We start from the raw sequence: 69,467 nt of genomic DNA on the forward strand, positions 1-69,467 counted from the left end.
ATGAGGTCTGGTGCCCTCTTCTGGCCTGAAGACATACACAGGGACAAAATATTGTATGCATAATAAATAAATTAAAAAAAAAGTAGTAAAGGTGGGAAGTATTTAGAGTACCCAATAGCTAAGATACATACAATCGAAGGAACCAGACTGCTGCCATCAGACCCATAAGCCTACAACTGTCTGTCTTTGCTCCCAAGAGACAGAGCCATGACCCTTCTCACATTGCTCCCTCCCATGCCCAGGCCAGTGCTCATCATCTCTGACAGCCTGCAGACCTCGGCTGTCTCAAACACACATATGCATGCTGTGCACACACACTCACTCACAGCAGGCTACAACCATCTGTCACTCCAGTTCCAAGTGATCTCACCCTTTTTCTAGCCTCCAAAAGCACTAGGCACATATATAGTACACAGACATATATACAGGCAAAACACTCACATACATAAAACTTTAACACCAGCACGGGGGTGGGAGGAGGTAGAGACAAGAGACTTCCTGGAGCTCACTGACCAGCCTACATGAACAGGCTCCGGGTTCTGTGAGAGATCTTGTCTGAAGGCAATAAGGCAGCAAATTACAGAAGACCCGACATGGGCACACTCACCCAAAAAACTCAAGTGACTACACCACACACAACCAAAATAAGCCAAACATGCTACATATGGTTGTGTGCCTCAGTGTCTCATCTACTAATTGGAATCAAGAGCCCTTCCCATGCCCCAGGATGCTATGCATGGGCACAGTGCTAATGCACAGGGCACACACAGGAACTCAGTGTATCGGCATCATAGTTCATCAGGCCCTATGATCCCAAAACTTCCAAAACTCTGAGCCCACTCCTCCAGTCCAAAAGCACAGGCTGCCCACCCCAGAGGCCTTCTAAGTTCTCAGATGCCACGAACCACAGCAGCCAGCAGCTCAGTCAGTCAAGCACCTTCTCAGCAGGCTGTGCTTTCTTATACATCAGCTTCCTGAAAGCTCCCAGGATTGTGCAGGAACATTTCCACGTTTAGTTGAACAAACTGCACCTCAGAGAACGAACCCAGGTGCAACCTTAAAATACTAAATGGGGGGCTCTCTATTAGCCACCCACGCCCAATCACTAGCAGAAAATGAGGAGCCCAAGGATAGGACCGGGCAGAGAGCAGCAGTGGCAGCAGCCCCACCACATCCAGGAAGGCCATCGAGGTGGCAAATGGAGAACGGCTTGGATTTCTGACCTCACCCTCAGAAACATCTGTAGCTGAGCTTCCCGGCCAGGGCAGCTGGGCTCCAGGAGCCTGCCGAAGGAACCTCTGGCACGGAGCCTTTCCTTGCACTGCCCACCCAGAGCCCAGGCCCTGCTGTGGGTGCTGAGCTGGCAGTGGGTCCTGCCCCAAAGGAGCAGGCTGAGATCCCACCCTGCAGTCCTCCCTCCCTCTTGGTCTTGCTCCTTGGCTGTCTCCCCCAGCTGGGCCTCTCGTTGCTTGGCTGGCTGTCCAGAGCATCTGCCACGGAACCACCCTACCATGCAGCCCAGAGGCCTGGTGGCGGAGGGCCTTCTGCAGAGTTCCAGGAAGCTAAAGAGGCCCACAGAAGGGTGGTTGTAGGTTCTCCAGAGGCCTGACTGAGACTGACCACAGAAGACGCTTCTTCCCATCCCTAATCGCTGGGGTCTGCATAGATTCCCCAAGAGTTCCACTCCGTTCTCTCCAGATCAAGCCTTGGAAAGCGCACCAAGCCTTAGGAATGAGGCTCATGAGCTAGACTAGAAGACACCCTCATAGGGCCACTAAGCACCTTTATGCTAAGGGAATCCTGGAGCCAAACCATACAAACACAGCACCTGATTCTCTTCCACTTGAGGACCTAACACAGGTACAAGGACTTTCAGGACCATTAAGAGACAGCCAGAGCCAATTCCTTCCATCCTTAAGGTTTTCACCCAGGGCCTGTCGTGACTCCATCATGATACTCTAGGCTGAGGCCACAAGTCAATCTTATTAAGGAAGGCCCCCTTGACCACCTAATTTAGACCAAATAGTATCACACTCTCCTTTCCCTGGCCTCCATTTATCTTGCGCTCATAACACCAACCCTAACCTGCTATGCGGTGACACTGTCAGCCGTCCCTGTGTTTACTATAGAAGGTGAGGTCCAAGACCTGTTCCTTCCAACTTTGGGGGCAAGTGGAGAAGCAGCGGGCAGACTATGACAAGGACCCTTCCTGTTGGTGTGACAGTCATTCACACTGTTACTTAGCAACAGAAGCTGGCTAGGCTAGAGATGCTTAGACAAGTCAGCCCATTGAGTTCCCACCTCAATCCCTAAATGTAACAGCCATGACCCTGGGGAACATCGTGTGAAACCACAGGAAAGGGAGGCAACCAGCGGGTCCACTGAAGCAGTTGTGAGGCAGCTATTCTCTCAAGGGGGAAGTGGGAGGCCTGTGAAACAGTACCTAGCCCCAGGCAGAAGCTTGAAAAACTCCAAGGCCAAAGTCACCACCAACTAAGTAAATCCTCATAGACTCCAAATTCCTTCCCAGGCTGAGGAAGCAGCGCTCACCCACTCATGCAGGCCTCTAGGCCTCTTTCCCTGTGGTGCGTCCCTAACCTCACCAAGCTCATCCTCCCACCACACCTCCACCCCGTGGTCTCCCTGCTGCTCCCAGACTGTCGGCCTCCCACCCACATGCTTGTCCCACCTTACCTAGATCAGAGCCCATCCCTGCTATTACATCTAAAGAAGTTCCAGATGGCTCCCACCACCTCATCCAAATTGACCACCTAGCAGCTACTCCACTCCCGCTTACCCTGTCAGTCTCCTTCACAAAGGTCTTCTGTTTTGTAGATGGAAACTTTCAATGTAGCCCCGGCTAGCCTGGAACCTAATATGTAGATCAGGCTGTCCTAGAACTTAGAAACCCATCAACCTCTGCATCCTGTGCAGCACCACATCCGACAGAATAGGGATTCTGCCAGTACCCCAGTATAGGTTTTGCAGTACCTATGCAAAACCCTGCCCGCTCCCGCCCTTCCCACCATACCAGGGCTGTGGTAGGGAATAAGTAAAAGCACACAAAGGTAAGCACCCAACCTGGAACTCTGGAAAGGATCCAGAATCTGTGCCATGGAAGGCAGTAACTACATGAGCAGAGGCAAGGGGCTTACTTGACTATATGCCAGTGCATCTCAGCATCTGCCCTACCTTCCTGATACCCTCTGACAAGCTTCTACAAACTGGCTAGGGCCCTGAGTCCTAGCAGCAGTAACATCAAGTATAATTTGTTAGGCCACCTGGCCATCACTGTCTACACAGAAAAGCTAGCAGTATCCTCCCTGGCTCACATAAGGAGGGGCGTCGAGAAGGCTGAAGCACCCACTCAAAGCCACACAACCAGCACCTGTGCTCAGAAGTACACCACAGCCTTTTTGAAAACTGGATTTATTACTGTGTATGTATGTGTGCACAATTGGGGGGGAGGGGGCATGCTGTGACGTGCTTGTGAAGGACAGATAGCAACTCTGTGGAGCTGGTTCTCACCTTGTACCTTTATGCAGGCTCTGAGGATTGAACTCAGATTGCAAGGCCTGCACAGAAAGCGCCCTTACCCACTGAGCCATCTTGCCAGCCTAATACAATTCTTTTTTTTTTTTTTTTTTTTTTTTTGGTTTTTCGAGACAGAGTTTCTCTGTGGCTTTGGAGCCTGTCCTGGAACTAGCTCTTGTAGACCAGGCTGGTCTCGAACTTACAGAGATCTGCCTGTCTCTGCCTCCCGAGTGCTGGGATTAAAGGTGTGCGCCACGACTGCCTGGCCCCTCACACAATTCTTTACAGAAGTTGAGAACCACGACACTGAATGTCTGGGTGGAGACTGGACAGAGCTGAATCTCTAGACACCTGATGGAATCAGAAGTAGGGGATGAATGAGGCAGGAGCCTCAGTCCCCTGACAGGTTCTAAGTGTGCACAGAGACTACCATGGTTGGCACTATGGGAGAAGTTTTCTATCAATTAACCCTGCCTCCTTACAGGAACTGGAGGCGGGTGCTTTCTGGAGCCCACTGCATGAGGTGAACACGGTAGCCCCATCACACAGCCAGAAGAGATCCTCCTCCTGCGTCTAACGTAGCAGGAGGGTCCACAGCAGCTGTCACCACCTCCCCTCATGGCTCTTCTGCCAGCTCCTACTGTCCCAGCACACATGTGCCCAGGGTTAAAAGAAGCCTAACTCAGCACTGTCCCCAGGTTCCTCCAGCAAGTCCAGAAATGCTGACCATTCAGAGCACCCCAGCTAGGGGAGAAAGCAGCTTCCCAGGAGAAGAGCCAAGAGGGCAGAGACCCACTCCAGCGTGGGACCTCTTGAGCAAATAGGATATAGTACGAGAGCCCAAGTAATCTGTGTCTATCTGAATCCCAGCCTGGCCTCCAAGGGCTCTGAGAAGACCTGGAAGCAAGCACCTTTTCCTTCAGGCCTCAATTTCTGACTCTGGGAAAAAAAAACAAAAAACAAAAAACAAAAAAAAAACACTATATAAAACCTCAAGACCAAGGCTGGGCACAGTGGGTAGTCACAAACAAAGGCCACCATAGCTCAGTGCCTCAGTTGCCTTCCCTGCGACAAGGATATAACATTCCTAACTCACTCTTAGGTCTCTATAGACACAACTGTAGTTATGTTTTGAGACTTAATGAAGCTGTGTACAAAAGGCCTATCACATAGCTAGCATGATGGGAATACTCAAGAACACATGCTACTTACTATCTAGAAACGGTGGGCCCCTGTGCCTCAGTTTCCTCAGTTAAAAAGGAGAGCATGACAACAGGGTCTGCTACTCTAGGATACCAGGCATCCCGCAGTGTGGCTTGCTGAATGCCCTGAGTGAAGGTCAGCCATCAATTTCATGCTCATTACTTTTACTGCTCCTGTTAACTCTACTAGGCAAAGCTTCTAATGCTACCAGGAGAGGGGCCAGATAAGCACATCCCTAGTAGAGAAAAACCCTAGAGGGTAGCCGCTGCCTCTCTGGAAACCAGGACACATGGGAGCCAGTCAGCATAGACACCGATGCTAGAGAGCAATGGCTTCTGTCTGCTCCCTGGATCATACCAGCAGCCTGGCCAGCTAGGTCAATCAGGGACTGCAGCCAGTCCTCCAAGAAATCTAGACCTAAGGCAAAGGTTACAGGGCAAGCCAAGGTCACAGGCTGACCTAAGGAACAGGGACACTGACCACACACTTCTGGGGTTCCCTGCATAGGGAACACAATGAAAACCTAGATCTGTGGTGGACCTAACAACACCAAGCAACATAAAGTGGCCTTCCTCCCTAGGAGAGACCAAGCTGGGTGAAGTGCTCTGCCCTCAAAGTCCCCTCGGGCCCCTGCAGAAAGGAACAGCTGGGAAAACAAAGCTCACCAGACCAACTGTTATCACTCAACTAGTAGGAGCGTAAACAAGACCTGAGGTTGAGCTGGTAACAGGGAGGCACAAGCAGCCACGTGGCCAGAGATGGAGAAACTTTTGTGGTCTGGGCTGATATAGGCCCCTTAACATCCATGCCCACAACAGCAGGCAGTACCTGAACTCTAAACTGCTTCTCTGAACCCCGTATTCTTTCAGCAGAGGTCTGTCACCAGAACCCAAAAGGTCTCCAAATGAGAGAAATAGGGTTCCCAAATTCTGAGAATCAAGTCGTCCCCCAGTCACCTTGCTATGTAGAAGAGCTGTCCCTCAAAACACACCTTCCTCCCAAAAGGTGACAAGCAGGTCCAGAGATACAGCTCCTTAAATCCAAGCCCGACAGCCCCTCCCTTTCCTAATAGGGAGCCAGATCAGAAAACTTCAGTGACTTCTAAGACACATCTCCACCCCCGGAAGGAAAGAATTTGCCAAAGGATGTCCCACACACCTTAAAGAGAAATAATCTGGGAGGGGTTCTGGCGTGGAAAGCGGACAGCCCCGTGATAAAGGGCACCCAAGTTACGATCCCGTTCTCCTCAAGTCATTAAGAAGTCCAATAAAGCCAGAGCTGTGTGTAAACGCCCACCCCCTGCACATTACAGGAAGCAGAATGCACTCATCGCCCACTCGGCATCACACCCCCAAAAGTACGCCCCCTAACACTCATCCAGGCCTCCCAGCACCCAGTGATATGATACTCATTCCGACCCTGCTCTCCTCTTGATACTAAAGGCGGCTCTCGCCTGCCTACGTGGTACCACCCTGACGGCCCCATCGCGGCCACCCCTGTAAAGACTCCTCTCCAGAAGCTCCCATCCCTCTAAGTGCACTACAGGAACGGCTCCCAAACCACCCCAGCGGCACAACCCTCTACACTTGACATGGTGTGCCGCCTCAAAGCTGGATGGCCGGCACGGTACAGCGGGATCTGTCTCCCCGACAGCCCCCGGCCCGTGCACACTGAGCGAGCTCCCCCCGCCGCCGCAGTGGTACAGACCGCCGCCCACACCCCCGTCCCTCCGGGCCGATCCCTGAGCCCCGGAGCAGCCGCCCCCACTCAGTTCCGGAAGGGGGGGGGAGCCTCCAGGTCCGTGGTCCCCGCCCGGCGGGCACCGGTGGTACGGCCCAGCGCGGCCCCGCGGGGGGCCAGGACGCGACCATCGCGGAGGGGAGGGCACTTGGGGACACGCGCTGGCGCACTCACCTGTCACCGGCGGCCGCCCAGCCTCTCCGGCGGGGCTCTACCCCCGCCCATCGCCACGCTGTGCTCGCTCCCGCTCCTAATATTAGCTGGCGGCAGCAACGGCGGCAGCGGCGGCGGCGACGCCTTCTCAGAGTCAGGCCCAACGGCTCGCGCGGCACGGCCCCCCCGCCCCCTCCCCCCTGCCCCCGCTCACCGCCCCCTCCCACCCGCTGGCCGGAAATACCGCCTTTTCCAGCCACAAACAGGAACTGACGTAAGAAGACCGAGGGCCTGGCCTCAGAAAACATCAGACCGCAAGCGCAGGGACGAGGAGGAGGCGGGCTCACAGCAGCGCGCCTGCGTACATCTTAAGCAACGCCCGTCGTGGGGGTTTTAGTGTTTTCTTTTTCGAGTCTCGTTCAGGAGGCGGTGGGAGAGGGTTACGCACGCGCAGTAGTCTGCCAACGTTGGCTTTCCCCGAAGGCCCAAAGTGATTATTTCCCGGCAGTCCAAGGGCCTTATTTACATACGCTTTGATCTCGTTTTACTCTTTTTTTGCTTTCCTTGGTCCTAGACCAGCGAGCGGTTCTCAACCTGTGGGTCACAAGGGTTGCCTAAGACACCGAAAACACATCTGTTTACACTACGATTCATAACAGTAGCAAAGTTACAGGTACGAAGTAGCAACGAAAATAGTTTTATGGTGGTGGTGGTGGGGGGGCTTTCACCACAACATGAGGAACTGTTAAAGGGCAGCAGCATTAGAAAAACTGAGAACTACTGTCCTAGACTATTGTAATTAACTAATTAATTTTTTTGGCTTTTTTGAGACATAGTTTCTCTGAATAACCCTGGAAGTCGCTTTGTAGACCATGCTGGCCTCAAACTCAGAGATCCACCTGCCTTTGCCACTGAGTGCTGAGCCACCACACCACGCTAGTTTGTAGGCGTTCTTAAAGAGGCATAGAACTGGAGTTGGTTGAATTCAAAGCAAGTCTCTTATTGCATCCATGCGGATGCCGCAAGTGCCCTGTCTCAAACAACAACAAAAAAATATGCTCAAACTTTGAATCACATAGCCGACCCCACATTAGAATATCCTCTGAGCAGACTATCTTCTACACCCACACGTCAATATTCACATCTACAAAACAAACTATCTTGGACTCTGGTGGAAAACAATTCTTGGAATTCATGGAAAACATGATATATATCCAAATAAATGTGGTATTTATAACTTCTCCTATGGAATCACTCGAGCCGGGTAGGATGTAATAAAAATCACCCACAGGAGAATGGAAGGACAAAGGTTGAAAGCTTGTAAGGCAGCTAGCTCTGCAAAGGCTGAGGCAGGAGGATCAAGAATTCCAAGCCAGCTTGGGATTCACAGTGAGTCCCTACCTCGGAATTTCAAGGTTTCATTATTAGTGGGACTGATGATGTACATGAGGGCAAACGCTACAAGAAGCCAGAGAAAGCATCAGTTACCCTGGAGCTAGAGTTTCTGGCGGTCGTAATCAGCCCTATGTGAGAGCTGGGAGCTGGACTCTGGTCCTGGCAAGAGCACTAGACATCAGCAGCAGCAGAGGTGGCTTAGCACTCCCTGCAACAGACTTAGTTGACTTCTCAGGGGAGGCCTTACCCTGAGAAGCAGATGGGGGAAGAGGCTGGGAGAAGGCAGGAGGAGAGGGAGGAGAGGAGGGAGGGAGGGGGGGAACTTGGAATTGTAAAAAAAAAAAAAAATTAAATTAATTAACCTAGCATTAATAAAGAAAACAGAGAGAGAGAGAGAGAGAGAGAGAGATTGAAAGAGAGAGAGAGAGAGAGAGAGAGAGAGAGAGAGAGAGAGAGAGAGCCCTGCTCTTCCAGGGGACTGAAGTTCAGTTCCCAGCTCCCATATACCATTTTGTTTATTATTTTCTGGGGTGGAAATGTTTTAGTTTTTTTTTGGGGGGGGGGGAGCCATGTAGCCACGGCAGGCCCGAATTCACTATGTAGCCCAAGCTGTCCTCGAGCTCATGGAAATCCTCCTGCTCCAGCTTTTCCAAGCACTGGGATTCCAGGCAGGTGCCACCATACCCAGGGGAACAACACTTCCATCACCCATTTTTTTTTTTTATCAGAAAGCAAATGGTGGGCTCAGCAAGGAAAGGTACCTGTTGCCAAGCCTGATGACCTGGGTTCCATCCCTGGACCAGTATGGTGGGAGAAGGGAACTGACTCCCTCAAATTGTTCTTTGACCACACACACCACACACTCTAAAAAAGTACTTGGGAGGGGCCGGAGAGATGGCTCAGTGGTTAAGAGCACCACCTGCTCTTCCTAAGGTCCTGAGTTCAATTCCCAGCAACCACATGGTGGCTCACAACCATCTGTAATGAGATCTGGTGCCCTCTTCTGGCCTGCAGACAAAGCACTGAGGATACTGTATACATAATAAATAAATAAATCTTTAAAAAAAAAAAAGTACTTGGGAGGCAGAGGCAGGCAGATCTGTGAGTTCAAGACCAGCCTGGTTTAACAAGACCCTGTCATCATTAAGAGCACTTGTTCTTGTAAAGGATTCTGCTTCTGTCTCCAGCACCCACATATCAAATTACAACTCTCTTCAGATCTTTGTGAGTGCACGTGCTACCCACACAGACAAACTACACAGAAGTAAAAATAAGAAAGAGACTCCAGATAATGCTGATTTTTTTTTTTTTTTGAGACAGTTTCTCTGTGGTCCTGGCTGTCCTGGAACTCACTCTGTAGACCAGGTTGGCCTTGAACTCACAGAAATCTGCTTGCTTCTGCTTCCTGAGTGCTGGGATTAAAGGTGTGTGCCACCTGTCCTCTAACTTTTGATGGTTCTACCTCAAATCTCAAGTTCTGTACCACTATACCCAGTTAAAAACAAACAAACAAACAAAAACCTAGCTGGGCAGTGGAGCACACACCTTATTCTCAGCACTCCTGACGCAGAGGCAGGCACATGTCTATAAGTTCAAAGTCAGGCTGGCCTACAGAGTGACTTCCAAGACAGTCTCCAAAGCTACACAGAGAAACCCTGTCTCGAAAAATCAAAAAATAAATAAATTTTTTAAAAACCCCAAAACTATATAAAGAGCGCCAGGAAATCCAGCACTAAATAGTGAAACCCTCTCTCCCAGTATATATATTTTTTTCATGTTGAGAGCATGTTGCAAACCCCACCCCTCCCCCTAAAAAGAGTTACTTATCCAATAAGAAGATGTATTAGTAATATTTAAGCTCTTGCCACAAGATGGCACCATATAAACTTGTCATCACTACAACTGGCTGGCTTAGAACCTTTTCTATGGAAATGTGATGAACATCTGTGCTATTATTCTGAACACTTGCTGTATAAAAGAAAGACCTAGCCCAGTGGTGGTGGCGCATGCCTTTAATCCCAGCACTCGGGAGGCAGAGGCAGGCAGATCTCTGTGTTTAAGGCCAGCCTGCTCTACAAGAACTAGTTCCAGGACAGGCTCCAAACCTGCAGAGAAACCCTGTCTCAAAAAAACAAAAACAAAACAAAAAAAAAAGAAAGGAAAAAGAATGCCTTATATGTCATCGAACATCGAACTGATGTATATGTCTCATGCCTCTGGTCTAGCTCAGTAGGTACCGTGCCTGATCTTTGTGAGCACCAGGCATGCACATGGTATACACACAGACCAACTACTCATACACAGAAGTAAAAGTAAGAGAGAGTCTGGAGAATGCATAAGGACTCAGGTTCTCACCTCAGTACTGCATAAACTGGGCATGGTGGCCAAGTCCATAATCTCAGCACTTAGGAGGAGAAGGCAAGAGGATCAAAAGTTGAAGAGCACCATAGACTAAGGGAGACCTGTCTCAGACAAAACCAAAACACTTCTAAAGGTGATTAAAAAAAAAAAAACAACTCAGGGCTGGAGAGATGGCTCAGAGGTTAAGAGCACAGGCTGCTCTTCCAGAGGTCCTGAGTTCAATTCCCAGCAACCACATGGTGGCTCACAACCATCTGTAATGAGATCTGGTGCCTTCCATGCCAGAATACTGTATGTTTAATAAATAAATCTTTAAAAAAAAACTCAGAAAACTGCTACAGCGGGGTCAACTATCATGTCCAATTGGACTACACAGATGGAACATGGTGCTGGCTAGAACCAGGCAAGCTGTGTGTGCCAATACACCTAGAACCCCAGAATTTGAAAAGTAGAGCAAAAGGGTCAGAGTTCAAGGTCAACTGTGCCTGCACAGCAAGTTCTGAGGCCTGTCCTCTGCCCCACCTGAAACTAATGAAGAAGAGAAAGAGGCAACCATGACGTCAACCAAGAGTAAACTCTGGGCTTTGAAACTTGGTTCACTGATACATTGTTAACAGCACAGTCTGCCTGTTTAAGAGGTTAGAAAACAAAATGAGAAAACTGGGCATGGGAGACAAGGTACTCTGAAACTCCACACCACTCAGCAGCAGAGGCCAGCCTACATCTTATATAATGAAACCCCATTTCAAAAACACCAAAACAAACTAGGGGTTAAGGGAGATGGTTTGGGAGTTAAGAGTATTTGCTGCTCTTACAGACGACCCAGGTTTGCTTTCCAGCACCCACACAGCAGCTCATAATCATCTGCAACTCCAGTACAGGGGGTAAGATGCCCTATGGCCTCCATGAGCACCCACACATACATTTAATAAACAATAAATCTCTAAAAATGAAAAATTTCCAGGCAGTTGGTAGCACATACCTTTAATCCCAGCACTTGGGAGGCAGAAGCAGGTGGATCAATCTCTGTGAGTTCGAGCCAGCCTGGTCTAGAGAGCCAGGTCCAGGACAGCCAGAACGACACAGAGAGACTTGTAGGATATTTGTATACTGTGTGAAGATGTATTTGTTTTTTTTTTTTTAAGATTTATTTATTATGTATACAACTTTCTGCCTCCACACACCAGAGGAGGGCGCCAGATCTCTTTACAGATGGTTTGGAGCCACCATGTGGTTGCTGGGAATTGAACTCAGGACCTCTGGAAGAGCAGACAGTGCTCTCAACCACTGAGCCATCTCTCCAGCCAAAGAAGATGTATTTGTGTAATAAAAAGCTGAAGAGCCAATAGCTAGGCAGGAGGTATAGGTGGGATTTCTGGAGAGAGGAGGAAGCAAGGAGCATGGGAGACTCCAGAAAACATGGAAAGAAAACAGGAGGTGCAAGGTGGAAGAGGTACCGCCATGTGATAGAATGAAAATGGACTAAGTTATAAGAGCTAGTTAGAAACAAACCTAGGTTATAGGCTGAGCTTTCTTCTTTTTTAAAAAGATTTATTTGTGATGTATAGTGTTCTTTTTTTTAATATTTATTTATTTATTATGAATACAACATTCTATCTGTATGCCTGCAGGCCAGAAGAGGGCACCAGACCTCATTACAGATGGTTGTGAGCCACCATGTGGTTGCTGGGAATTGAACTCAGGACCTTTGGAAGAGCAGGCAATGCTCTTAACCTCTGAGCCATCTCTCCAGCCCTGATGTATAGTGTTCTGTCTGCACGTATCCCTGTCCGCCAGAAGAGGGCACCAGATCTCATTACAGATGGTTGTGAGCCACCATGTGGTTGCTGGGAATTGAACCCAGGACCTCTGGAAGAACAGCTAGTGCTGAGGAGGGAGCACTGGAGAGGGAGAGGGAGAGAGAGCACCCTGCACTGACACACACACACCTAGTGCCTGCTACACAAGCACCCTACCACTGACACACACACACACAGTGCCTGCTACACAAGCACCCTCCACTGACACACACACACCTAGTACCTGCTACACAAGCGCCCTCCACTGACACACACACACACACTAGTGCCTTGTGCTTGCTACACAAGCACCCTTCACTGACATACACACGCTCTTGCTCTAGCAATGTCTAGCAATTCCCACCAGGTAAGAAAAAGAAAATAAAACTCATCTCAGGAGGTTCCTGAAACCAATAAAATTCACAAGGCCCCTTCCCAGGGATAGATAAACAAGTTAAATCTGCTGAAAAGAGACAGCAGCTGAGGTGCCTGATTGGACAGGGGATTCCAAAACATGGGCTTCAAGTGAGTCATTGCCTGTGCTGTTTTCAGTGACACAGGTGTCTTTGGGTCACCCCTGCTCCTGTAAGAAACCCCCCAAACTCCTTGGTTCCCTAATTTGGATTAGGGCAGATTCATACTTTGGTCTGTCTCTGGGACCCTGTCCGGGGTGAACAGACATTCCTGTCTCCCGGGAAAAATGACATAACACTAGTTCATTCTTGTTTATTTTGTATTTGAAACAGAGTCTCACTCACACTATAGCCAGGCTGGTCTCAGACTCCTAGCAATCCATCTGTGTCTGCTTCTTAAATGCTGGACTATGTGCATGATATATCACACCCAGTTGGGTTGTTTTTTGACAAGGTCTCTTCAGGTTGTCCACGTTCAAGTTGAAAAAAAAAAAGGGTGATACTTGGGGAAAGCATGGGTGTGAACCCTTTTACTGATGACTGTGACCAGTCAGCCCATCAGCCTTTGACATTCAAATTTAACTGATCCTCTGACAGGCTACCTCTTGGAAGGAGGAGGTCACTGCCTGGCACTCAGTAGCTCCAGACGTGGCAGAGTGAACACTGAAAACTAGATGGTGGCACCCCAGAACTAAGTAAACAAGAACAACAGAATAAGCCATGCCTGGTGGTAAACTCTTACAGCCACAGCCTCGGAGAAGCTGAAGGAAGATGCTGGAAAGTTTAAGGTCAGCCTGAGCAACTCAGTAAAAGCCTGTCTCAAAATAAAAGACTTGCGAATCCATACCCACACCTGGCCATATGCCATCGTCTTCCCAAGGGCCTAATGCCCCTGCTGGCCTCTCAAACCCTACTGTAGTTTATTTTCGTTGTCAGTCTCACTCACTGTGTAGGGTAGTCTCTACACTCGTGATTCTCCTGCAGCCATGCCCTCAACTGCCTGAAAACCTTTTGTTTTGCACGAATATGGAAGGCCAAATGTGCAAGTGTGACTGTTTGTAGGTGCTGGAGACCAACGCCGGCCGGTTCTCAGGAACCTTCCAAGTTGGTTTTATTTGTGTGTGTGTTTGCATTTGTGTTTATGTGCTGGGATTTGAACTCAGGCCCTTGCGCTTAGTTGCAAGTACACCTCCAACTAACTCAGCTATTCCTGCAAGAGCAAAAGCCTTTCTCCCTTTTTTCTTAGAGTGAAGTGCAGAAAAAGGAACAAAGTAGTAGCTGGGCAGTGGTGGTGCACACCCTTAATCCCAGCACTTGGGAGACAGAGGCAGGCAAATCTCTGTAAATTCAAGGCCAGCCTGGTCTACAAAGCAAGTTTCAGGATAGCAGGGCTGTTTCACAGAAACCCTAATTTGAACTGAACCTCCCCCTGAAAGAAAGAAAAAAAGGAACAAGGTGATGAAGTGACCCACACACACACCCCAAGCCCATCTCCCAGATCCTGAAATGAGGGTAAAGTTTAAAGTGGAGAAGGCAAGAGCTATGAAAACCAGTCAGGCTAAAGTGTGGAACTGCACACCTGACCAACAATTGTTGGAGCTGATGCTGTAAGGTACTCTGATAAGTTGTAAATCTCTTTCAGGACACGAGGCACACAGTTTCCTTAATAAACTCCAACACTGCTTGAAAAAAAATTAATGCCGGGCATAATGCTCTGTAATTGCAGCATTCAGGAGGTAGAGGCCTGCTTCAGCTGCAAAGTGAGTGAAGGCCAGGGTGGGCAACAGAGGGCGGGGAGAAGGGAGGAAGGAAAGGAGGACTAAATAGAAGTAAAAGCGGGCCAGAGAGCAGTAGCAGCAGGGGCTCCTGTCATCAGGAAGGCCAGAGACAAGGCCTACAAAACTTGGGGATTAAAGGAAGGGCTGGAGCCTGGGAAGCTGCTATAGGGTTTGAGCCTAAAGAGCACCCCAGCTCCAGGTGCTAAGCCTGACTTGGGAGTCCCCTATTGCCAGGAAAAGAAAGAACCCAGACTAGTCAGGGTTGCCCTGGGGATGGCACTGAGCTCCAAAAGCAACCAAATCTTGAATTGGGGAGGTGAAACCAAGAAGCCAAGAATTACAGGATGAAGTGGACAAACATGAGGACGTACCCTTCCTGACACAGCTGGCTCAGTGACCATCTATGCATGATGGAGGCGGAGGCCAGGTGATCCGCGTCAGCAATGTGACGGGCCTGACAGCAGAGAAGCTGGGCTCTCACGTTCATGGCTGTGCTTCAGTCAGCGGTGTTACCATACTCTGCCAAATTTAACACCATGCCAACAGATTTGCACAGATAGTTTTTGAGGACTTCCCTGGTTTGACATGAGTTCCTGTTTAGAGGAAGGCAAATCAAAGTAAGCCCCAGCCAAACCAATAGATGAGCATTTCCCATGAGCTGGGACCACAAACCACAACGGTTCCTCATCTCTGTGCCACAGGGGCTTTAGCAGCAAGTCCAGGGCTGTTCCCGTAGAGGCCAGGTTAGCAGGACATCACAGTATTCCCTGACTGAAGAAGGCACAGTCACCTAGCATGTATGAAGCCCTGGGCTCAAACCCCAGTACCACAGGGGGGGAAAAAGACTTGATGAAATTTTAAGCCAGGAACAGTGGTACATATACTATAATCCCAGCATTAGGGAGATGGATTCAGGAGGAACAGTGGCTTTTCTTGGATGTGAACTTGGTTACACCTGGAATTAACTAAAAACCAAGAGGCTAGGTACACCTGTGGAGGATTTTTGTTTTTTCTTTTTCGTTTTTTGAGACAGGGTTTCTCTGAGTAGCTCTTTCCTAGAACTCTTATAGAGAAGGCTGACCTTGAACTCACAAAGATCCACCTATCTCTGCCTCCTGAGTGCTGAGACTAAAGGCATGCACCACTACACAGCTGAGGGCTTTTTTTTTTCTTAATTAAAACATTTATGGTGGTGGATACCTTTAATCTCAGCACTTGGGAGGCAGAGGCAGATGGATCTCTGTGAGTTCGAGGCCAACCTGGTCTACAGAGTGAGTTCCATGACAGCCAGGACTACATAAAGAAACTGTCTTGGGGTGGAGGGGAAGAATTATTTTAAGTGGAAAGACCAATTTTTAATCCAGATCTTTTGAAGTGGAAAAATCCACTGTTAATCTGGGCCATGCCTTCTGCTGACAGTCTCTGTAAAGGACAAGAAGATGGAAGCTTGCTCTTTGCCTGCTTACTGTCCCTCTTCTGGCAAGTCCATTCCTTCACTGCCATTAAACCAACTTCTTTGGAATTCTGGTGTATACTGAAGACCAGCTGAGACATGCAGCTGTTTTCATGAACCTGTTGGTAGCCATTGTTGGGGACTTGCTAGCCTTCCTAATAAATCAATCAATATCTCTCTCTCTGTTTCTCTCTCTCTCTCTCTCTCTCTCTCTCTCTCTCACACACACACACACACACACACACACACACACACACACACTATTAGTTTTGAATCATGACATAGTAACTTTGAGACCAACTGGGTTTCAGAAAACCCTATCTTAAAAACAGAAAGAGGGGCCAGGCAGTTGTGGAGCACACCTTTAATCCCAGCACTCAGGAGGCAGAGGCAGGCAGATCTTGGCCAGCCTGGTCTACAGAGGGAGTTCCAGGACAGCCAGGACTACACAAAGGAATTCTATCTTGAAAAATCAGGAAACCAGAAAGAGGGACTAGAGAGATGGCTCAGTGGGTAAGAGTATTTTTTGCAGAGGATTCAGCACCCACATCAGGTGGCTCACAACTGCCTGCAACTGTAGCTCCAAGGGACCTGATACCCTCTTTTGTTATCTGCAGACAGCATATTCATGTAATAAGCAATCCATACATAAATACACACATGTATACATAATTTAAAAATAAAACCTTGTTTAAAGAAAAGAACTGGTAAGGTGAAAGCACTTGCCACCACACTCGACCAGCTCTATGTGACCACAACACCACTCCAGGACACAGTGGTCCTTTGACTTGACACCTCCCCCCTAGACACGTGGTGGTGGGACAACAAAAATAACAAAGAAAACCTACAACCTCCAAATACTTAATGAGACGTGGTGGCTCCTGCCTAGGATCCCAGCGCGTTGGAGGGCAGAGGAGGCTCAGTCTCAAGGTCAGCCTCCCCCCCCCATCCAGGACAGCGTGGTGAAACCGAGAGTCTGCCTGTGTGGCACACCCCACTTCAATGCCAGCACAATGACGTCCAGCAAGTACATGAGGGAGTCAGGAAAGTGGAGGGCAGGTGACAGGGTCTGTGAGATGACTGTTTGTATGTTTGCCCTTTTGTTTTCTAATTTTTATTTCTTATTTTGTTTTGGGAGGTTACAAGGGTGGAGGGCAGGTATGCAAGGACTAGGAAATGAGTGGGATTGGGGGTGCATGATATGAAATTCCGAAAGACTCAATAAAAAATTATGTTAAAAAAGTATGTGCTAGAAAATTTAAATAAAAAAGGATTTTTTTGTTTTATTTGTTTTTTGTGTGTGACAAGGTTTCTCTGTATAACAGTACCAGCTGTCCTAAAACTAGCTCTTCCTGGGTGCTGGGATTAAAGGTGTGCGCCACCACCTCCTGGACATAACGAAGGATTTAAAAGGAGATGCTTAAAAACTGACAGCTGGTACACTTGCTAGCGCTGTTAGCGTGCGCAAGACACTAGATTTGATCCCCAGCATTAGAAGAAAAATAAACAGAAAAGTTCCCTCTGGAGCCCACACCTGGTTCAAGCTAGATGCAGGACCCAGAGGCTGGATAGCCCAGAGATCCAGGACAGAACCAAACATGACTGGGAAAAAAAGTCAATTAAATGATCCCTAATGATATTCTGCTATACTAATAGACTGGTGCCTACCCAATAGTCATCAGAGAGGCTTCCTCTGGCAGCTGATGGGAGCAGATGCAGAGACCCACTGCCAAACACTAGACAGGGGAACCACAAAGTAGGGGAGGAAGGATTGTAGGAGCCAGAGGGGTTGGGTTGAGGATACCATGAGAACACAGTCCACAGAATCAACTAAGCAGGGTTTGTAAGGGCTCACAGAGACTGAAGCAACAATCACAGACCCTGTAATAGGTCTGAACTGGGTCCTTTGCATATGTTATGGCTGTGTAGCTTGGTGTTCTTGTGGGACTTCCAACAGTAGGAATAGGGGGCTGTCTCTGTTGCCTATGACTGGGACCCTTTCCCTCCTACTGGGTTGCTTTGTCCAGCCTTGAGGTCTGTCTTATTGTGATTTGTTATACCATGTTTGGAGCAATATCCCTGGAAGACCTATCCTTGTTTTTTTTTTTTTTCAAGACAGGGTTTCTCTGTGGCTTTGGAGCCTGTCCTGGCACTAGCTCTGTAGACCAGGCTGGTCTCGAACCTATCCTTGTTTTTGAAGGAAAAGAGAGGAGTGGACCTAGGGGAGAAGAGAGGTAAGTTGGGGGATCTGGGAAGAGTGGAAGGAGGGGAAACTTTAGTTTATATATAATGTATGAGAGAAGACTATATTTTTCTTTTTGGTTTTTCGAGATACGGTTTCACTTTGTAGTCCTGGCTGTCCTGGATATTGCTCTGTAGATCAGGCTGGCCTTGAACTCAGAGATCTGCCCCCGCCTCTGACTCAGTCTCCCAGAAGCTGGAATTATACACATACCCAATCTACCAGGCTTCTCTACACAGTGAATTAGAACTGTTCCCCACGCTGTTCTTCCCATTCGTTCTCCATCGCTGCCACTAGCAGCCACACCGTACTCATGGCCAGCCATCTTCCTGGTCATTGCCCCACCTCAAGGCCTTTGCCGTTGTCTGTCTTTCTGTCAGAATGTTCTTCTGAAGTTTGAAAAATTACCTCTTCTTATCCCCAGTTCACCCAATGGTGTCACATCAAAATCTTCTGACTATACAATGACAGTGGTACTGGCCAAGTCTCACCCCTCGGCCCTGTTTCTTTGGGCAGCACCATCTCAGGACAGCTGAGAGGCTGTTAGTAGTTGGCCCATGCCTGTAAATTGCTTCAGTCCAGAGGTAGAGGCAAGGGAATCCTGAGTTTGAAGTCAACCTGTGCTACACAGTAACACACTGTCTCAAAAAGAAAGCAGAGAGAAAAAGGCCAACAAGAGTATCAATGTAAAGCCTGGGCCTAGTCTCCTGCACCACACACAACCCTGGAATGGCAGCACAGGCCTATGCTGTCACAGGTCCCAAGGCAGAGAGTAGAAAATTAGAAACTCAAAGTAGGGGTAGAAGACATGGCTCAGTGGTTAAGAGCATTTGTTGCTATTACAGGGACTTAAGTTTGGTTTCCAGAGCCCACATAGGCGCTCACAACCATCCTTAACTCCAGTTCCAGGGGATCCAAAATCTTCTTCCAGTCTCCATAGGAATCAACAGACACTCATGTGCCTGACACACACACGGAGGCAAAATATCTATATACACAAAATAATTATTTTTTTAAAAGAGAGACATTCCAAGTCTTCTTCAACTATATATCAAGTTTGGGCCATCTTGAGTTTCAAAGAAAAAAGAAAGAAAAAGGAAGAAAGCCAGCTGGGTGTGAGGGCAGAAGCCTTTAATCCCAGCACTTGTAGACAGGCAGGTCTCTTGAGAATTTGAGGCCAACCTGATCTACATAGCAAGTTCCAGGTAAACCAGGGCTATATAATGAGATCCTATCTCAAATAAAACCAAGCCACCCATAGGCAGTGTGGCAGGACAGGTGAAATTGACGGAGAAGCCAGTATAGACCATCCGCTTGGATAGGAGATCGCTTTCCGGTGTTGTCACCACTATGCCCTTCACCTGCCCCACCCCAGGGTGTTAGCTGTGTTGGTGAGGTGTGAAGAACAGACCTGTGACTCCCACTGAAGGAGGGGGAAGGACAGTTTAGAAGTCACAAAAATATATTAAAACAGCCGTCACCTTCCCCCAGCATCCCTCTCCTCCCCGGTGTCTGCTGTCCACCACCCACCAAGGAAAAAGATGGCCAGGGCAGGGAAACGGAGGTGCCCCAGCTGCAGGCCAGGATGGGGGGCCTCCCTCCAGCCTGGGAATGGAAGGCAGCTAACAGTCTTTACAGGTTCGACGCCACCGTCGACGAGGGGGCCGCTGGGAGGTCAGAGGTGCAGGAGGGTCAGGCAGGATGCAGCGGACGGTCGGGCCTTGCCACAGGGACAGAAAACAGAAGAGAAATGAAAAGAGTGAAGAGAAGAGAGACACTACAGCAGGGGGAGGGGGGAGGAAGGAAGCCACAGGGTAGGGCAAAGGGGGTGCCTGCAGGTGACACCTCTGGTTGGGCAGCCAGGACAGGAGGACATAAGGCAGCAGATGCTGCTGGTGGGGGTGGGTGGCATGGAAGGGGCAGGGCACTTGGCTTTGGGGAGAGGTAGAAAAGGAGAATCTGCCAAGGCCACGGCTAGTGCACAGAGGACGGGGGGGGGGGGGGGGGGGGGGGGGGGGGGGGGGGGGGCAGAGCAGGCAAGGTCAGGCCACAGGAACATCCAAAACCAGGGGAAACGTCTGTGTACCCAAGTGCTTGGAACCAGCATGAATGCTGGAAAGAGCCAGGCTTTGTGTCATCTAGAGCTGGGAGGCAGGAAGGCTGGAAGGGACGGAAGCAGGAACCTGCCTGCCATTGCATGCTGCACCCCACCCTGCGTGCCAGCTAGAAGGTCCTTCGGCCCAGTCTTTTGAACACGCTCACAGCGCCTGCATGGTCCATCTGGGCACCAAGGCTCTCAATAGAGCTGCTCCCCCGGGGCCCTACCAGTGTCCTCTTAATGGCGAACTTGACCTCAGCTGAGGACTTACTCTTGGTGCTTGTAACCTGGCTGTCTTGGGCTTCAGCCACAACAGCAGTCTTGCCCAGTCTCTGAAGGACACTGACTTTGGGGAGGGACTCCGGCTTCTTCTCTGGTCCAGGACGAGAGGGAAGCGCCAGGCGCCGCAGTCTTGGAGCTGTTGTGGTTGCAGAGCTTGTAGCTTTGGCTTTGACAGTCAGTGCTGGCTGGGGACTGGCCTTGGGGCCCCGTCCTAGCTTCTTTAGGACCCCAGCATACTGCAGGACAGAGCTGCTGCTGTCATTGTCACTGTCCCAGGCCAAATCCTCATCCATCTCCGGGGTGGCCCCTAAGCGGCTGAAGACTCCTGTGGGCTGTAGAGTGAGAGGAGAGGCAGTGGGCTACTGAGTCACTCGGCAGGCTGCCTACTCTATGCTGGCCTCTAAGAAGTCGGCGTGCAGGGCAGTGCCATCCTCTGTGAGGGTGAGCGTCATGAGGGGACCAGAAGCTAGGAAGCCCAGGGAAGACCTGACTGTGCCAGGGGCTCAGGAAGGTTCCTTAGGAGAGAGCACAGGCCACTGGAGCTCTGAAAGCTGAATGGCAGGGACTCAGTAAAGACAGGGAGAAACAGGAGGGCACTGCCTAGGGCAGGGTGAGCGCTGAAACATTCTCCAGCCATTTAAGCTGTTAACTGTGTCATGCCTCAGATAGAATTCAGGGCCTTAGACATAGCTGGGACATTCTCTACCCCTGACATGGTCATTTACTTAGCAGACACTGTACCCTGGCCTAGGGTGAACAGTGTTGAGGATACTGTGCTGGTCAGGACAACCCTGGCCAGCCCCTCCTGGAGCCATCGTGCAGTGGAGTAGGCAGCATCAGAAATAACTGCACTAATTCTACAAGTTCAACAGTCAGTCACGTGCTATGAAGGACAGCGTGTCTTCATGAGTTTTCTTTTTCTTCACTTTCTGTGACAGGGGTTACTACATAGCCCACGGTCTCAAACTTGAGATCCCCCTGCCTCTGTCTCCTGAGTGCTGGGATGACGGATGTGGTCTGTCACTGCCAGCATTTGAAGGGAGTAGCATGCTGCAAGTCAGGCACAATCAGGTCTTCTCAGAGATGCCAGGAATTGCAGGCTTTTCAAGATGAGCAAGCAGAGCAAAAAGTATGCACTCGGTTCCTAAGGCAGAAGTGACGATCACACTAAAGCTTCAAATGGCTGGACCTCCAGTCCTATGGGCCTGTGTTACCATCACCATCATGGTAAGAGTCTGGGAGGTAAAAGACAGAGGGCAGAGACAGGGAGTTCTCCCCTGGTGAGCATGAGACTCTGAAAGCCATAGCATCCACTCTGATACCTAAGGAGCGTTTGTCATGTCCTGTGTCCCAGCCCCTGATGTCCACAGCCGCCCTGTGAACTGACACTACAGATTCAGGAACTAAGGTACAAATGACCATACATGCAGTGAGTGTGAGCTCTAGGGTATTCTAACCACACACCATTCCCAGAGCCTAGGGAACTGCTGGTTACAGCAATAAGAATAGGCTTTTTTGTGTTGTAGGCATTAAAAAAAAACAAAAACAGCCAGACAGTGGTGGTGTACACCTTTAATCCCAGCACTAGGGGAGCAGAGGCAGGTGGATCTCTATGAGTTGGAGGCCAACCTGGTCTACAAGAGCTAGTTCCAGGACAGGCACCAAAGCTTCAGAGAAACCCTGTCTTGAGAGAAAAATAAACAAACAAACAAACAAACCTTGGAAGTACAAGTGCCAGTCTGTGATCTCAGTACTCACGGAGCTGAAGGAGAATGATCATGAATTCTAGCCCAGCCTGGGCTACAGGAGAGACTAACAAAAGACATCCAGTCCTAAAGAAGCCAGGTCTGGCAGTGCATGCCTGTCATTTGAGCTCTTGGGAAGCAGAGGCAGGAGTTCAAAGTCATTCTCGGCTACACAGTGTCAGAGCACCCTGAGCTACATGAGACTCACAAAAAAGTTAAACTCCCTCTTCGTATGGCAGCATGGCTGTGACTGTGAGGACAAGGCTACGAGGGCTAATGGCAGAAGTGTGGGACCCTATCCACCCATGCAGGCCAAGGTGGCAGACATGGACAGATGAGGTCATCTGACTTGGAATGCATTCAGCTGACTGGATGCAGATGGCAGGCACGCTGAGTTGGAAGCTCAGATAGAAGTAGCTACAGTAGAAGATCCTGAGACTAGCTGGGACCTGGGGGTGGAACAAAGAAATCTAGCAGCCAAACGGACTGGGGCTGGCCTACAGATCAGCGGAGAAAAGACAGGGCACACAGGAAGTCTTCCACAGCCAAAGAGAAAACATGGGCTCAAACGTGGGAAGAGAATGCAGACACCTGGGACACAGACACGGGGTCAAGCAGCACACTGACAGGACCGACACTGGGTCACGTGAGTCATCCCAGCACACCAGACTCACCTTAGTCCCTGTCGTAGTGTCTGCTTTGGTCTCAGCACCAAGGCGATCGAACACGGATGTTCTATGGAGACCTGGGAGAGAAGTGGCACCATGAGGCAGTCAGTACCTGCCTAGTGGTTCCATAGGACCAAGTCTAGGCTGCCCACAGAGCAGACACCAAGGTGGGAAGACCTAGCAGGGACAGACCAGGCTTGGCTCAGGCTCTGCAACTACACTGGAGGCTCAGGTTGACCTTCACACAAACTCACAAGTGTCAAATCTGGAAAAGATCAATGAACTGGTAACTTTACCCAAGCCACAGTCATCAAAGACTAGGGAACTTTGATTATGAAAATGTCCCTGTAAGATGGGCTGTAGCAAGCCTGAAGGGCATTTTCTTAGTGATTGATCAGGTCTACAAGAGAAGGCTGAGCAAGTCATGGGAAGCAAGACAGTAAGCAGCACCCCTCCATGGCCTCTGCATCAGTTCCCGCTTCCAGGTTCCTGTCCTCCTTGAGTTCCTGTCCTAACTTCCTCCAGTGATGTGGAAATGTAAGCCAAATAAACCTTTCCTCCCCAACCTGTTTTTTTTTCTCCTGAATTCTAAGACCCCAGCCTGTTTCTGATCATGGTGCTTTGTCATAGCAATAATAACCCTAAGTAAAACAATCAATGAAGATTGATACCTGAAATCACTATGCCTCTGTCTAAGCTGATGTGGAAGGAAAAGTGTTTCTTTGAGAATGGGTTTTATGGAGCCTAAGCTAACGTTGAACTATGTAACTGAGGCTGGCTCTGAACTCCTGATTCTCCTACCTACACCTCCAAAAGCTAGAATTATAGCTAGGTGCTACCACACCCAGCTTTTGGGTAAAGAGTTCTTAACCTCCACTTGTTCCTTTTATGCTGGCAATTGTGGGCAACTGGCAGAACGTGATGAATGGTGTTGAGTCCTCTATTAAATAAAACCTACATCTCAGCGGCACAGCGGTGGCACATGCTATTAAGCCCAGCACTCTGGAGGCAGAGATGGGTGGACACTCTGTGTTCAGAGCTACACTAAGAAACCTTATCTCAAAATAAATAAATAAATAGATAATAAATAATCCCTACATTCCACTAACAAAGTGTTCACTGAGTCATAGCCCAAAATACTACAGAAACAATCATTTAAAAAGAATAAACCACCCGCTCAGGTGGTGGTGTTGGCACACGCCTTTAATCCCAGCACTCAGGAGGCAGAGGCAGGTGAATATCTGAGTTTGAGGCCAGCCTGGTCAACAGAGCTAATTCCAGGATAACCAGGGTTACACAAAGAAACCCTATCTGGAAAAAACACAAAATAATGACTAAGTAAATATAAATAAAGTGAAGGAAATGGAGCAGAGCCTCTCTAGGGGCATAGTTGCAGTGACACAGGCAGACCCATACATCCTACTCTAGAGAGGGACAACACCATGGGTATGGGACCCAGGAAGAGGACATGCATCATCTGGAATTCTTCCAGGAGATGAGCTCTTGCTTTGCCTCACAGTGCTGGTGTCCACTACGGGCCTACCCTTAGCCAGGTATGGTCACTTGCTTCCCAGGCCAGCCATGACTGTCTTTTTGTCCCTGCCTTCCAGGGACAAGACATGAGGCAGGATGACAGCAGAGGTGAGGGAGTCTATTCTTCTGTGGTCACTGTCCCCTTAGCCAAAGGCCCTGTTACCTGCTCCCCTCTGAGCCCCACCTACTGGGAAGACCATCACCGGGCAACAAGCTAAGAGAGCCCCATCTGCAGCCCACACAGCCTGTACCTTTCGCTGCCTGCTGCTGCTCCAGGATCTTGCGTGTACGGGGGGTGGTCCCCTTGGGCATGTGGATGATGTACTTTCCCTCCATCTCAGCTGTCACCCGCCGCCTCTTGGTAGGAACAACTAGGCTCTCCTCCTCCCTGCGGGCCAGAGCTGGTGAGGAGAAATGGGGTTAGCTCCTTCAGGGATAGATGTTCTGGAGGATGTTGGGGGAACCTAGCTATAGACAAGACAATCTGTAGCCCAGGCTGGCCTCCACTGACAATCCCGCTGCTTTAGCCCTGAAGGGGCTTTAGCCATGCACGATAATGCCCAGCTGCAGACCAGTGACTTTCATCTCCTTACTTGTGAGACGGGATGGTTCATGTACACAGCTGCCCCCATCACCAGACTGAGTCACCGAGGACATTAGTCATCTGGTGTGGCTAAACCACAGATGTGCCTGGGATTTGCAAGCGGCAGTGGCTTCCCAGATGCTGTAGACTACAGGACCCACTGGGATGGGGATCCTCAGACCCCACGGTGCTGCCTTCAGAGCTGTGTGCTTGTGCCTTCTGCCGATTCGTTTTGTGCTTTCACTTTTCAACAAGCACAAGGTCCATACTTACTGTTTAGGTATTCTGTAGAATTAATTATACTTTGAAATCTATGTGTTGGGGCTGGAGAGATGGTTGAGTGGTTAAAGAATATTTGCTGTTCTTCCAGAGGACCTAGGATTAATTCCCAGCACCCACACGGCAGCTCACAACCATCTGTAACTACAGTTCCAGGGGACCAGATGCCCTCTGTGGCTTCTGCTGGCACCAGGCATTCATGTGATGCACAGACACACTGCAGACAAAACATCCACACCAAATAAAATAAGGAAAGAATAATGTGTGTGTGCACATGTAGTGCTCTCTCCCTTTACTGTGTTGGTCCCAGGGATTGAACTGTGTCACCAACCCGAAGTTACACTTCTTTTCTGTTGCAAAGCCAGGGTCTCACAATGTAGCCCACACTGGTCTGGGACTTGTAATCCTCCTGCCTCCGTTTCTCCACTCTAGCATGTTCTAACACACTTTATACTTCAAATACAAAAAGGAACTCCTTTCACAGTGTCAGGAGGGGGATGTGCCACCACTGTCTCAGCACTGTATTAACTACTTTTAACTTTCTGTTTTTCCTTTTTGGTCTGTTGTAACTCTAGCCTGGAACTCTATATAGAACAAACCAAACCTGAATTTGAAATGATCCCTGCCTCTGCTTTCTGAATGCTTGACTTAGAGGTGTATGCCACCATATCTAGATTTTCACATTTACTCTTTGTTTGTTTCTCAAAACAGGATCTCCCTGTGTAGCCCTGGCTGTCCTAGAACTCGCTCTGCAGACCAGGCTGGCCTCGAAATCAGAGATCCATCTGCCTCTGCCTCCAAATGCTGGGATTAAAGGCATGCACCACTACTACCTGGCCCTTACTTACTTTTATTTACAGATTATTTGTGGTGCTGGGGATTGAATCCAGGGTTTTGTGTATGCTAGGCAAGTACTCTACCATTTAGTTTCAGTCTAGTCCCAGAATCTTTTTTCTTTTTATGAGACAAAAACTCGGGCTTGTAGCCTAGCCTGGATGCAAACTCATAGCAATCCTCTTGCCTCTACCCTCCCAAATGTTGGTATTATAGGTGTGAGCCACTACAACCAGCAACTAATTTTACCTTCTAGTTGAAGGTGCTTACACACACACACACAGACACACACACGGCAAAGACAAAGCCAGCGCAGTGGCAACAGACAGCGTGTGATGAGAACTACTGGGCAGCTGAAAAGTGAAGTCCTTTCCCTGGGCCTCAGTTTCCACAGGTGCCTTAAGACACTAGGAAATGGGAATGGGTGCAACAAAGGGACAAGAACACAGCAGAGAGCAGCAAAGTTCGAGAGGCCAAAGGCTGCTGAGTCCCACTACCAGCTTGAAGCCCTGGACAGAGGGTAGTCAGAAAAACTCAAGCAGAAGCACACGCTGCAGGTTGAAGGTCACAGGCAAGAGCTGGAAGACAGCAGGCAAGAAGTGATGAGGGCTGGGGTGTGGCTTGCCTAGCATGCACAGAAGCCCTGGGTTCGATCCCCTAGCACTGCATAAAAAGGTGTGGTGATCCATGCTTGAGGTTTGAATATTCACATGGGAGGCAGGAGGAACAGGAGTTCAAAGTCCTCCTGGCTATATAACAATTTCAGGGCCAGCCTCAGTTACTAAGAAGTGGAGAAGCCAGGTCTCTATCTTGGAGAGCTTCCCACTTTCCTTGAAATCAAGACATCACCACTACCCTTCTAGAAACAGTAACAGGGAGCTAGAGATATGGCTCAGTACATAAGATCAAGTACTGCTTTTGCAGAGGGCCTAAGTTCAGATCCCAGCAACCACATCAGACAGTTAATGGCCTATAACTTCAGCTTCAGGAAAACCACTCTCTGGCTTCCATGGATACTTGTACACACAAGCACACAACCACAGACATACACATAATTTAAAAAATAAATCTTTAAGTTAAAACAAAGAGGTCTCCTTGTGGAGCAGTGGGAGCAGGGGCTGTCCCCAACACTTTGGCTAGCTTCTGGGAACCTATTCCTCACACTGGGTTGCCTTGCCCAGCCTTAATACAAGGGGAGGAGCTTGGTTTTACAGCAACTTGATATGCCACGCTTTGTTGACACCCACGGGAGGCCTGCCCCTTTATGAACAGAAACAGAAGAGGGGATGGGGGAGGAGATGTAATATAAATGAATACATTCAATTAAAAAAAGAGAGAGAAAAACAAGACTCGATCAAGTTCACAGAGGTCAATGACCCTTGGGTGGTCTCTGAAACTCACTCTCTCTCTCTCTCTCTCTCTCTCTCTCTCTCTCTCTCTCTCTCTCTCTCTCTCTCTCTTTCATACACACACACACACACACACACACACACACACACCTGCTCACCCATATCCCCCTGCAATTCTGCCCAAGAGCCCTCACCGGCAGCCTTGGCACTCTTCGCTGCCATCTTGTTGGACACGGTGACGGAGATCTTGGAGCTGCTGGTGTCCGAGCGCCTTGGCGGAGTGTGGGGTGGAGAGTCATGGTTCAGGCTGTTGGTGATCATTCGAGAAGCAGCTGTGGGAGGAAAGAAGTGAGTCCAGTCGTGATGTGGGTACCCTGGAGAGGGGGCTGGAAAATGGCGGTGAGAATTCTGGAAGAACAGTCTAGGAGTGAGTTCTCAACCCAACAGCATTGGAGCCTGGCTGCCAAGGGAAAGCACTAGATTGAATCAGGAAGAAGCAGCGGCAGTCACCTTGTGACTGCTCCATCCTCATGATGTAAAGGATGCACAGGAACCTGGAAGGCATCTTTGGTATCTTCAAATTCCCAGGCACCAGCTTATCACGTCTACTCCTCAGAGAAAACTCCTCCTATGCCACCAGGACCACCTTTAGCTTCTGCTACCTGACCCATGACATGCTTTGTTCCACAGTTCTGTTTATTTTTATTTTAAGTGCATTGATGTTTTACCTGTATATATGTCTTTGAGAGGGTGTCAGATCTTGGAGTACAGATTGTTGTGAGCTGCCATGTGGGTGCTGGAAATTGAACCTAGGTCCTCTGGTCTTAACCATTGAGCCATCTCTCCATCCCCCCAGTCCTAATCACTTGACAGAATTTTTCTTTATAAAGACTTTGCCTCAGCCAAGTGGTGGTGGTGTGTGTTGCACACCTTTAATCCCAGGTGGATCTCTGTGAGTTCGAGGCCAGCCTGGTCTACAAAATGAGTTCCAGAACAGGCTCAAAAGCTACAGAGAGGGCTGGAGTAATAGCTCAGAGGTTTAGAGCACTGACTGTTCTTCAAGAGTTCCTGAGTTCAATTCCCAGCAACCACATGGTGGCTCACAACCATCTGTAATGAGATCTGGTGCTTTCTTCAGGTGTGCAGGCATAAATGCAGACAGAATACTGTACATATAATAAGTAAATAAATCTTTTTTTTAAAAAAAAAGCTACAGAGAAACCCTGTCTCAAAACAAAAACAAACAAACAAAAAGACTTTGTCTCACTCTGGGCTGGCCTGGAACTCACAACATAACCCAGGCAATCTTCCTGCCTTCGCCTCCCGAGTATTGGGATTATACACGAGCCATCATGTATAGCTTTGGTTTTTTGTGTTACTTGAAATTATAAAAGGCGTTTAGGCCAGGTATGATGGTTTGTTTGGTTTTTTGAGACAGGGTTTCTCTGTGGCTTTGGAGCCTGTCCTGGCACTAGCTCTGTAGACCAGGCTGGTCTCGAACTCACAGAGATCCGCCTGCCTCTGCCTCCGAGTGCTGGGATTAAAGGCGTGCGCCACCATCGCCCGCCCGGCATGGCCAAGCATGATGGAACATGCCTTTAATCCCAGAACTTGGGAGGCAGAGGCAGGTGGATCTCTGTAAATTCAGGGCTAACTTGGCCAGCATGCATTCCAAGCCAGTCAGGGCTGTATCTATATAGTGAGTCCTTGTCTTAGAAGGAAGGGAGGAAGGAATAGATGGAGGGAGGGAAAGAGGGATGGAGGGGGAGGAGAGAAGGGAGAGAGGGAGAAGAAAAAAATGCACCCAGAAAATGTTATGGGCAGACCCTTTAAAGATTGGCAAAACTCATCTATACTCCTGGTGGCCAGGAATGTCGTTGCCCTAGGACAGCCATGCTTGTCTCTGCTTGGGATGCTGGCTATCAGCTATCTTGTACTGAATGCTATTCAGGAGCCTTTAATGAGTTAGTGCCAAGGCTAGAACACAGGGCCTTACAAGCTAAGCAGACACTCTAGAGCTGACTTACACCCCAGCCAGCAAAGCCATTATGACCAAACCTTTTCTGTATGTGATGTGGGCTTATTAGAGATATGAAGTCTCATTTCTACATCCTCCCTGTACCAACACCTTTGGGTGTGCCCTGCCACTGACTCTACCTGCAGCCTTGTGACTCTGCTTTGTCCAATGGTACAAGAGCAGTGTCACAACAGGGAGACTCCCTAGGTCCTAGTGCCGGGGCCTGCCTTCTAAGGCTGTTTTTAGGAACACGCCTAGGCTAGCTTGCTGCATGATGGAAGGTGCCAAGTCACCTCTGTTACTCCAGCTGACACCAAGCCAGTAATGAGATGTGTAGATGAAGCCATTCCTCAACCTAGATGTCAGACCCGCAGAGACCTGTGAGCTGGATCCGAGCACAATGGCCAGCAAACTCATAAACGGAGAAGTAAATGTCTATGACTGACTACATACGCCTGGCCAACTGCCTGTGAGCATCCTGGAATTCTACTGTCTCTGCCTCCCATCTCACCTGGGATTAGAGATGTGCACCACAGCAGCCACCTTTACTTGAGAGCTGAGGACGAGTACATACGCGCACACGCGCACACACACATTGTTTTATCTTGAAACAGAATCTCATTGCGCAGCCCTGCCTGGCCTAGATCTCTCTACATAGATCAAGAGAGCCTAAAACTCAGAGATCTGCCTCCACATGCTGGGATTAAACTCCTCACTATCAAGAGATCCACCTGCTTCTGCCTCCTGAGTTCTGGGATTAAAAGTGTACAGCTTCTTGATAATTTCTATTGGGGGGAAGCCGGGGCTCAAGCCCTACAGAACGGATGTGGAAGTCAGAGGACAAGTTTTCTGTCAGTTCTTTCCTTTTGACTTGCACAGGTTCTAGACAACTCAGGTTGCCAGGTTTGCATAGCAAGAGCCTTTGCAAGCCCCCCCCCCACCTTTTTTTTTTTCTGTTCTTCTTTTCTGAGATAGGATATCATGTATTCCCTAGCTGGCTTCAAACTCATTACTTTAAATTTCTTTTTTACTTTTAAATTTTAAATTTTATTTAGGTGTGTGTGAGAGAGAAAGAGAGAGAGAGAGCCATGTTCATACAGGTTTCTTTGGAGGCCCGAAGGTGTCTGATCCCTGGTGCTGGAGTTACAGGCATTTGTGAACTACTTGCTGTGGGTGCTAGGAATTAAACTCAAGTCCTCTGGAAGAGCATTAAGTGTTTTTAGTTACTGAGTCATCTCCCCAACCCCCTACTTTAAATGATAAACCTCTTGCTACCACTTTCGAGTGCTGAGATTAGAGGCGTGTACCACAGTGCCTGGGTTGTTTGGAGCTGGGGATGAGCCCAAGGTCTCATGTGTGTTAGGTGAGCACTGTGTCAGTTGAGTTCTAGCCCAGCGCTGTCTGTCTGTCTGTCGCCCAGGTCTTCAGTCTGTGTGCACTCATCTGCTCACTGCAATTCCCTACAACCCCTGCACCAACACACCTGGCACTCCCGTAGCTGTTCACAGATTTGCACCAGCACCAGCATGCATTCCCAGCCTGGGTCCAACAGACCCTGTGGCCTTCTGGTGTCAGCTCCCCTAAGTGTCTTCCCACAGTCTACTTACTGCTAGGAATATAAAAACTGGTCAGTCTCTTTTTTGTTTTTGCTTGGGGACTGCATAGCTTTAAATGACACCCAGCACACTGTAAGGTGCTGTGTGACACTGCACCGCACAGAAAGGCCACGATGTGCTTCATGGGAACATGTGTGGCTCACAAGCTTTGTTCTGGAATGAGTCATGGTGGTGCTGGCTGTGAGCTCAGCAAATGACTCAACAGATTATAGTAAAGAAGGTGTCCTGAAAAAGGAACATGGGGGCCACTGAGACGGCTCAGTGAATAAAGGCAGTAACGTGGGTAAAGGTCCTGATGCCTAGAACCCACATGGTGGAAGAGGAGAACAACTAAGGGCCCGTTAGCCACCATTTATGTCATGGCACACAAACACTCCCCAGACATGCAAACACTGAATAAAGAAATGTAAATAATAAACACATTTTTTATAAGTATGGTTAATTAGCTTTTTTGTCAACTTCATACAAACTAGAGGCATCAGGGAAGAGGTAAAAATGTCCCCATCAAACTGGCCTATAGACAAGCTTGTGGGGACAGTTTCTTGATTGATAACTGGTGTGGGAGAGCCTACCCCACTATAGGTAGTACCATTCCTGGCATGTGGTTGGTCCTAGAATGTGTAAACTTGATAGGTGTAGTGAAACAATGTCTATTAATTAATCCCAGTACTCAGAAGGCTGAGACAAACAGATCTCTATGAGTTCAAGACCAACCAGGGCTACACAGTGAGACCCTATTTCAAGAAAGAAAAAAAGAAAAGAGAAGATAGCTGCATGCAGCCTGGAGAGCAGTCGAGGAGCAGTGATTCCTCCGTGGCCTCTGCCTGCAGGTCTTGGTCAGGACATGTAAGCTGCACAAACTCTTTCCTCCCCAAGTTGCTTCTTGTCATACTTTATTACCTGGTGGGGAAGTGATGGTGCTTGCCTGCCTAGAATCCCAGCACTTGGGAGGCAGAGGCAGGTGAATCTCTAAGTTCAAGGTCAGCCTGGTCTACTGAGTAAGTTCTGAAAAACAACAACAAACACCAAGCAACAACAAACAAGCCAAACAACAAACAAATTAGGACAAAAGAATATATAAGGTAGGGAATATGGACTGAGAATATATAAGGTGGAGAATATGGACTGAGAATATATAAATAAGGTAGGGAATATGGACTGAGAATATATAAATAAGGTAGGGAATATGGACTGAGAATATATAAGGTGGGGAATATGGACTAAGAATATATAAGGTAGGGAATATGGACTGAGAATATATAAATAAGGTGGAGAATATGGACTGAGAATATATAAATAAGGTGGGGAATATGGACTGAGAATATATAAGGTGGGGAATATGGACTGAGAATATATAAATAAGGTAGGGAATATGGACTGAGAATATATAAATAAGGTGGGGAATATGGACTGAGAATGAATAAGGTAGAGAATATGGACTGAGAATATATAAATAAGGTGGGGAATATGGACTGAGAATATATAAATAAGGGGGGGAATATGGTCTGAGGTGTAGCTGAGTGGAAGGAACAGCAGTGAGCATGATCAGTCTGACAAGCTTGCACAGGCTCTGGACTGCACGCCCAGCACTACCAAAAGAAATATATCAGTTGTGGTGATCTCAGAAGCAAGAGGCTAAGGCAGAAGGACAGTGTCAGCTATATAAACCTTTGGTTTTTTTGTTTTTAAAAAGGAAAGGGATTGAGGGCCAGAAAAAAGTCAGAAAGATGACTTCAAAGGAACAGGTGCTTATAGCCAAGCCTGATGACCCAAGTTTGAGTATCAAGATCTACATAGTAGAAGGAGAGAACTAACCCCCACAATATGTCCTCTAAACTTTCTCAGATACTTTGTCTTGTGAGATATCTCTCTCTCTCTCTCTCTCTCTCTCTCTCTCTCTCTCTCTCTCTCTCTCTCTCTCTGTCTCGAAGGGGCTTACTCAAACAGTCACTCCCTGCCTAGCTTGTTTGGTCCCTTACAGGGGGCATCAATGGCTTTGCTTCTACCTCTGTATGTACAGGAAGAGACTGAAGAGACGCAACTCACCGCTAGCGGCGCCGCGGCGAAGCTCACCCTGGAGGGGGCTGGGGCTGCAGGGCACTGACTCAGTGGCAGCTTTGCACATGTCCTGGAAATGAGAGGTAGCAGGTTAGCCCAGAACAGGGGACCTAGAGAACCGAGCAGCACCCAGAGGATCAGAACACAACCGGTGGAGACCTTAAAAGCTGTTCTGCCAGGCGGGCGGTGGTGTATACCTTTAATCCCAGCACTCGGAGGGCAGAGGCAGGCGGATCCCTGTGAGTTTGAGGCCAGCCTGGGCTATAGAGCTAGTGCCAGGAGAGCCAAGGCCACACAAAGAAACCCTGTCTTAAAAAAATAATTAAAAAATAAAAGAAGCTGTTCTGTCTGTTCTGCTCTGGTGGTGTTTTTGAATCCATTTTTAGTTTTAAGCGTGTGTGTGTTGGTGTACATGAGTACAGGTGTTTGCAGAGGCCACAGGTATGGGATCCCCAAAAGTGCAGTTATAAGCAGTTGTGAGCTTGCTAACATTAGTGCTAAGAACTGAACTTGGGTTCTCTGGAAGAGCAGCGAGCAATCTTAACCTCTGAGCCATCTCTCCAACTCTACACTATGCTCTGGGCAAAAACAAAGCACCCTGTGCTGTGGGATGTTTGTTTAACTAGACAAAGATGTGTCATCTGTTCATGCTGCACTTGCATAACTATCAAGATGGGTTGCTGTTTTACTTTGCTTGCCTAAGGTGCCTGAATGACCTAATAAAAAGCTAAATGGCCAAAAGGTAGGCAGCGAGTGATAGGGCTAGTGGACAGAGAGAATAAGGAGGGGGAGAAATCTAGGCATGAGAGCAGAGATGAGAGAGCAAGGGAAAGAGAGAGAGATGCCCGGGGCCAGCCAGGGAGGCAGCTACCAGCCAGATATGAAGTAGGACGTACAGAATGAAAAACAGGTAAAAAGCCCTGAGGCAAAACACAGATTTAGAGAAACAGTTAAGTTATAAGAGCTAGTGGGACAAGCACAAGATAAGGCCGAGCACTCATAACTAATAAGTCTCCATGTCATGATTCAGGAGCTGGTTGGTGGCCGAAAAGAAAGCCACCCTGGGTTGGCTAGATAGCCCACCAGGTAAAGACACTTGATGTCACCTCATGACTTAAGTTAATCCTTAGGACTCAAATGATGGAGAGAACCCACTCCAGCGTTGTCTTCTGACTACCAAACATATATGCCCACACATCCATCACACGCACATCTATTCAATATATATATACATATATATATTTTTTAATTCTCAATCTAAAATTTAAAAAAATACAATGTCTTGCTCGCCGCCTCTCCGACTGAGTTGATGCCTCTTGCTTGAGGAGGTCCTCTTTGCAGGGTCCAGGATGAGGCATGGTTGGAGGCTTGTCTCTACAAGTTACTGTGAGGGGCAAGGCATCTGGCAGCCATATCAGCAAGCTCTGGGTTCGACTGAGAGACCTTGCCTCACTGAATAAAGTGGAAAAGTGATTGAGGATAATTCCCTTTATCAACCTCAGGCCTCCACATGCACACATACACATGTGAACATCCACAATCCATATGTGCCCATGTGTATATACCACACACGTGAAAAATGGAAAAAGAAACACAAAATTAATTTAGCCTCACTGCATATGAAAGACAGAGAAAACAAGGCTCAGCAAAGTCAGGCAACATGCCCGATGTCACACAGCAAAGAGCTGAACGAACCTACCCCTGAACACTGCACCTTCCTTTGCTGCCAGGCTTCCTAGCGGGCCCCACAACAGCCGCCTCCAGCCTCACACTTTCCCCAGGAAGTCAGAGGCACAGAAGAGCACCTACCTGGCGGTGTACCACCTTGGCATGCTTGAGGATGGCAATGATGTCACCCACCACAGTCACGCCCAGCTCGTTCATGATTTCCTTATTGAGATCTAGCAGCATGCTTTTCTGGATCCTACAGGGAGGACAGTGATGAGGCCCCGCCCAGCAAGCTCCTACCTCCTCCTCCCCAGTTTCCCGGTCCCATCAGCCTCCTCACCGATTATCCACAAACATCACAGCATAATTCACAGCAGGTCCTGGGGGAATGCCGGCTTCCTTGAAGAACTGGATCCACTCAGAAGTGGCTGTGGGTCAGACAGGACAGTCATTCGTAGCAGACTGCAGCAGCAGTGGTTCCCAGAGACTGAGCTCCTGATGCCAGCCTCACACTGTGGGCGCTCAACTCTCAGTAGAATGAGAACCCCTGACCACCTATGGGTCAACAGGCAGTGACTCCCCAAGCTGGGACCTGAGAAGCTGGGAACATGCCAGGACATGATGCTCCCGAGTTCCCAATCCTTTTCATCTTGTTCTCCTATCCTCTACCCTATCTTGGTGCCCTTTCCCACTCGTCTGGCCTGATAGCTCTCATCACCTGCCCAATGAGGAGCCCAGGTCCTGGAGTCAGTCTATGGCCTTAGCAGGGAGCAACCAGGCCTGAGGGAGAGACTCACATTCGTGTTGTCAGGAAGCTTGACTGGTTCAATCCTGGTTCCCCACCCCCACGTGTGGGGCCACCATACCCAGCTTGGGGCTGGGGCTGGAGCCCAGGGCTTTGTGCAAGTAAGATAAGCATTCTGCTAACCAAGCTAAATCCCCGCTGCTTCCCTTGAATCCCTCTTTTTTATTTTTATTTCTTTAAAGACAGGGTCTCAGCTGGCATGGTGGCTTACACCTTAGGAGACAGAGGCCAATAGGGCTCTCCCTGTGAGTTCAAGGCCAGCTTGGTCAAATTCCAAGACAGCCAAGGCTACGTAGTGAGACCTTGTCTCAAAAAATGACAGGGTCTCACTTGTCTCAGGTTTGCTACCTCACCAGGTAGCAAAGAATGACCTTGAACTCTTGATCCTCCTGCCTTCCTGTGCAGGATCACAAGTGTGCACCACCCACAAAGGCCCAACAGGTCTGGTGTCCAAGGAGCTGCAGAATCTCTACATCAGGCTCACACCACCGTGCAAGCATGTGACCAATTGAGCTGTCATAAACCAGTGGCCATTAAGAAATACTTGGGCCACTGGGTGGTGGTGGTTCATGCCTTTAATCCCAGTATTCAGGAGGCAGAGGCAGGTGGATCTCTGAGAGTTCAAGGCCAGCCGCGTGTAAACAGCAAGTTCCAGGAAAGCTAGGGCTGTTACAGAGAAACCCTGACTTGAAAAACCAAAAAAGAAAATGAAAAGAAATATTTAGGCCACAGGTGGTAGTGCGAGCCTTTAATCCCAGAACTCAGGAAGCTGAAGTGGTGGGTTTGAGACAACTCTGGGATACACCTTGAATGATCAGGAGAAATACAGGGTGGCTCATTGTCTCCAAATACAAACAAACAAACAAACAAACAAAAATGTAGCCACTATTCAGAAATGTTACATTTCGTAAAAGTGTATCTTAGACTCAGGCTGGATGAGGTTACCTAGTAACCTCAAGAGAAATTGTCAAGAATATACACTGCAGACGTCTATCCCAGAACAAAACAATATCCTTTTACTGTATGCCTATCTTCAGTGCTGAGGATGGGCCAGGCCTTATGAATGGCAGTTTAAGGGCTCTATTCTAGCTCTGAGAGCCCCTCCTCCTGCCCTCAGTAAACCATAACACTGAGTTATATCCCAAGTCCCTCACAGGGAATCCTAGGCAAGTGCTTTACCACTTAGCTACACCTCAAGCCCTAAGCAATATCCCTTGACAGTGACATCCGTAAACAAACGTGTGAAATACTACACAGCATTAAAAAGGAAAGACACTAGTTATGCTTAGCCCCACAGGTGCTCTCAGTTACATGTTATATAAAGGCACACATCATTATATACTGCATGGTTTTGTTTATGTAGACTCAAAGCCTGGGCCCTGCTAAATGTTTGTCTTTTAGTTGCTTTTAATTCTATACAAATATATTTTATGAATTTTCCTTTTTTTCTTTTTCTTTTTTCCTGAGACAGGGTTCTCTGTGTAGCCCTGATGGAACTCTCTCTGTAGACCAGGCTGGCCTCAAACTCAGCGATCCAACCGTCTCAGCCTCCTGAGTGCTGGGATTAAAGGAATGAGCCACCATTGCCTGGCTATGGATTTTCGTACATGTGCAAGAGATCTCAACATTTTCCTAAGTCACCATGTGATCTCTGTGCCTTGACAATCCCAACAGACAACCTAAAAAGAGCGGGGGATCTGGGTGTGCTGGCACACAGCTATAACCCAGCACTCAGGAGCTTAAGGCAGGAAGACTGAAAGTGGCCTGGGACACATATGGAGACTACGTCTCCCTCTACCAAAAAAACTAAGAGCAAGAGAAGGAGCAAGTAAGCTAACCAGGCTGGTGGTAGTGCCTATGACCCCAGCACTGGAGGAAAAGGCAGAAAGGTGAAGAGGTCAAGGTCATCCTTGGCTCCAGGAGTAGCAGGTTAGCCTGAGCCTATGTCTCAGGACAGAGAGTAGAGAGATAATCTGGGGCTGTCTCCCAGCAAGCACAAATAACATCTGTTGAGAAATGCACCCAAGATTCAACATACGGTAATCTCTTTAATCCAGGTGGCAGGATTACCATCTCTAACTCACAGGTAGAAAAATTGAGGCTCTAGCAGGCCAGGTGGAGCATGGACCAGAGGGTCTTACGAAGTTCTCCAGGCCAAACTCCTAATGCAGCAGGCCCAACTCAAGAACACAGGCAGGCTCCAGCCCCGCCCCCACCTCAGGAGAGCACAGCTGTTCCTGCCTGTTTCCAACCCTCCTGCTCCATCTTTCTATACCCAGACCATACCCCCAGAAAGGAGGGCACAAGGGCCCTGCAGGGAAACCAGACTCACCCATAGTCACTGAGACCATCGTCTCTCTGGCCTTGACTCTGCTTCCTGGAGCCTGGAAGATAGAAGGAGAGGTCCCATTTGTCGACCCACGGAGAGCTTGAGGCTCCCGGTGCTGCCGGCCTGCCTGCCAGAGGAGCATTCCTGGACTAGGGGCTCACGACCCAAGAATAGCCTGAAGCAGCTGGCAGGACGTCAGCCTGGAACAGAGCTGCCATAGCAGCTATCGGCTTTGCCTGGGGAGGAGCTCAAAGATGGTGTCCTAGCTAGGCTTTCCATTGCTGTAATAAACACCAGGACAAGAAGCAAACTGGAGAGGAAAAGGTTTATTTCATCTTACAGCTTGTAGTCCATCTTAGAGGGAAGTCAGGGCAGAAACTCAAGGAAGGAACCTGGAGGCAGGAACTGATGCAGAGGCCACAGAGTGGTGCTGCTTACTGGCTTGCTCCCATGGCTTGCTCAGTCAAGTTTTCTTGTAAGCCCACAACCACATGCCCAGGGATGGCACTACCCACACACCACCATGGCTGGGCCGTCCCACATCAATCATCAAGGAAAAAAATGCACCACACACTTGCCTACAAGCTAATTTTATGCAGGCATTTTCTCAACTGAGATTCCTCCTCCCAGATGACCCTGGCAGGTTGACATAAAGGTACCAGCACAGAAGGCCAATGCCAAAGCTTCCATTCCTCAGACCATGACAGGTCCGGCTAGAACAGTGGCCCCACTCACAGCTCAAGGGAAACTCCCTAAGTCAGCCACAGTGGCATGTACCTGCCACCCACCATTCAGGAAACTGAGGCAGGGGGATGGCCCAGGCTACAAACGAGGCCTTTTCTATTTGTTTGTTTGGATGTTGACAGTTCTAGCTGTCCTAGAACTCAGTCTGTAGAACAGGCTGGACTTGAACTCAGAGATCCCGTCTCTGCCCACCCCGCATTGCTGGGACTAAATGAGTATGCCATCATATCCAGTGTGAGGCTCTTTCTCAAACACAAGACAGAAACTAGGCAGGGTAGAGTGTCTGAAATCCCAGCATTCAGAAGACTTGAGACAGGAGGTTAATGAGTTTGAGGCCAGCTTAGGATACATAAGCTCTGCATCAAACATAAAACAAAAGATTTAGTTGGTATGTAGCTCAGTGACAAAATTTTGGCCTAGCATATGCAAGGCTGGGTCTGGTCCTCAGCAAAATAAATAAACAAACAAACAGGTTTCCCAAGAACCTTCAATGTGGAAGATACTTCACCATCCTGAGGAGGACAAAACCATGGAGCCCAGTTGGGGGCAGAGAAGCAGGGGACAGACAGCAAACCAAACAGCTAGAAAGGCAGTGGCTGTGGAGAAGGCATGGATGGCCGGGGAAGGGCGGGAGCCGGTCCAAGAGGCTGATCTGCCAAGACCTGGGGGAGGGTCAGTGAGTGTGTGGTTCTTTTAGAGGAAGAGTGTTCCAGAAAAGGGGACAATGAGCTAGTGCCCTAAGCCAGAAGCTCCTCCAGTGTGCCTAAGAGCCAGACTGGAAGGGGATGGAGTGGAAGGGGGTACCAGACCCTAAGAGGCTCCAAAGGAATGGAAAACCAATTTTCACTGAGATGATCAATTGTTTAAGGAGGTTGAACAAGCTACATAGCATGTTCAAGGCCAGCCTGGGTTGTACAGCAAGACCCAGTCTCGATAGGTAGGTGGGGCTACAGGGGTAATTCATTGGATGAGTACTTGCCTAGCACAAGTGAGCTCTGGGCTCAATCACCAGCACCATACACACCAGGTTCACACACCTGCAGTCCCAGCACTCGGGATCAGAAGTTCAAGGCTAGCCTTCCTATACAGCAAGTTCTGGATCTGACACCAATAACAGTACAAGAAACATCTCTGAGAAAGTCAGGACATGTCACATACCAAGCACCAAGTAGCCACCAGGTCAGAGCACCACAAAGATGCCTTCCAACAGCCTCACAGGGGAAGACTATTATTAGTTCCGTTCTCGTCAATTAAAAACCACACCTGACTCAGCAAGGAACAGTCACTTGCCAAGTATCACATGTACTCTGACCTTTCTGAGATTCCGAAGCGAGTTCTCTCTGATTCCGAAGCCCATGGAGCAGGTCCTCGCGAGTGTTTATTCTGTGCCAGGAACTGGGAATATGCACATCTCAGTGGTTCTGCATGGTGAGCCTGGGAAGAAGAAAAATGAGCAAAAAGAGGAAATAAAGTTAAAGACGAAGAGCATGGTAAGCCCAAGAAAACACAGCAGGTTCACCGCAGGGCCAGGACTGAACTCAGGTCAGTCCATTGACTGGAGACCGACCGAGGGACTGCTACACAGCAGGCATAACCAGCCTTTCCTTGGAAAGCCTCACTTAATCCTAAACCAGAATTCCCTAGGGCAGTGAAGTCGCTGTCGACTCAGTTTCAGCTCCCTAACACCATTTTGCCTATTTTAGTTTGGTGAAACTGAGTCTCCTGAATTAGTCAAACTGGTCATGAATTCATCATCTTTCTGCCTCTACCTTCCAGGCATGGAGCTTCTTCTCCCTACTATCTTAAAAATCCATTTCCAGGGGCCAGGGAGGTGGCTCAGGGGTTAACACAGCTCCTTGCTTTGGTTTGGTTCCCAGTACTCACACAGCAGGCCACAACCACCTGTAACTTCAGTCCCAGGGGATCCAACAGCATGGGCTCCCAGCACATCAAGCATGTGTATGGTGCAAACACGCACAGGCCAGTAAATACACATATGCAGAAAAATAAATGAATCCTCTTTTTAAAAAGTTCATCTCCCCAGCTGGGGAGGTGGCTCAGTCAGTCTTGTGCATAAGATTTGAGTTCAAATCCCCACCACCTACTTCTTATAAAGCCAAGCATGGAGGAGGGGAAAACAGGAGGATCCCTGGAGCTCGGTGGCCGGCCAGCCTGTCTGCCCAAATGCATGAGCTGCACATTGAATCAGAGACCCTGACTCAAACATAAGGTAAAGAAGGACTGGGTTGGCATCCACAGGCATGATGTACACACACACACGCACACACCTGCACATGAGCATACATACAAATGAGCATGGGCACACACACAGATTAATATTTTACAAGTTCATCTCTTTCTGAATAGTGAAAATTGACAAAATTAACATGTTTAAAACTCAAGGAATTACCATTTACAAGAGTCCAGATGCTTTTATGTCCTTAGGAGACTTGAATCAAGAGCATGGTATTGGAGGCTGCGGTAGAAGCTCCAAGAATTTGAGGACAGCCAAGGCTAAATACCAAGGCCCTGTCTCAAAGAAACCAAGAGGAGTGGAGAAATAAAGGGAGGGGGCGGGGAGCTTAGACCGAGGTCTGGTTTTGCTATACTTTTCTGGGACTCACCTCTCAAAGCCATCTAAACGATGGTCTTGCTACCCATCACACCAGCAGGCAGCTGTAATCCCAAAACTCGGAAACTGAGGCTGAAATTTTGAGTTCCAGGCCAGGTGTGCTACACAAAGAGACCCTACCTCAAAAAGTCCAGGGCTGGGAAACTGTTCAATGGCGGAGCATGTGCCTAGCAAATACTTAAAAAAAAAAAAAAGATAAGATAACCTACTCAAGGGGGCCTGCCTGCCTCCAACTCAGACCACAGAAGTCCCGTCCCATGTAATGGAGAGCACTGACTCTCAAAGGCTGTCCTAATCTCCACACAAATTCCGCAGTGTCCATGAAGGATGGAAAGTCTTTAAAGGTGTTCTCAGAGGCAAGGTAAAGGCCACCAGGTCAAGTTTTCCTCTGACCTAACACACACATCCACATAATAAAACCTATCTTTTTAGAAATTTTAAGCCCAGTGGTGGTGGCGCACGCCTTTAATCCCAGCACTTGGAAAGCAGAGGCAGGCAGATCGATGAGTTTGAGGCCAACCTGGTCTACAGAGCAAGTTCCAGGACAGCCTCCAAAACTACACAGAGAAACCATCTTAAAAGAAAAAAACCAATTAATTAATTAAAAAATTAAAAAGGTGTTGGGGGATAGACTGTGCAAACTACAACTATGTATGGCACATAGTAAGTATATTAAGTTAAATCTTAACTAAACTAGAGAGTTGTGGACCTAACCCAATGTTAGTTGCATACAAGAGTGAGATGGGCAACAAGTATGACTATTTAGCCAGCCGGACATTGTGGATCACACCTTTAATCCTAGCACTTGGGAGGCGGAGGCAGAGGCAGAGGCAGGTGGATCTCTGTGAACTGGAGGCCAGCTTGGTCTACATAGAAAAACCCGGTCTCATAAATAAATAAATAATGATCAGGGCTGCATAGGAAAACTCGGCCTCATAAATAAATAAAGAAATCATCAGGGCTGCATAGAAAAACTCGGTCTCTAAATCAATCAATCAATCAATCAATCATCAGGGCTGCATAGAAAAACTCAGTCTCATAAATAAATAAATAAATCGTCCAGTTTTCAAATATCTTTCATTTACTGCCCACACTGAAGAGATTGGTCTATTACTATTGTATTTTAAGTTAAGTTTTCCTTCTCCTGGCAAGCAATGTTAATTTCCCAAGTAGGATAACGATGTAAATTTCCCCTTTTAAATTGAGGAACATGCATCTGTTAGTACTTTAAATCTCTACTTCAATACTCAGCAAATATCAGGGTGTCGATCTTCCCGGCTGTTTCCTTGCTTTTTCTGGACTTCCCTTGTATTTTATTGGGACTCCCAGCTACTACAATCCCAATCTACTGAGCTCTTGGTTTGCCAAAGACATTCATCAAAACCTGCACGATGAACCTACGAAGCTGAGACTATCATTGTGCAGAGGAAACTAGGGTTCCGAGAGGTAAAGACACAGTCCTAGTGCTGCACAGGGTGCTGAGATTCGAACCCTGCTAGCCCGGCTATCTCCCGTGCAGGTACCCATCATCAGCTCTAACAAGGATGGAAGAACAACGACGGGAGCTCTGGGAGCAGCCGTGGCGTGCACGAGCTGGCGTCCCATTTAAAGGGTACTACAGTTTGCTTCGGGCCCCATTGTACAGAGAAGGAAACTGAGACACGGAAAAAGAAATCACTTATCTGGTCGTACAGTGTGGTCCGCACTGGGACTCCAGACCATTGGTCACTCTGCATCTCCATCCCCAGCCTCCTCCAACCCAGTCCCGCCACCCAGGCCCGCACCTCACCTGGCCCCGCGGGCCCGCACCCCCACGAGCCGCCTGCCCGCCCTCCGGGTCGCGCCAACTGTCAGCCACTCCTCCCACCGCCTGGGCCGCCCGCCCCGGAAGTCCGGTCCTTGATACCGGATCTGACTGGCCCGCCCACCTGGCCGCTCTAGCCCTCGTAGCCGCCAACCAGCGAGAGAGTGCTGTCGATCGCTGTCACGTGAGGCCACGCAGTCTCCCGGGCTCCTCCTCCTCACCAACTACGGCCAATCAGAAATGCTCAGGTAGGCCCCTGCCCCGCCCGCATCCTAGCCAAGTGCGCCTGCGCATAGTTGGGCAAGAAGGCGGGGCTGGGTTCTGGAGTAGGAGCTGTGGAGTGCAGGTACGGTGCGAACTGGGGTCGTGACGCTTCTGCTGCTGTCCCTGTGTCACCCTCTCGTCTGTAATGCATCTCTCTTCTGTCGTCCTTAGGTGCCCACATTCGTTCTCTTAAGTCGGACCCCACTTAAATCGTCACCACCGCCCCCCAGTTCTGTCGCCAGGACCTTCCTTACATCGCCTCCCCTTTAAAAAATTTTTTGTTTTTAATTATTTGTGTATCACAGATACACGACTGCAGTAGCCCGAGGAGATGAGAAGATGTCAGATTCCAGGCATTTGCAATTACAAATGGTTGTGAGTCGCCGAATCCGGGTACTGACTTTCTAACTCAGGCCCTCTGGAAGAGCAACAAGTGCTGTTAGCTGCTGAGCCATCTCCAGCACATCACCTTCTTACTCGTTTTTATTCTCTTTAAGCCCTGACTGGTCCTAAATGTACAGTTTTCTCTATTTATGTGATAGGGTCTCATTGTAACCCAAACTGATCTCAAATTCATCTGCATCTCAGACTGGCCTTGAATGTTTGATCCCTGTGTTCAGCCTCCTGAGTGCAGGAATTACAGGCATGCTGAGCCAATCTCTTACTAGCACCATCTTAATCACCCACACATCTCTCTTGTCATTTCTCCTCCATAAAACCCTAAATTCCCATCGTTCCTGGCTCCATCTCCCCTTAGATGACACTCATACTGCCCTAGTGTCTCCGTCTCTCCCCTGACAGTTGCCCTCTGTATCTCCTGACTCCAACACTCCCCACAAGTAGCCACCCAGCTTTCTTCCTCCATGGGTACATGTTGTTCAGATTTTTGCAGTGTGGTATTAAAGCCTAGGGTATGCCAGGGTCCCAACTTTACCCCTAAACCCGTGCATAACCCTGGCCACCAAATCATGCCTCAACAATCCCTACTTTCTCGTCTGCGGAATGCACACCGTGACCACACAAGCAGTGAGTCTGCAAACCCAGTGCTTAGGAGGTGTGAAGGGTGGTGAGGGAGTAAGCTGCCGGCTCACGAGGTGGGGATGAGGGCATCATTTAAGGCCCTGGGGCTACAGGAAGTGGCTGGGACTTTGTTCTAGGGACTTGAGGGAGCCACAGAGCTTTTGAGCAGAAGTACAAATTATTTCAGATGGGTAGGGCATTGGAAGGTTGACGAAGAGTGGGGACCTAGGGAGGTGGCTGGAGTGAGGAGGAGCCTGGTGGATAAGGCCAGGTCAAAGTAGGACCAGATCCTCAGGGGCCCAAGTAGACACACGGGATCTGGGACAAGTCCCAGGACTGAATAAGTGGTGACACTTAGGCTAAGAATTGAAGACCCTGAAAACTAGGTAGAAGATGGTAACAGCATGGGAAGCAGGGGCTGGCGGGTATCAGAGTATAGGCCACCCTGGTCTACAGAGTTGCAGGGCAGCCAGGGCTACACATAGAAACGCTGTCAAAAAAAAAAAAAAAAAAGAAAAGAAAGAGGAAGAAAGGAAGGTAGGGAGAGAAGGAGGGGAAAGAAAAGGCCCTGAACTCCCAATCCTCCAACCCTCCTCCTTCTACCTCCAAAGTGCTAGAATGGCAGCCATAAGCGATGACAGCAAACTAAAATACGTTTCCCCATCTGTTTTTTGAGGAAGGATCTCATATGGCCCAGGTTAGCCCCATACTCCTTCAACTCCTGATTCCCCTGCCTCTGCCTCCTAACTGCTGCGATTACAAGCGCGTGCCACCTCAATCAACAGTGTCCTTGACACAGGAACCTGGACACCTTTAAGGCCAGGAAGAAACATCCCAGGTTCAAGACCAGCCTTGGTTACATAGTGAGATCCTGTCCCAAATGAAAAAAGACAAAAAGGAGCAGATTTGGGAGAGCTAGTGAGACAGCCTGGAGACATATCAGGAGGGAGGTCTGTGGGAACACGGGCCGTGAAACTTGCTGCGTTGGAGTTCGGGGACCTAGAGACCCGGTGACAAGAATGCAGACTCGGGAACTGGAGCTTCAGTAGTGGGTAGTGATCCACAGAGTGCACACGGGTCCCTGAAGAACATGGTGAGAGGCTTTGTACCCGAGGGCACTGGGGTGCCATAGAAAGGTGCTTAGCAGGAGTGGGACAGCTTACAGTTTTGAGTTCTAGTTCAGAGGCACTTACTGTCCATGATACTGTTCTAGAGCTGTATAATTTGTTCTTCAGACCAAGCACACACACAATAAATAGACAAACAAACAAGATGTGAGGCTCACGGAAAGCGGCTGTCTTCCACAGGTTTCGTAGTTTTGAGGCCAGAGCTTAGGGCTTGCCCATTTAATATTCATACATCCCCAGATATAAGATGATGCCAGTTTTGTAAGGCAGGCCAGCTGTGCTCAGAAAAGCCAAGACTGGAGCCACTCAGTGAGAAAGTGGCAAGGATGGGATCTGAACTCTGGACTCTCCCATCCAAGGCATTGCTGATGGCAAGAGATGCAGAGCACGTCTCCTGCCGCTGCTCTCATCAGATGGTGACTCTCCTGGGAGCTGAGACCCAGCATCTATCTTAAAAGCCCAGCTGGGGCTGAAGAGCACTGACTGCTCTTCCAGAGACCACGGTTCAGTTCTCAGCATCCAAATGGCCCCTCACAACCATCTGTAACTCCAGTTCCAAGGAATCTGATGGCCTCTTCTGGCCTCCTTGAGCACTAGGCACATATATGGTACACAGACACATATGCAGGCAAACACCATACATATAAAATAAATAAATATTTAAAAAAAAAAAAAGCCTGGCCAGTTTTGCTTCCTCTTTGTCTGCAGACTGTGGTGAGATGCTTGAACACAGACAGGACCAAGGCCAAGGAACGAGGGGCTATTCTGTGGACAGGAAGAAGGTACATTTCCAGGCTGAGGTGCACCCCATATATATATAAAAGGAAACTGAGGGGCTGGAGAGATAGCTCAGAGGTTAAGAGGTTAAGAGCACTTTCCAGAGGTCCTGAGTTCAATTCCCAGCAACCATATGGTGGCTCACAAGCATCTGTAGTGAGATCTGGCTCCCTCTTCTGGTGTTCAGGTATACATGCAGGCAGAACACTGTATACATAATAAATAATTAAACTTAAAAAAAAGGAAACTGAGTAGGAGGATCAGCTGGGTCGATTGTACTGGGGTCGTGGGAACACCTGCATAAAGGTAGCACGGCCATGAAAGAATGCCAGCCTAGCTTCTGGCTGCCCTGAGTACCTCAGCCATACTCTTTATGACCCCCTCCCCCAGTGTGGGTCTGACTCTTGCTCCAAGGCCACTGGTCTCTGGAGGCTAGAGGTGGGGAGAAGGGACACCACAACGAGGAACTGAGTCAAATTACACCTCATAGTTTTTATAGAAATTATGAGCATTTGGGATGGCAGAATGGCTCCGTGAATACTTTTGTGAGTGTGCCTGACGGCCTGAGTTCAGCCTGCTGGTCAGACTGGTAAGAAGAGAGCTGACTCTTGCCGAGTGCCCTCTGACCTCCACATGAGTGTCATGACACACACAGAATAAGTGTAATAAAAAAAATAATTTTTAAAGAAATTAAAAATAGGCCAGCAGTGTTGACCACACCTTTAATCCCAGCATTGGGGAGGCAGAGCTAATTCCAGGACAGCTTGTGCTGTTACACAGAGAAACCCTGTCCAAAAAAAAAAAAAGAAAAGAGAAAAGAAGGAGAAATTAAAAATAGTATTTAAAATAATTTAACAATTTATTGTTTCATACAGGGTCTGTATAACCCATGCTGGGCTCAGATTTCAACAGTCCTCTGCCTCAAACTAGAGACTGCTAGAATGCCAGGTGGCTGCCACCATGTCCTGCTAAATTAATTTTTAAAAGGTTTATTTATGCCAGGTGGTGGTGGTGAACGCCTTTAATCTCAGAATTCAGGAGGCAAGTGCAGGGGGATCTCTGTGAGTTCCAGGACAGTCTGGTCTACGTGTGTGTGTGTGTGTGTGTGTGTGTGTGTGTGTGTGTGTGTGTGTGTGAAAGGGCATTGCAATCCCTGGAGCTGGAGTTACAGGCGGTGTGAGCTGCTCCTGTGGTTCTCTGCAAGAGCAGTGTTTGTTCTTAACCACCCCTTTTATTTTATTTTTCCTGGAGCTCAGGCCAGTCTCCTGGTGAGTTCCTGCTTTCACCTCCCAAGTGCTGCTGGGATGACTGACTTGTGCTGTCATGCCCCATTCCAGCCTTGTATTCTTCAATGAAACCTTTCTCATCAAAGCCTCCAGAAATAATGAATTCAAGCCTTCCTTTCTCCTCCCTGCCCTGACCCAAGGCTGCTATCTTCTGCATCTTTGGGTTCTTCCCCCCAGCCTCAGACAACCTTGGCACTTGTCCTTGCTTGCTGGTTTTTTGGTCCTGGTTTTTCTTTTCTTTTTCGAGAGATCTCACACGAGATCTGCACAGCAACCTGGTGGTGGTGGCGGCGGCGCACGCCTTTAACCCCAGCACTTAGAGAGGCAGAGGCAGGTGCATCTCTGTGAGTTCGAGGCCAGCCTGGGCTACAGAGTGAGTTTTAGGATAGCCAGAGCTACACAGAGAAACCCTGTCTCAAAAAACTGAGAGAGAGAGAGAGAGAGAGAGAGAGAGAGAGAGAGAGAGAGAGAGAGAGAGAGATGCCCGCCTCTGCCTCCAGAGTGTTGGGTTTAAAGGTGTGCGCCACCTTGCCCAGCTTGTTTCTCTTTCCTGAGACTGTGTCTCACTCTGCAGCCCAGGCTGCCTAGACTTCATAGATATCCTTCTGCCTCAGTCTTCCTGGTTATGCAGGAAATGGGGCTATAAGACCAGGACTTGGGATCTCAGGAAGGATTGCTAAAAGATCAGTCTAGGTTATACAGTGGGTTACAAACTAGCCTGATCCATAGTATGAGACTTTGTAAAACCACTCACCACCCACCCAAAAAAGTTAATTAATAATAAGAAAGTTGGCTGGGGATGTAGCCCCTTAGTAGAGCATTTGCAGTGCCCTGGGCTGTGTGTGTATGTGTAACACACATACACAAACCAAGAGGGCCATCCTTTGGAGGCAACCACAGGCTATTCGTGCACCTCAATAGCGATGCAGGCTGGTCTCTGTCACTTCCTGTGCGCTTGGGGGCTGACTAGGTGGAGAGAAGTGAGAAGGGACCACTTATTTCCCTAGCTTTAAATCCGATTTGCATCAGCCTGGGCTCAAAAGACCTAACTAAATAAACAGCATTAAAAGAAAGTTTTTTGTCTTTTTTTTTTTTTAAATCTGGCTTGGATAGAATGTGGGCTCCAGAAACTTCGGAGTTTTTTTTTTTTTATTTTACTCTCTAAAAATATCAATTGACTTAAAAGAAATACCGTCGTCTCAACAGACTACCAGAAAATCCACCACCGCTGTGGCCACCAGCGGCCGGTTTCCCATGCCACTGCGTGTGCTGTCTTCTGCTGAGCTTGCCCCTCTCTTTCAGCTACATTATTCAACCTTGATCTCCCCATTTCATCTTATGAGTGTCTTCAAGATTAATCTTACTTTTTTTTCACTAGGTGGCCGTGGTACAAAAATTCACATTTGTAGATCAGAAAAAGGACGAGAATTCCTTTTTTCTCCAACTTTCGGTCTCTCTCTGGGTATGGTGGGACTGGGGTGGCGCGTGACGAAGCCCATACTCCCCAACCCCACATACACGCCTCACCAGGTTGCTGGAGACTACCCGCTTCCCCACCGCAGAGGAACTGTTGCGCGCACTGCGCAGACTCCCCGCTGCAGTGGGCGTGGTTCTCGGAGGACCCGCCTCCTCTTTCCTCCCGCCCCTACTCAGCTGCTTCAGCAGAAGCTGGGGCCCCTCCGAGGTAGCAGCCGCCGCCGGAGTAAGACCGGGGTCGTATTAGGGAGGGGGCTGGGTGCGGGAGTGTGGGGACCGGGAGGCCGGGATGGCCCTGGGCTGTGAGCCTCAGGTGTCTGGTCAGGTAGGTCTACCTGGGACTAGGCGGACGCTCCACCTGGAACATTCCGTGAGTCATCCCAAGGCTGAGAAGAACCAGGCAGAGATTCGGGGCTCCCCAGGCCCCCAACTAGGAATGTATTTTTGGAATAATCTAGATTCGAGCTCAGCAGGGAACAAAAAGGGTTGCCTATGGGGAACAACGTGGGTGCTGAAGGCTTTGAAAGGTGGCAGGATGACGGCACTGGAGTGATTAAAAAAAAGGAAAGCAGATTCATTGGTCCTTCAGGGATTTCAACATCCCTGCTGACCAGCGACCAGCTTCCTCCTTATGGGGTGACGGGCATAGGGCCAAGGGCCCCCGTGATCTTCGGAGAAAGGGTTTTGGTTGATTTCATAAGCTCAAGGACATCCACTTTTCTGCGGTACCCCTGAAAGCCCAGACCGCCCCACACAGTGCCTGCTTTTTGTTTTCCCCAGCCTCCAGTCCCCGACACACCCACCTTGCCGCCTCGGCTCTGCAGTCCCCCAGCTGCCAGGCAATATGAAGCCTAAACTGATGTACCAGGAGGTAGGAGGATGGGATGCCTAGCGGGGAGGGCTGGCTGTTTTGAAGGGTAGGAGACCCGCCAAACCATCATGTTACTCCCACTCCCATCACCCCTTCCTAACCCCACAGCTGAAGGTCCCTGTGGAGGAGCCTGCAGGAGAACTGCCCATGAATGAAATCGAGGCATGGAAGGCAGCAGAGAAGGTAGGAACAAGCTGCTCCCCTTGAACTTTCTCCGACTGTTGTGGTGACCAGCCTTGTGTAGGCTGAAACTCCCTTCCCCTCCCCCACAGAAAGCCCGCTGGGTCCTGCTGGTCCTTATCCTGGCGGTGGTGGGCTTTGGTGCCCTGATGACTCAGCTGTTTCTATGGGAATATGGGGACTTGCATCTATTTGGACCCAACCAGCGCCCAGCCCCCTGCTATGACCCCTGCGAGTAAGTGGAAGGAGAGCTGGATGGTGGATGGGAGGGGTCCTGCCAGCCCAGAGGCACTTAAGCCTGCAAGAGTACCACGCGCTTGGTGTACCCAGTGCTGTGATGAGGGGGTTGTGTGTGCCCACGTCCATGCCCACTCCCCCCCCCTTGCTGTTTCCATGGCAGCCACAGCGTCATCATCCTTTATACAGGTCTGTGAACACATGGACACAGCATCCCTCATCTACATCTCCACACACACACACACACACACACACACACACACACACACACACACACGCACACACTATGCATCCCTCCCACACCTCTAGACACACCAGTGGCACACACATACCAGACTTCCATCCACATCTGGGAACCAGCAGAGCCTTTCTGTCCCAACCTGTCATCTCTGGCCCTCTGTGACTGACAGATGTCCTCCATACCTTTAGAGCCGTGCTGGTGGAGAGCATTCCTGAGGGTCTGGAGTTCCCCAACGCTACCACGAGCAACCCGTCCACTAGCCAGGCCTGGCTGGGTCTCCTTGCCGGTGCTCATAGCAGTCTGGACATCGCGTCCTTCTACTGGACCCTCACCAACAATGACACCCACACTCAAGAGCCCTCTGCCCAGCAGGTACCCACAAGCCTCGCTTACCTCCACCCCTTCCCCACCACGTCCCAACCTGGCTGTGGGAATAGTGATAATGAAGGGGGAGGGACTTCCTGCCACCCTGGAGACAGGTGGGAGAGTCCTGATTATCTGGAGGCCTCTGAATGTCAAGGAGCAACTTTGGTGGTTATGATGAATTGGGCTTGAAGATGTCACCCTGAATCCATCACACAAAGAAGGAACAAGTCCAGCCCAAGTCCGGCTGCCACCTTCCTTGCTGTGTGTGACCTTAGGCAATTCCCCTCTCCTCCCAGGCTTCTCTCACCTTATCTGAAAATTGCAAAGGGCTCGCGCCCGCGCCTGCGGCGCGCTGCTCTACTGCTGGGTTCCTGTGAGGACATGGTGGGCTTAATCTGTGCACATTTAGTCCAGTGGCTGGAACAGACTCAGCTCTTTCTGAGTGTTTACTGTTAAGATGTGATTGTTATAGGAAGGCTGTGGTGGCACACGCCTTTAATCCCAGCGCTCGGGAAGCAGAAAGGCAAGCAGATTTCTGGGAGTTCAAGCCAACCTGGTCTACCGAGCGAGTTTCAGAACAGCCTGGGCTACACAGAGAAACCCTGTCTCCAGGGTGTGAGTGCGGGGGAGATGTGATTGTTAAGCCTGGCATGAGGGTGCTCATCTGGAATCCCAACATTCTGGAGGCTGGTCCTTGTGGTGCACACTGATAGGTTCCAGTTACTTGGAGGCTGAGGCAGGAGAATCGCAAGTTTAAGTCCTGCTGCAGCTTCAAATCAAGTTTATGATCAGTCCGAGCAACTAAGGAGATTCTGTGTTCAAGTAAAGTAGAAAAGTGGAGCCCTGGGAAGATGGCTCAGCAGGTAAAACTGCTTACCACACAGACCTGACAACCTGAGTTCAATCCCAGGAACCCACAGCCAATGGAAATAACTGACTCCTGAAAGTTGTTCTCTGACATCCACATGTGTGTATACATACATACATACACACACTCACATATACACAATAATAAAATCTTTACAAAAAGGAGAGTGTTAGCCAGGCAGTGGTGGTGCAGACCTTTAACCCCAGCACTCAGGAGGCAGAGGCAGGTGGATCTCTGTGAGTTTGAGGCCAGTCTGGTCTACAGAGTGGGTTCCAGGACAGTCAGGGATACACAGAGAAACGTGTCTTGAAAAAAAAACCAAAAAGGGACTGTGTATGTAATTCTGGAGTAGAGCACTTGCCTGTCAGGAGCAAGGCTCTGTGTCAGCACCACACACACAAAGAAAGATGAAGGGTTTTGGTGTCATAATCTGTGAATCCTCTAAGGTTGAAGTGAAGTCTGTTCGTTCTTATGGGGGAACCTGTGAGGCTGATATTGGAACACTGGCTGGCCCAGCCCTCAGTAGCTGTCTCCCAGCCCCTCAGTAGCTGTCTCCCACAGGGTGAAGTCTGTTCATTCTTATGGGGGAACCTGTGAGGCTGGTATTGGAGCACTGGCTGGCCCAGCCCCTCAGTAGCTGTCTCCCAGCCCCTCAGTAGCTGTCTCCCACAGGGTGAAGAGGTTCTCCAGCAGCTCCAGGCTCTGGCACCTCGAGGTGTGAAGGTTCGCATCGCTGTGAGCAAACCCAACGGACCTCTGGCTGACCTGCAATCCCTGCTCCAGAGTGGTGAGCTGGCAACACAAGGGTGGCGGGCCTGGGGCTACCCATGCTGACCCCTGACTGCTGCCCCTGCTGTCGGTCACAGGTGCCCAAGTCCGCATGGTGGACATGCAGAAGCTGACCCATGGTGTCCTGCACACCAAGTTCTGGGTGGTGGATCAGACCCACTTTTACCTGGGCAGTGCTAACATGGACTGGCGCTCTCTAACCCAGGTCTGTGTGTACCCTGCCCACCTTCATTGCCTCCTCCTGAACTTCCCTATACATTCTGTGGTTCAGCTCTCTGAACCTTATTCCTACAGCAGCTTAGGGCTCCCTCTGAGTCCTGCTGGCAACTGCCAGGACACAGCACTGGAGGTCCTATCCACTTACCTGGCCTTCATTGTACATTCCTTGTGTGTATTTGAAGCCCATCTCTGACCTGGGGGGCTCTGGGAATGTGGGGGTAACAGGTAGGTTTCCTGGATGTGCAATTCAGTGTGGAGCCTGGCTTATCACCAGGCAGCTACAACTCAGAGAGTCAGGGCCAGGATGGGAAAGAAACAAAGGCCGGGGTGAGATGGTGGTACAAGCCATATCAGGGTGGGATGGGGGTGCAGGCAGAGGGTCATGGGTGGGGTAGGGGTAAAAGCAAAGATCAGGCACAAAATGGGGACCTAGATGGAGGGTTGAGGGTGGAATGGGGGTACAGGCAGAGGATCCAGCATGGGATGAGGTACAGAAAGAGGATCTAGGGCGGAATGAGAAGACACAGGCAGAACTCAGAGCTGGAATGGGGTAACACAGCAGGCTGACTGTAGCAGTTTAAAGCAAACATCTGACCCAACCTGGGGTCTTGGGAAGGGTCCCCAAAGGAGGAGATAGCTAAATCTGCCTGAAGCATCAGCAGGGACCAGCACAAGAGGGACTGACTCAGAACAGACACGACTCTAATTCACCCCAGTGAATACTTCCCTTGACTCCCCGTCTCAACAGCTATGCAGAGACATGCTAAAGACATAGCATTACCATGTGCTTGTCTTCTTCCCAATGGGACCTGTTGAGAGCCCAGGGGAATGCCTGGCACAGTCTGGGGAGCCAACGCCTGAGGCTGAGCTGGAGCTGGCTGGCATAGGGCAGAAGCAACAGGCGCAAAGTCTCAAGAAACAAGTAGCTCACCGGACTTAGTGCTGCAGGCCTGCACCTGCCTATTGTGTGTAAGGCCCTAATTTCAGCACCTAGTGTCCCAAGAAAATAAAAGCCATGCAACTTTGCAATGATTGAATGTTTCAAAACAGAAGTCAAGTTTGTGGCTATACTTTTAAGTTCTTGGGTGTTAACCCTTCAGAGTGGAGGTGCAGGGAAAGATTGGGTGACAGAGTTGGCTGAGGCAGCAGGTAGAACATGACAGCCGTCAGCAGTGAGCGCCAGAGTCCCCAGGCTCAGCACTGCTCTCCCACAGGTCAAGGAACTGGGCGTGGTCATGTACAACTGCAGCTGCCTCGCTCGTGACCTGACCAAGATTTTTGAGGCCTACTGGTTTCTAGGGCAGCCCGGTAGCTCCGTCCCTTCTACCTGGCCACGGCCCTTTGACACCCGCTACAATCAAGAGACACCAATGGAGATCTGCCTCAATGGCACCCCAGCTCTGGCCTACCTGGCGGTAAGTTGGGGGAAGTGGGTCTTCACGTGCTTCTGGCCACATGTCGTCACTCCCTGCGGCCTCCATCAAGGCCTACCTGGGGATTAAGGAGGGAGGACTGGACTTCGCCTTTGGTCAAAAGCTTGGGCTATTTCTCAAGCTCCCTCAGCACTGGATTCCTCTGGGAAACAGATATCCTGGCATTCCCAACCTCTGTGTGAAGGACACATGGTCCAGATACCCCTTGATGATGTCTGAACCAGCCACCGTAGCTCTTTCCAGCTACTGATTTACTTAGTTTATGAGTCAGGGTCTCATGCAGCCCACGCTGGCCTTGAGTTATGTACCTATGGATGATCTTGAACAACTTCTCTGGGGGTTTTGGGTTTTGGTTTTGTTTTGGAGCCCTCACTGGCCTGGAACTCACAGAAATCATGTCTTTGCCAGCTGAGAGCTGAACTTGAAAGCATGGGCCGTCGTGCCCAATCTTTTTTTTTTTTCTAAAATTTGTTTTATTGACCAAGTGTGGTGGTATATACTTTAATCCCAGCACTCAGGAGGCAGAGGCAGGAAAATCTATGTAGGTTCTAGACCAGACTGGTCTACCTATTGACGAGGCCAGCCAGGGATACATGATGAATCCTGTCTCAAAAAAAAAAAGGGGGGGGGGTAGAGAATGATTGGGGAAGACACCTGCTGTTGACCTCTTACCTCCATACAAGCATGTATGTATAAATACATGTGCTTGTGTCTTGTGCATTCATACAGGCACGCACACACACAGAGCACATGGTATACATCATTATTGTCTTTTTTTTTTCCAAGACAGGGTTTCTCTGTGTAACGCTAAATGTCCTGGAACTCACTTTGTAGACCATGCTGGCCTCGAACTCACAGAGCTCCATTTACCCCTGCCTCCCTCTGCCTCCCAAGTGTTGGGATTAAAGGCGTGTGCCACAACCAGCCAGCTGTTCTTTTTCAAAAATTCTTCCTTGAGTGTGTGTGTATGTATAAACATATACACATGAGTGAGGGTGCCCATGGAGGCCAGAGGCACTGGCTTCCTCTGAAGCTGAAGCTACAGGGTCTTAAACTGTCCCACGTGGGTGCTGGGAGCTGAACCCCAGTCCTCCGCGAGAACAGGACACACACTCTTAACCACTGAGCCAGCCCTTCTTTATTTATATATTTATTTCTTGAGGCAAGGTCAGGCAACCCTGGAACTTTCTGAACTTCTGACACTCCTGCTTCTAATTCCCAAGTACCAGCAACCGCCAGAGTGCTCTTCTTTTTCCTCTGGAACAGGTCTGTGTAGCCCAAGCTTACACCCACCCCTTGATCCTCCTGCCTCAGCCTCCTGAGTGATGGACTGTAGGCAAATTTGCCACCATCCGCACTGACTCTTTCAGGGGCAGTTACTGAGCGTAATAGACAAAACTACTGATTTCAGCTATTGCTATGTTTTTCAGCTGAGGAAAGCAATTTGGGGCTTCCTGTATTACCCCTTGAGTAAGTCATCAAGCCCAAAGTCATGGTCATGAATCATGGATATAGGGAAACAAGATCGTGGGTGCCCTTTGTAACCACTGTTTTCCAAAGCCATGAACACTTCCTTCTTCCATGGCCACTTCTACTTTTACACTTGTAGTTTCCTCGGGACCCAAGCAAAGGACCTGTTGTGACCCCTGACACATGAGGAGTTGCCTGGTCAGGGCTGAATGTGAGGATAGAGCAAAATCTCTACGTTAGTTGCCTGAAGGTATCACTAAAACCCTGTCTCTAAACAGGTGAAGTGGCTCCTGCCTGTAATTCTAGCACCAGGGAGAGTGGGGGCAGGAGGATCAAGAGTTCCAAGTTATGCTGGCTACATAGGAAACTGCAGACCAATTAGACTACATAAGATCCTATCTCCAACCAACCAAAACAACGACAAAATCATAAGAAGCTAGGGGAATGGCACGGTGGATAAAGCACTGGCTGTAGAAATATGAGGGCCTGGGTTCAAATCCCCAGAACTCACATAAACCTGGCATAGCCGTGCACATCTGTATTCCCAGCTCCCCTGGAGATACGGTGGCAAAGTGACCCTGTGTCAAACCAAACGGGAGGCAAGAACCAACACGGGAGGGTGTCCTCTGACCTCCACACACACCAAAATGAGAGAAAGAGAGAGAGAGAGAGAGAGAGAGAGAGAGAGAGAGAGAGAGAGAAGAGAGAGAGAGAGAGAGAGAGAGAGAGAGAGAGAGAGAGAGAGAAAAGAGAGAGAGAGAAAGAGAGAGAGAGAAAAGGATTTGCATTTCAAGCAAGTCCCCAAGTAACAAAGTGACATTATTGCTGCTGGATCAGGACCCACCCAGCAGTATGAATTCCTGAACCAAGCACTTCCATCTTGGCTGTACTAATTTCGCTTGTGACTTTAGGCAAGTAGCTTGCCCTTTGCGCCTGTTCCTCCCCTGCAAACAAGATGGTCGTTATCTTTCCTTTCATGGAGGCTGTGTTAGTGAGCTCAATAGCACCTGGACACACACTCTTATTGTGAATTGTCCGGACTTGGGGGTCCACTGTGATCCTGCCCCTAATAGGACACATGTATTGACTGTCCCCTCACCCCCAGAGTGCACCCCCACCGCTGTGTCCGAGTGGCCGCACCCCAGACCTGAAGGCTCTGCTCAACGTGGTGGACAACGCCCGGAGCTTCATCTACATTGCAGTCATGAATTACCTGCCCACCATGGAGTTCTCCCATCCACGCAGGTACTCCGGGTGGGGGCGAGGCTCAGGATGGGGAGCCCCTGTGACAGGAGGGTTGAGGGGGCTCTGGGAGCAAGCAGGAGACCCAGGCAAGATAGCAGATACAAGGGAAATATGGAGGGTTGTAGCTCAGTGACAGAGCTCCTGTTTAACACACTAGAGGCCCCAAGGAGGGGTGGGGCAGGGAGTGATTGGGTGTGAGGTCAGAAGATAAGAGAGCTGGGGAGAAGGCTGAGTGGTAAAGCACTTGCTAAGCAAGAGTGAGGACCCATTTGGATCCCCAGCACCACTGCAGATGAAGGTAGGCGTGATAGCATTCATCTTTTACCCCGGCGTGGAAACAGACACAGATGATCCCAAAGGCTCACTGGAAGGCCACCCTAGCTGAATTGGTGTGTTCCACATTCAGCAGGAGACCTTGTCTGGGGAGATCGCATAGCAGTTAAGAAGTTAAGAATCTTGCTGCTCACCGGGCAATGGTGGCGCAGGCCTTTAATCCCAGCACTTGGGAGGCAGAGGCAGGCGGATCTCTGTGAGTTCGAGACCAGCCTGGTCTACAGAGCTAGTTCCAGGACAGGCTCCAAAGCCACAGAGGAAACCCTGTCTCAAAAAAAACAACAACAACAAAAAAAGAATCTTGCTGCTCAGTTCAGTCCCAGCACCTACATTGTTCCTAACTCCCATGTCAGGTGGCTCACAACTGCCTATAATTCCAGTGAGTACGCACACAATTACACACACACACACCACACTCTTACCTCATATGCACGTGCACACACACTCTTTCTCTCCCCCCCCACACTCTTCCTCGTACACACTCTCTCTCACACACACACACACACACACATACACACTTTTACACATACACATGTACATGTGTGCACAACTCTCTCCCCCCACGCACACACACATTCTCTCCCCCTCTCAATATACTCTCCTTCCCCCTCACACACGCACACACATACACACACATACACAACACTCTCTCCCTCACACATGTACACGTGTGTGCACATACATTCTCTCCCACACATACAAGCACACACACTCTCTCTCTCCCCCTCAGACTCACACACACACACACACACACACACACGTTTAGGAGATGAGAGGAGTTTGGGCGTGGCAGCACATGTCTGTTAATCCCATCCTTTGAAAGGAAGGCTGAGGTGGGAGGATGGAGACAAGCCTTGACTACAGAGTGAAACTGTGTCAAAACGAAAGATGGGAGGCTGGGTTTTAGGGTACCCAAATGGTAGCCAGGAACAAGAGGAGAGGAATATGAGAATGTAGGAAAGATGGGAGGATGGGTTTTGGGGTACCCAAATGGTAGCCAGGAACAAGAGGAGAGGAATGTGAGAATGTAGGAAAGATGGCAGGATGGGTTTTGGGGTACCCAAATGGTAGCCAGGAACAAGAGCAGAGGAATGTGAGAATGTCGAAAGAGGGCTTGGGAGCCCCAAAGCTGAAGGTAAAGTCTAGGGCTAAAACCGCCTCCTCTAGGGTGGCACACATACATACGTGAAGACCAGGCACTGGTACACATAAAATCAAAATGAATGCATCTGTTGGGGCTGGAGAGATGCTCAGCAGTGAGAGCACCTGCTGCCTCTTGCAGAGAACGTGAGTTTGGTCCCCAGCACCCATGTCTGTAATTCCAGCCCCAGGCGGTCTGATGCCTTTGTCTTATACAGACACTGCTACTCCCATGCTCACATCTACACACAGCTACACATAGTTAATATTAAGTTCTCTAAAAAATAAATACATCTTTTTGCAAATTAAAAAGAAGAAGCGGGGGGGGGGGGTGCACACCTTTAATCCCAGCACTCAGGAGACACAGGCAGGTGGATCTCTGTGAGTTTGAGGCCAGCCAGGGCTACACAGAGAAACCCTGTCTGCAAAAACAAAGCCAAACAAATTACAAAGAAAAACCTGCCTCTTCCTCCTGCTGACTCCAGGTTCTGGCCGGCCATTGATGACGGGCTGCGACGGGCCGCCTATGAGAGAGGCGTCAAAGTGCGCTTGCTCATCAGCTGCTGGGGGCACTCTGAGCCATCCATGCGGTCCTTCCTGCTCTCCCTGGCTGCTCTTCGTGACAACCACACTCACTCTGACATCCAGGTGGTAAGAACCTAGCCCAGACCACCCCTTTTCCACTGTGCCCGGTCCTGGGGACACAGCCCACGTGAACCACAAGTGTCACAATAAGGATGGCCCAGACTGTACAGCCGTGAGGGGGAGACTATGAATCATGGCTGGCTAGGGCAGAGTGCAGAGATCCATTGCTGAGGTGGGGAGTCACGTGGAGGGGACAGGGTGGGTGAGACTGACACAGAAAGTACCTGCTGTATACTCGTGTTCAAGAAAGACTTTCTGAGGGCCTGTGGCTGTGGGCCAAACTCTGGGACCTCATAAACCAGGGGTGAGCCCACATTTACGATCCTAACACCTAGGAGGCAGAGGCAAGAGAATCAGAAGTTCAGGGTTATCTTTGGCTATACGGTGAATTAGGGCCATCCTGGTCTAAAAGAACCAGGGGCAGAGGAGGAGGAAGGATGACAGTCTGTGGACTGGAGAGGTGGCTCTCTGGTTAAGAACACTTGCTGCTCTTCCCAAGGACCAAATTTTGGCTCCCTGCACTCCATAGCTGGCAGCTCACAACAACCTATAACTCCAGTTCCAGGGAATCCTATATCCTCCTGGCCCCTGTGGGCACCAGCACGCATGCACGCGCGCACACACACACCCTCACTTGTGTACAAATTTAAAAATCTTTAGAGTAAAACAGAAGAGAGAGAGATAGGCAAGACAGACTTTCTCTAGAAAAAGGGACATCAGCAACAAGGCTTCAGGATGGAGCAAGAGTCACTGCAGATCCATATCCCCACCCCCACCCTGCCTCAGCCTGTGTTTACAGGGACCAGCTGCACTGGGCCCTATTTTGGTCCAAGGATTCCACCACACCCCGGGAAGCAGCCAAGTGCCTTTCGGAAATGCCACTTGCATGGCTCCCCTGCCATCCCAGAGCTGTCCACAGCTCCCCAACTTGCACCTCAAGCTTGTTGTCCTCCCCTCCCCTGCAGAAACTGTTTGTTGTCCCCACGGATGAAGCCCAGGCTCGAATCCCCTACGCCCGTGTCAACCACAACAAGTACATGGTGACTGAACGTGCGACATACATTGGTGAGTGTCCCAGTACCACGGGCATAGCCAAAGAAGGGAGGGACTGGGTACTAGGTCCCTGCCAGCCCATCAGACCCTCACTGTACCCCTTTTCCCCAGGGACCTCCAACTGGTCTGGGAGCTACTTCACAGAGACAGCAGGCACCTCCTTGCTGGTGACACAGAATGGGCATGGTGGCTTGCGCAGCCAGCTGGAGGCTGTTTTCCTGAGAGACTGGGAATCCCCATACAGCCATGATCTTGACACCTCAGCTGACAGCGTGGGCAATGCCTGTCGCCTGCTTTGAGGCCTGGCCCAAAGGATCGGCCAAAGCCTTCCAGGACCCCTTGGACTCAACCTTGGGTCCCGGCTTTTGTCCCCAAGCCCTTGCTTCTGTCTGTCCCATCGTGGCTCCACAGTCTCCCCCACTGCATTCCCATCACTACGTCCACTTCCACTGGCCTGACACTCTGGCTTCTATGGACCTAGCAGAGCTAAGGGAGATTCAGGCCCCAAAGTAGTGGGGGTGCATGCTGGGCCTGGACCTTTGGCCTACCCCCGCAAAGGGGCCAAGATTATACTAACTAAATAATTGTCTGTACGGCCTGTGCTTAACTGAGTGGCGTGAGATGGGGTGTTGGTTAGGGGACAGGTGGCATGGGTTTCTGATGGGGCCATCTCAGCATGCAATGCACACAGAGCTGGCGTGGGCTGGGCATGCCGTGTGTGTCCACACTAGCAGGCATGGGCTGAGCATGTGTATAACCAGCATGTGTTGTACTGAGCATGCTCCAGAGCTACTGCTAAATCCCAGGGTGTATGGGGGGGAGGGGGGATGACAGACAGACCAGCAGATCTGAACACCAGAGCATGTGGCAGCTCTGAATTTATTCCCATCAGTGCGTTTACAGGTAGCATGTCCTGAGCGTGAGTAAGTGAGCATGCCAAGCCCATCGCAAACACAGAGGACCAGTCAGTGGTACGTGCAAACTCAGATGGACATGTGTCCAACAGAGAGCATTCTGAGGGTAGGCTCCCAAGGGGCCAAGCCCTTGCTCGTTTTATTTTATTTTGTTTTGTTTTTGAGACAAGGTCTCACTTTAAGCCCAGACTGGTCTTGACATTGTCATTGTGATTCTCTTCCTGCCTCAGTCTCCTGAGTGCTTGGAATTACAAACCTACTCCACCATGCCAAGTTTAATTTAGTTTGTTTAGGGAGCAGATTTCTGTGCACAATCCAATGCCATAGTAGCTGGGCCGCTGACCTCAGCGAGAGGCAGACCGTGGCCATATGGGTAGTGCAGGTTCACTCAGTGGTAACAGGCAGGAGCAGGGTTTGGAACAGTTTTTTTATTGAAATACACGAGGCAAGCGGGTCCAGGCACGGTCATGGCCAATGGGGTGCAGTCCTCTTCCTGACTCTGTGGCCTCAGGGTCTCGGGCCAGACCTGACGGCCTCCAACATTAGAGTGGGGTACAGGCATGTTGCCAGGGACAGGGAAATAGGAACATTCTGGATAGCTATTTTCTGTAAGAATAATCTGTGGGTTCAAAGGATGGCTCTAAAGAGCCATTTCAGAGCAAGAAGGGATGCCAGCCCAGCTAGCTCAAACCCCCCAAAATGATAGGGGTGGGGTCCCCATCAATGGTGCCCTCCAACATGCTGCAGAAAGCTAGTGGTCCTGGGTGGCCCGTGTGCGTGGGGATGGCGGGCTGGAAGCCCTTGAGCTCGAGACCCCCGGATGCCCTCTAGGGTCCATTCTGGCTCATTCAGCCACTCTCCAGAACAGCTGCTGGGATCGAAGATGAGCTCAGGGCCTGGCCGCTGTGGGGGAAGAGAGAGGAGCATCAACAAGAAGGATGGGTACCTGTTGATGTGTGTACCTACCTACTAGAAGGGGTAAGCAGGCAGAAAGGCCCTCACTCCACGCGCAGGCTTTCCTACACTGAAGTCGGGGATTAGGGATAGGAACCAGAACAGACCAGGCTCCTACCAGGCAAAAACTCTGCCTCTGGGCCACACCCTCAGCCTCTCTTGAGGAATTCGAAGCAAATGCTCGAGTGTTGTTATATCCCAGTTCCTTGCCTTGGATTGTAGGTCAGCATTCTACCTGCCCCTGAAGGAGAGTCCCCAGTCCCTCGCTGGCGGATACTAGGCCAGGCAAGAAGTCTACTGCAAAACTAAAGCTCCAGCCCTTTTGGGCAAGAAGGAGGTGTTAGTGTTTAGAGATAGGGTGTTGTTATGGAGCCCAAACTAAACTTGACCTTGAGGTGACCCCCAGTTTCAACTTCCTGGGATGGTAGGTGCCACACCACCCAGAGCCTTGCCCATTTCTTAACAGGCCCATCACTAGGTGCCTGTTTTCTTTCCCAGCCTTAATTAGAGTCAGTGTAAGCCTTGGGCTGTCCTGAGGGTGCTAGCGTGACCTGAGCCTTGTCGCCTTATGTCAGTGTTTACTGAACCTTGGGGCCTGGGTGTGCGGTCACAGATGCTACAGTTGTGGGAAGCATGGCCCCATTACCTGTGCACCGTCATAGATTAAGCTCTAGGAAGACCAAGACCCAGCCTGGGTGCCAGTCTGTGCACCCTGCTCACCTCAGTATCCATGGTCCTGTCTTTGATGCTGGGCCCATCTCCTTCCCGTTGTGGGATGACAGATGGTTCTGTGGAGGCCCCGCGGCCTTCTCCTTCCTCCCAGCCACTGCCCCGACAGGGCCCAGACTCCTCTGGTGAGGCTTGGCTTAGCCGGATAAGGTTACTGAAATTGGAGTCAGATTTGGAGCCCGCCGGGGGCTTGCGGGCCTTGTGGCGGCTGGTCAAGCGGCTGCCATAGAAGGCCAGGATAGGCTCCGGGCCTGAATCAGGGACTCGATGGCCAGTATTGGCTACTTTGAGTGGGGCCAGCATGTCAGAGACCATGTCGGCCCGTGTGTCGCTCCACAGCCCTCGTCTAGCCTCCTGCAGACTCAGGTCATCAAGCTGGTCGATGGCCCTCTGCACTCCGGGGGCCTTCTCCTCCATGAAGAAGGACCCACTGCCTGCCACACCACCCAGGCCTGCAGTGTCCTCCTCCTCGGCAAGGCGGTAGTAGGGAGGCCCCTCCTCCGCACCGGCTATGATAGGCGGGGGTGGCTTGCCATCCACCTGCAGGGACAGACGACACCCACGGAGCGACAGCTGGTAGTAGCGGGTGGCCTCATGAGCACTCCGCAGCTGCTGCATGGACACGAAGGGGTGGCGCAGGGCTGCGCTGGGGCTGATGCGTTCGTGAGACTCCCATGTTAGCATGCGTTTGATCAGCTCCACCATGCTCTTGAGGTCTGCGTGCTCCGCCAGTGCCTCCCGGTCCGGGAAACTCAGACGACTTACAGCCCCCCCACCGTTCACCGTCTCAATCTGGTCCAAGGATTTGAGCATGTACTTGCGGCGCTCCAGTGGACGTACCTGACGGGGTGTGGGGGAGACCGGGTAGAGATGTGTCTAGACTCGGGGCTCCAGAAATCACCTGCTGTGGGAGCCAAGTGGGGTGCCCCTGCCTTGTGCCCGTATGACTGGAAGCTCTCTTGCTGCTGGACTGCCCAGTCTGGCCCCTCACACCAATCCCTAGCTCTCCTGCATAGGGAGGACGTGCGATTCTGTTCTTTGACCCCCCCCCCCCCCCGTCACCTAACTCAGGCTCCACACGTCACCTACACTTTCAGTCTAACCCAGAGACATGACCGTAACCTTCAGATCTGCTGGCCCATCAGATGTGTTGGCCCACCAGCTCTGACAACCAGCTCCCAGACTTCTGGTCCTCCCCCAAGGTCTAATCTAGATTGTTCTTAATATTGCAGTCTCCCACCCACCCCAGCACAGATTGTCTTCACCCTGCCTGCTCCTCCCATACCTTGGTCTCAGCTAGGTAGTCGGCAGAGGACTTCAGCTGCCAGGGGTTGGTGGCATCGGGGTGGGGGTTCCGCTTGAAGAAGTGGTGAGCCTTGCGGGCAGCGTGCAGCAGGTGGGGCTTGGGCAAGCCCTGCGTCTCACAGATGTAGCGCACCTGGTCATACTCATTGTTGCCCGGGTAGAGAGGCCAGCCCAGGTGTAACTCGGCCATGACGCAGCCCAGAGACCACACATCCACCTTCTCGCAGAAGGGCAACCCCAGCAGGATCTCTGGGGCCCTGTAGAAGCGGGACTGGATGTATGGCTCCTTCACATAGCGCACCTCACTGAATATGCTGGCTGAGCCGAAGTCGATCACCTGTGAAGGGCAGAGGGTATGGGACATGGGGTAGGTGGGCTGGGGGAGTGGTGGGAGTGACCAGACTGGGCCCCTCCTGGGACTCATCTCTTTCTCCTGTGTCTGTCTAGCTCTGTGCCTTGAGACTTCCTTCCTTATGAGTGTCCCTCTCTGTCATCTAGCTGTTGTTTCTGGGTTTCTGTTAGGTCTGTCTCTGAGCCTCTTGAACTTGTGCCTATAGTAGTTGGGTACCACCCGCCTCCCGCGTGCACCTGCAGTGCAGCGCCATGAGCATAGTCCCCTGCCCATTGTTGGTTAGTGCTGAGACAGGGTCTCAGGTATCCCAGGCTAGCTTCACACTGGTTGTGTAGCAAGGATGACCTTGAGCTCCTGTTCAAGGGCTGGGATTATAGGTGTGTACAACCAAGCCCAGCTCCCAGTTATAATTTTAATATTTCATCTACTCTAAATTTCACTTGTATGTGGGGTTGTGAGGGGGGTACGTGCATATGCGGGTGGGTGTCGTCACTCATGAGTACCGTGTAGGGGAGAGAGGTTGATGGTAGGTATCTTCTACCATTCTTCCTTGTTTTTGGAGACAGGGCCTCTCACTAAACCTGAAATTCACTATATTGGCAAGATTGCCAGACCCCTGAGCTCTTTTGATCCTCTTGTCTTCCCTTACAGCCCCTCAGCCCTGATATTATAAACCCAAGCCCAGATCTAATGATGCTGGGGAATATGAATTTAGGATCTGCTTGTGTCCAGCAAGCACTTAACCCACTGGGACTGGAGGCGTGGCTAACCCACTGGGACTGGAGGCGTGGCTAACCCACTGGGACTGGAGGCGTGGCTGGGTGGCTAAGAGTACTTGCTGCTCTTGCAGATCCCAACACCCACATGGCAGCTCACACCTGCCTGTAACCTGAAAAGCCATGATATATGCACAGGCACTCACACACAAACTAAATTAGCCAGGCAGTGGTGGCGTACACCTTTAATCCCGGCACTTGGGAGGCAGAGGAAAGTGAATCTCTGCGAGTTCAAGACCAACCTGGTCTACAAAGTGCTTTCTAGGATAGTGAGGGCTGCACAGAGAAACCTGTCTGAAAAAACAAATAAAATAATTAAAAAGTGAAATAAAATTCCAGTCCCATGAGAACGAGAGCTTTGTATTTCATTCAAGGCTATGTCTCTAGAGGTCTAAGCAGTGCCCGGCACATCACAGGGCTCAGGAAAAAGTGAGTGAGAAACACAAGTGGCTGTCTCAGAGCAATCAGGATTTTCCTTTCATTGTTGTTGTTGTTTAGGGTTTTTTTGTTTCATTTGGTTGTTTTGAGACAGGGCCTCTTTATATACCCCTGGCTGTCCTAGAACTCTGTAGACCAGGCTGACCTCAAACTCAGAGATCTCCCTGCCTCTGCCTCTGAAGTCCTGGGATTAAAGTCATGCTAGGCATAGTGTTTGATCTTTTGAGATAGGGTTTCCTGTATCCCATACCCATTGTGTAGTCCAGGGTGACTTTGCACTCCTGATCCTCCAGCCTCCACATGTCAAGTACTGAGATTACATGTGTGTACCGGCACCCTAGGCCTTTGCTGTTTATGTTGAGGTTGCTTTTAGTTTCTGAGGCAGGCCTTGAATTCACAAAAATCCTGCCTCAGGCAGCCTGACTCCTTCCACCCCCCCCCCCCCCCATTGCCTCTTCACAGCTAATCGCTCATCTCTGAGTGTCTCTGTCTTCATTTCTGTGTTGTGGACAGGGAAGGAACCACCCTGAAAGCCAAGTCCTCTATGATTTTCACCATCCAACACTATCAAAACCCGGAAGGCCCTCAGCTTGCCATGGGCGGCGGGCAGGAGCCTTCGTCTGTCCCTCTCGCCACCAGGTGGCGCTCTGCTGGTTTCCTGAGACTAACGCAGTGGATGTGGCTTCCTGCTCTGCTTGCAGTCCACCACCCTCAGCTTCCCTGCCCACAAGGCTGATCATGAAATAGATTTTAGTCGGGACTCAGAATCCCCGAGAGCTTGAATGACACTGGGCAGTAAGTCCGTGTTTGTGGGGTCCCTTCATTCTGGAAACACTGTAGGGGTGACAGTGACCACCCCAGACACTGTGAGCCCTATTATATCTACAGTGATCTCTCCTTAGCTCACTGTGCTTCCACCCCTCAGGGCAAAAGCACCCATCTCTTCCTGTCTCTAACATTCAGTGGGGTGCTGGGAGAGGCCAAGGGCACAACGTAGGCAGCTTTGGTCCAGCCCCGCCCTTGGGTACTGCCTGCCCAGTCATAGCCAGAGCCTTGGATGACAAATACACAGGTGGAGGAGGCACAGAGGGTGTCTGTGTAGGTTGACAAGCCATAAACAGAGGCTCTGCAGGAGAAGTTGAACTTGTGGCAGAGGAGACAGCTCAGGTGCCCACCCAGGGGCAAGAACAGAGACCAGAGCCACCTAGCTTACAGATGCCTAGGCCAGCAGGTCCCGGTTGAATCCTATCTTTCTCCCCAACAAGTGTAGAGTGGCCTTGAACTTGCCACACAGCCAAAGGCAACCTTGAACTTTTAATCTTTCCACCTCTGCAGTGGTAGAAGTCTAGGTATCTGCCCCTATGCCCAGCTCTCCCTCACACATTCTTCCTTTAGACTTAATTCATTCAGTGGGAATGCAAATGCAGGTGTGTGTGTGTAGAGGTCAGAGGATAACTTTTGGGAGTCAGTTCTCTGCTCCCACCACCATATGGGTCCTGGGGATTGAACTCATGTCCTCAGGCTTGGCAGCAAGCACCTTTACTGGCTGAGCCATCCTGCTTGCCCTTCTTTTTCTAAATTGTGAGTGTGTGTGTGTGTGTACATGTTGGTGTGCATATGCACACGTGTCAGAAGTTAGCCTTCCTCTATCACTCTCTACCTTATAATTTGAGACAAGATCACTCGCTGAACATGGAACTTGCTGATTGGCTAGACAGGCTGGCCAACGAGCTCCAGGAATCCTCCTGTCTCACCTCCCCAGCACTGATATTACAGGTGAGCTGCCACACTTGGCTTCTTGTATGGGTGCTAGGAACCTGAAATGAGGTTCTCCTGCTTGTTCAACAGGCATGTTACCATCTGACTATCTCTGAAACCTCCCCCATTCACACTGTGAAACCCACCAGTGAATTCTGTTGTCCCTAGCTCCACATCTGCCCCAGTCCACACACATCCCAGCTATATCTCATTATCTGCGACTCCTACTTGGATCACCCCATCTGCCTTCTCGATCCTACTTCCTCCCAAAAACTGAACACCTAAGTCAAGGCAGGCCCTTCTACTCTGAATCCATTTGTGAATACAGCATGTTGGTGTGTGCCTTTGACCCCTTTGCTTGGTAGGCAGAGGCAGGAGGATCTTCCATGAGTTTGAAGTATGCCTGGTCTACATAGCAGGTTCAGGGCCAGCCAGGGATACATTGTGAGACTTTGTATCAAAAAAAAAATACAAGTAACCCTGGTGGTTGTAGTGTAGGCCTTTAATCCCAGTGCTTTGGTGGCAGAGGCAGAAGATCTCTGTGAGTTCAAGGCCAGCCTAGCCTCCAAAGTGAGTTCCAGGACAGTCAATGCTGTTACACAGAGAAACCCTGTCTCAAAAAAACAAAACAAACCAACCAACCAAACAAACAAGAAAAACAAACCAATTTTGACTGTGCCTATGAGGCCTTGCACAATGCCACCCCTGCCTCATTGATCTCCTTTCCTCCCTCTTTGCCCTGTCATTCTACTCCAACTCTACAGAACTCCCCTGCGTTGCTAGAATCCTTAACCACCACATGCTCCTACCTTCGGGCCTTTCTGCTGGCTGTCCCTTCTCCCATGGCCCTCTCTGACCCTCAAGACTCGTTCAGGTGCCCCCTCCCTGACGCCCTCTTGTAAATTTCAGCCTCCACCACATCCCACTCCTGAGCAATACCCTACATCCTCTCCTTCCCGCTTCCACCTCCTCACTCCCCTGACACGTTACTCTTACCAAGTACTGTCTCCCCCACTAGAATGTCAGCCCTGACCTGAGCCACGGGAGGGAAGCTGGACGGAGCAGGGTTGGGGAGACTTCAGGGCCTGGAAGGGAAAATGGAGGACCTTGGAAATGAGATGGAGAAGCCAGGCATGGTGGTGAATACCTGTAGTCCAAATACTTGGGAAGGGGGACCTACTCAAATTCCAGACCAGCCTGGACTACATGAGACCTTGTTTCCAAAAACCAACTAATTGAGCTGGCTGTGGTGACACATACCAGTAATCCTAGCACTTGGTTAGTGGAGGCAGGTAGGTGATGAATTCAAGACATCCTCAGCTACACAGCAAGTTCAAGGCTAGCCTGTACCACGAGACCCTGTCTCAAAAACAACAACCACTCTAAAGAATTGGGATAGGGTATGGAAGACTGCCAGACAGCAGCAAGGAGAGGCAGTTTGGAAATCAGGGACACCTCAGAGCCACATCATGGAACTGACGGGAGATTCACATGCTGGCCGAGCATCCCAGTGTTGAGTAAAGCTGTCTCCCAGGCAACCACACTCACCTTTACCCTGAAGGGGCAGCGGGTCTGGTCCACCAACATGATGTTTTCAGGCTTGAGGTCAGCATGGATGATGGCCAGCTCCTTGAGGCGAGCCAGCGCTCTCAGGACCTGCAGGGTGACAGTGCGAATGTGCCGGGCAGGAAGGGGTGCGAAGTTGTTCTCTTTCTGGAACTCAAAAAGGTTTTGCTCCAGTAGCTCGAAGACCAGGTAGAACTTGAGGGCATCGTGGAAGAACTCGAGAAAGCGGATGACGTGGGCCTCGTCGGGGTCCAGGCCTCGGACACATCGGAGCAGCTTCAGCTCGTTCTTGATGATACGACTTCGGTAGGCGTCGTTCTTCAGGATCTTGATGGCCACCATTTCACCCGTACTCCTGCGCCAGCCCTTGGCCACCTCTCCGAAGGTGCCCTTGCCCAGTACTTCGATGATGTCGTAACAGTCAGTCTCTGACTGGATGGTGGCCATGGTGCCCTCGCTGCCAGTCACTCCTCCACCCTTACTCCTGAGCCACTGGCTTGGCTTCCTAGACCTCCCACCC

The 69,467-nt window shown here is 49.9% G+C and overlaps 4 protein-coding genes across 7 annotated transcripts in view; 1 reads left to right on the top strand and 3 right to left on the bottom strand.

Annotated features, from left to right (window-relative positions):
- Akt2 (AKT serine/threonine kinase 2) overlaps positions 1-6,831 on the bottom strand; it is a 51,756-nt gene extending 44,925 nt beyond the window's left edge. Inside the window, exon 1 of the mRNA XM_050129016.1 lies at positions 6,652-6,831. The gene's annotated coding sequence lies outside the window, so the exon portion shown is untranslated. The remainder of the gene's footprint in view (positions 1-6,651) is intronic.
- An 11,513-nt stretch (positions 6,832-18,344) lies between these two features.
- On the bottom strand, positions 18,345-43,207 carry CUNH19orf47 (chromosome unknown C19orf47 homolog). 3 transcript variants are annotated; one of them, XM_050129024.1, is made up of 11 exons: positions 43,101-43,207; positions 39,992-40,113; positions 37,939-37,990; positions 35,142-35,229; positions 34,943-35,057; positions 33,122-33,203; positions 27,637-27,774; positions 24,649-24,798; positions 22,871-22,941; positions 20,441-20,783; positions 18,345-19,791 (listed from the first exon to the last, which is right to left on the bottom strand). In XM_050129024.1, the coding sequence occupies exons 2-11, from the start codon at positions 40,034-40,036 to the stop codon at positions 19,694-19,696; spliced, it is 1,182 nt and encodes a 393-aa protein (XP_049984981.1). In that variant the 5' UTR covers positions 40,037-40,113; positions 43,101-43,207; the 3' UTR covers positions 18,345-19,693. The 3 variants fall into 3 exon arrangements, with proteins under 3 accessions (XP_049984981.1, XP_049984979.1, XP_049984980.1); XM_050129022.1 differs by having other exon boundaries at positions 18,345-20,783; XM_050129023.1 differs by lacking the exon at positions 43,101-43,207 and adding an exon at positions 41,090-42,557 and having other exon boundaries at positions 18,345-20,783.
- A 5,933-nt stretch (positions 43,208-49,140) lies between these two features.
- On the top strand, positions 49,141-60,748 carry Pld3 (phospholipase D family member 3). Of its 2 annotated transcripts, none has more exons than XM_050129035.1 (12): positions 49,141-49,291; positions 49,846-49,936; positions 50,045-50,119; positions 50,209-50,351; positions 50,783-50,966; positions 52,501-52,615; positions 52,695-52,822; positions 54,051-54,251; positions 56,845-56,984; positions 58,943-59,108; positions 60,068-60,167; positions 60,267-60,748. In XM_050129035.1, exons 2-12 carry the CDS (start codon positions 49,910-49,912, stop codon positions 60,452-60,454), a joined length of 1,467 nt encoding a protein of 488 aa, XP_049984992.1. In that variant the 5' UTR covers positions 49,141-49,291; positions 49,846-49,909; the 3' UTR covers positions 60,455-60,748. The 2 variants fall into 2 exon arrangements, with proteins under 2 accessions (XP_049984992.1, XP_049984993.1); XM_050129036.1 differs by having other exon boundaries at positions 49,255-49,273.
- Positions 60,749-60,902: 154 nt separating this feature from the next.
- The window catches only part of Hipk4 (homeodomain interacting protein kinase 4), an 8,575-nt gene continuing 10 nt past the window's right edge, over positions 60,903-69,467 (bottom strand). The window contains exons 1-4 of the mRNA XM_050129038.1: positions 68,930-69,467; positions 64,038-64,394; positions 62,744-63,592; positions 60,903-61,972 (exon numbers count right to left, since the gene is read on the bottom strand). The exon at positions 68,930-69,467 is cut by the window's right edge and continues 10 nt beyond it. Of these exons, the coding sequence (XP_049984995.1) occupies positions 61,790-61,972; positions 62,744-63,592; positions 64,038-64,394; positions 68,930-69,394 (1,854 nt within the window). The 5' untranslated portion in view covers positions 69,395-69,467 and the 3' untranslated portion in view covers positions 60,903-61,789. The remainder of the gene's footprint in view (positions 61,973-62,743; positions 63,593-64,037; positions 64,395-68,929) is intronic.

The sequence above is a fragment of the Alexandromys fortis genome, unplaced genomic scaffold (genome assembly GCF_014885135.2).
Source record: "Alexandromys fortis isolate MF-2015 unplaced genomic scaffold, M_Fortis_MF-2015_v1.1 scaffold_293, whole genome shotgun sequence".
In the NCBI taxonomy this organism is placed as follows: domain Eukaryota; kingdom Metazoa; phylum Chordata; class Mammalia; order Rodentia; family Cricetidae; genus Alexandromys; species Alexandromys fortis.

Excerpts from the sequence above, each read along its gene's own strand:
- CUNH19orf47 (XM_050129022.1), bottom strand. The coding sequence starts at position 40,036 with ATGGGCTTCGGAATCAGAGAGAACTCGCTTCGGAATCTCAGAAAG. Across the intron at positions 35,230-37,938 it reads GATGGTCTCAGTGACTATGG|CCACTTCTGAGTGGATCCAG; the intron begins GTGAGTCTGGTT and ends TCTGACCCACAG. Across the intron at positions 20,784-22,870 it reads ACACTACGACAGGGACTAAG|CCCACAGGAGTCTTCAGCCG; the intron begins GTGAGTCTGGTG and ends CTCACTCTACAG.
- Pld3 (XM_050129035.1), top strand. The coding sequence starts at position 49,910 with ATGAAGCCTAAACTGATGTACCAGGAG. Across the intron at positions 56,985-58,942 it reads GAGTTCTCCCATCCACGCAG|GTTCTGGCCGGCCATTGATG; the intron begins GTACTCCGGGTG and ends TGCTGACTCCAG. Across the intron at positions 60,168-60,266 it reads TGAACGTGCGACATACATTG|GGACCTCCAACTGGTCTGGG; the intron begins GTGAGTGTCCCA and ends CCTTTTCCCCAG.